This window comes from Loxodonta africana, chromosome X, assembly GCF_030014295.1.
Source record: "Loxodonta africana isolate mLoxAfr1 chromosome X, mLoxAfr1.hap2, whole genome shotgun sequence".
NCBI lineage: Eukaryota > Metazoa > Chordata > Mammalia > Proboscidea > Elephantidae > Loxodonta > Loxodonta africana.
The window spans coordinates 33984243-34055335 of NC_087369.1; the positions used below are offsets into that span (position 1 = coordinate 33984243).

The 71093-nt window shown below is 45.3% G+C and overlaps 3 protein-coding genes and 1 pseudogene across 3 annotated transcripts; all 4 read left to right on the forward strand.

Moving 5' to 3' along the window:
* The first annotated feature begins 1780 nt into the window (after positions 1-1780).
* Positions 1781-2814, forward strand: LOC100670164 (melanoma-associated antigen B2-like). The gene is given in 2 exon segments (XM_010595803.3): positions 1781-2699; positions 2702-2814. Coding segments are annotated over 2 exon segments (1032 nt in total).
* A 9915-nt stretch (positions 2815-12729) lies between these two features.
* LOC100657960 (melanoma-associated antigen B2-like) lies at positions 12730-14043 on the forward strand. Its single transcript, XM_003420202.2, has one exon. It carries the CDS (start codon positions 12730-12732, stop codon positions 13723-13725), a length of 996 nt encoding a protein of 331 aa, XP_003420250.1. The 3' UTR covers positions 13726-14043.
* Positions 14044-42219: 28176 nt separating this feature from the next.
* Positions 42220-46260, forward strand: LOC135228930 (melanoma-associated antigen B4-like; annotated as a pseudogene).
* A 6965-nt stretch (positions 46261-53225) lies between these two features.
* Positions 53226-54272, forward strand: LOC135228931 (melanoma-associated antigen B3-like). The gene has a single exon (XM_064278417.1). It carries the CDS (start codon positions 53226-53228, stop codon positions 54270-54272), a length of 1047 nt encoding a protein of 348 aa, XP_064134487.1.
* The last annotated feature ends 16821 nt before the right edge of the window (positions 54273-71093 follow it).

A 71093-nucleotide genomic window follows, 5' to 3' on the forward strand; every position in this document is an offset into this window, starting at 1 on the left:
GTACCACCAAGTCTCGCCCCCAACCACCAGCCTCAAGGCCACCAAGGCCGACAACATCCTGGAGAGTCTCAGGGACGGGCGGGCCTTGGTCCAAGAAAGCACCCCAGTTCTCAGGAAGAAGGAAACCTAGATCGTAACTGGAGGTGAGGCGAGGACCCTTAGTGCTAATGACGAGGCCTCCCCGTAAATGAGGGGCTGCCCACAACCCACCCCTGCTTTCAGCTCTGGGAGCCCCCAGACAGGGGTAGCCAGATGTGTACCACCCTGACTTCCCTCTAGGGAGGTGAGGACCTTAGTCTGAGCCATCAATCCTAGCCCTGCTTTCCGGCGGACTCAAGTTCGTAGAGGGAGGAATCCCTACCCAGGAACAAGTTTAAAAGCCTGAGTGAGGAATGAAGAGGTCACCAATTGAGAACTCTGGGGTCAGGTGACCCCCGCTGCCCTGGCCAGCCCCAGGAGTCCCAAAACAGCCTGCAAAGGATATGGCTCACTCTGAATTTCAACTCTGAGGTCTCAGGAAGGTGTGGTTTTTGGTCTGAGGGATGTGGTCTCATGACAGCAGAGGATGGGGTTCCAGGAACGGTACAGAGTGAAGGGAAGACATGACTGAGGTACTGGGACCACTCAACCCAAAATGGGGAGGATTGCAGTGGGCTCTGCTAATCCCATTAGCCCTGGAAGCCCAGGACAAATCTGGGAAGTTTCAGGGACTCTGGACTTGTGCCTGGAGTGTCTGAGGGAGATGAGTGCCTTAGTTTAAGCCCCAATTCAGGAGATAGAGGGATCCCAGAAACTGGTGGGAGTCAAGACTGGTGGGAGTCAAGGTAAAAATCCTTTAGAAGGCAATAGGGAATTAACCCCTCTTCTCCGCTCTCCCAAGAAGAGAGGAGGAGGCAGCAAAGCCTCCCACTGCTATTGGCCCAATGGAGCCACGGTCAGAGGTGTCAGGCTGAGGTGCCCCTGGTTTGTTCCTGGGGACACATGGTCTCAGGGACATGAAGTCCTTGGACTAATGGAGAGGCTTATTCAGCAGAGGCAGGAGACTTGGTCCCTAATAGGAATCAAGGTGAGGATACATAGTTATGATGAGGTAACTCCTCCCAGAAGTGAGGGGGAAACATAGAGCCCCAGCACTGCTTTCGGACCTGGAGGACCTGGGTATGGTGACGTAGTGAGTTGCACTCACTAACTCCCAGGGCATCTCAGGGAGGTGAGGGACATGGTGAAAGGGGACAGCCATGGTGAGAACCTGGTGGAGGACTGAGGTCTCCAAGAAACCCCAGACAGAACAGACCCCACTGTGCTGTCATCACTGAGACAACTTTCCAGGAGTGGTGGCTGAGCTGCTCCTTTAGTTCCTGCTTGTGAGTCCCAGAGGGATTTGAGGTGTCAAGTTAGAGTAGCATAGGGGATGTGCCCTGGCCCTGCCAGCAGGTGAAATGATGGCCGTAAGAGTGAACTTAGAAGAACCCCAAATAACCTAGTACAGAGTCCGTAGTGCCAGGCCCTGCTTTCAACCCAGTAAGCCCCAAGCAGGGCTGGCAATCTACAACCTAAACCTTCCTCTAATTTCCTCTACAGGGTCCTGAGCAGGACAGTAGGAGCCTTGTGGGGTCCTAGAGCAGTGCCCTCCAAGAATCCTGCAAAGGTGGCATTTGTTAAAGCCAAGGAGGCATCTCTCTGCTGCAGGGGTGCACATCTTCTCTGCCTCCCTCCTCCAGTAGGCCCACATCACCTGCCCTCCTTACACTCCTGCCTACTGTCCTTGAGCAGAGCCATCATGCCTCGTGGTCACAAGAGTAAGCTCCGTGCCCGTGAGAAATGTCACCAGGCCAAAGGTGACACCCACAGTGTTGACGGTGCTCAGGCAATTGCAGCAGAGGAGAAAGGGTCCCCTTCCTCTTCCTCTCCTCCTTTTGGGGGGTCTCCCCCGAGCTCCCCTGCTGCTGGCATTCCCCAGGGGCCTCAGAGCATCCCGCCCATCACCTCTGCTGCTGCTGGTGCTTCGGGCACAAGAGCTGCTGGAAGGGCCGAGGGCCAAGATGAGGGAGGTCCAAGTTCCTCTGCGGCCCCAGCCCCCACTGAGAGGTCTCAAAGAGACCCCATAACCCGGAGGGTGAGCACATTGTTGCAGCTCCTGCTGTACAAGTATAAAATGAAAGAGCCCATTACGAAGGCAGAAATGATGAAGATCATCAACAAAAGGCACAAGGAGCACTTCCCTGACATCCTGAGGAGAGCCTCTGTGCACCTGGAGGTGGTCTTTGGGCTTGACCTGAAGGAAGTCGACTCCAAAGGTCAATCCTATGCCCTTATCAGCAAATTGGAGATCAGCAAGGAAGAGAATTTTATTGGTGACAGGGGGTTTCCCAAGAATGGGCTCCTGATGCCTCTCCTGGGCATGATCTACAGGAATGGCAACCGGGCCACGGAGGAGGAGATGTGGGAATTCCTGAATGTGCTGGGGGTCTACGATGGGAAGTGGCACTTCATGTTTGGGGAGCCCAGGAAGCTCATCACCAAAGATTTGGTGCAGGAAAAGTACCTGGAGCACCGGCAGGTGCCCAACAGTGATCCTCCACGCTACGAATTCCTGTGGGGTCCCAGAGCCCACACTGAAGCCAACAAGAAAAAAGTCCTGGAGTTTTGGGCCAAGATCAGTGCTACCGACCCCAGTGCCTTCCAAGCTCTGTATGAAGAAATTTGGAGATTGAAGAAGAGAGAGACACAGGCAGAGAATGTGCCGGGGCCGGTCCTAATGCCAGGGCTTGGGCCCCTTTCAGGGTGAAGTCCAGCTTGTCCTCCCACCTCTAGTGAAGTCTGATGGAGATTCTTCACTTTGTTGTTGAAAATGGCCGTTAACCTTCTAATTAGTAGAGGCAAGGGGGGCTGGAGGGAGCACGTGTATGTCTTCTTGTGTTCCTGTTATACTTGAGTGACTTCTACATTTAGCTCGTTTTTTTGTATTTTTCAAATGTTGTTCTTTTTAACTGAAGGTTTATTAAGATTCAGAATATAAATTCATCCTCATGCATTTTTTCTGTTTTATTGCTTGATTGAGGAGTAAGAGTTTTGTATTGTGTAAAACAAATTGAAAATCCTTAACTCTTTTTTCGTGATCTAGAGCCAGTTAACATGGCATCAGGATACGGATAACCTTGGAAATGTTAAGTCTGCAAAGAGCAGTTGGGATCACAAAGTAGAGGTGGAAATATATAAAAGTTGGTCAACTCTTGGTTTCCCTTATTTCTTTTGGTAAAAGTAAAATATACCTGTGCCTGGATTTGTTTAGCTCATTCAAAGATATGGAAGAAAATAAATCATGATAATTTCAACCACTTGTTCACTGGTTCTTATTTTCCACAAAGAGTAATTGAGCATCTGCTCTTTGGAAGGCTTCATGCTAGTACTGGGGACCTTTAGGCAAAGACATCGCAGCCCCTGTGCATAGATTTTAAAGTCTAAGAGCAGCTATGAAATGAGGAGGTTGAGATACTCTCCAAGACCTAAGGACTAGTACAAAAGGAGTGTGCACTTCAGGGATCTCTCCGGTATAAATGCCCTGAGGAGGGTCAGTTTTGGGCCTTGGGACACTTTGATCTCTCATGGTTGGGGAGTGGATTTTCACATTAGGCTGCATGGGGTGGACAAGGGTAGGGGGTGGGTAAAGTGGGTGGGGTGTGGTGGGGGGAGTCTAGATGAGGCTGTGGTGGGGGGTGAGCAGGGCCAGACACTCCCATGATGTGTATCAGCCTGGAGAGACTGAGCCTGGAATGGAAACCAGCTCTTCCCAGGTACTCTGGGTTTGTGGACAAACCAGAGAAGAATTCCCTCCTGGGTCAGGGCTGGAAGATGCCCTATGTTCTTGTCCCAATGCACTTGAACACATGCAGTGACTGGGTGTGGATTGCACAGTGTGTCCACGGAGTTCCTGAGAAATAGGGAGCTACTCCTTCGTGTCAGGAAGCCACTGTTAGAAGCCTCTTGTGCTGAGCTGGGGGAGCCAGAGCCCATGCCATTGAAAGGACTTTAGAATTAGGTTACCTTCAGTGTCATTTGGCAAACCCCAGGTGAGGACTAGACTCTTGGCCGTGGTGATGTGAATAAAAATTGGGGTGACTTAGCTGGAAGTGCAGCTGGAAGGGTGAGTTGTTGGTCCTTAACAATAATTCTAGGAGTTTTGTGTTGCATTAAACTGAGGCAGCCTGCTCCCACACGCACATTAAATATCATACCACCTAATATGGATTGAATTCCCCCCTCCCCAAATAGTTGTGATTCCTAACCCTATTCCTGTGGATATAATCCCATCTGGGCCCTGGATTTCTTTGTTATGTTAATGTTACAGTGTTAGTATAGGGCCTGTCTTAAGTCAACCCACCAGTGGCTCCACTGCAAAGAGGTGTGGCCCTCTTCCTCCATAGGGATTACAGCCTGGGAAATCCTATGGGGCATTTCTGCTTCGTCCTATAGGGAGGGAATCAAATCAATGGCAGTGGATTTAGTGTTTTTGCGGTGCCTTTATTTTATTTTATTTTATTATTTTATTTTATTTTATTTTATTTTATTTTATTTTTTGGCGGGGTTTTATTAGCTCAATCTCTATGGAGATATAAAAGAGCAGATTGAGCAAGCAGCAAACCAAGGAACACAGATAGGGGAAGATTGGTACCACGCCACCTGAGATCTCCAAGGAACCAAGAAACAGAAGCTGAACAAAGACAAGAACCTTTCCCCAGAGCCAACAGAGAGAACAAGCCTTCCCCTAGAGCAGGTGCCCTGGAATCAGACTTCTAGCCTCCTAGACTGTGAGGAAATAAGTTTGTGTGTTAAAGCCACCCACTAGTGCCATTTCTCTTAGAGCAGCACTAGATAAGTTAGACACTACCTAATGGGTGACAAAAAGGTTTGTCCTTGACTACTAACCCGAAGGTTGGAAGTGCGAACCCACCCAGCGGCACCTCAGAAGAAAGGCCAGGCAATGTCTGTGTAAAGACTCCCACCAAGAAAACCCTATGGGGGCAGTTCTAGTCTCTAACACATGGAGCCACACTGAGCCAAAATCAACTCAACGGCAAGAACTGAATATAAAATATAATTTAGTTTTCCTTTCTAAGCAATTATTTTTTCTGATTCCCTTGGTTTTTTTTTTTTTTTTTCCTAGAGCACTGTATATTCTCCGACATCTCCTGGAGAAAACAAAACAAAACATTTTCAGAGAGTAGGGTGGTACTGTGTGGTGTCAGAATAAGGTAATATCTGATATTATTTAAAGACCCAGTATTTGCCAAGTATTTTGCCAGGTGTTTCACATGCATTTCACAGAATGCACCGGCCCTAGGAGACAGGGCTTATCAAACCCGCTTCACAGATGAAGAACTTGGAGCTCTGAGAGTTTGGTAATGTGGGCAAGTCCATGACTCTAGTATACGACCAGGCTGGACTAGACCGCTGGTTGGAATTTGTCTGGAGCCCACACTGTTCCACTCCTCTGAGACAAAGACTGACTTGGTGTCTCTAAATTCACTTTTCTTCTCACTGCTCCAAAATGTATCTCAGGCAAGAAAAACAAATAATTTTGTGCCCAAGGCATTGGGTTGGACTATACAGCCAGAGTAAGGAGAACGCCCTGGTGGAGCAATGGTTAAGCACTCAGCCACTAACCAAAAGGCTGGCAGTTCAAACCCATCCAGCGGCTCCACAGGACAAGGACCTGGTGATCTGCCCTCATACAGATTACAGCCCGTGGGGCAGTTCTGCTCTGTCACAGGGGTCACTATGAGTAGAAACCAACTGGACAGCACCTAACAAGAACAACAGTAATAAGGAAAAGAAAGGTAATATCTGGCGACATCTATACATGCAATGCCAGATGACCTGAGAAGATGAGGGGCTCACAAAACCATCCTGGGGAGCCCCTGCCTGGAGAAAATATGTCTATTAGAACGCAAATCACATGAAACTCTACGTGTGGCTGATGAAAAGAAGGGATAGCTGAGATTTATTTTCTCTGACAGCATAGACCACCTGTCCTGGGCCTCCTGCCTTGTGCTGCAGCTTCCTCATCTCACATCACTCCTGGGACAGGCACCCATTCTTTGATTAAAAACTGCTCAAGTTTTTAATCCAAGATTCAGGAGCCAAAATAGAGACCCCCATGTAGGAAGACTGGGGAAACCAACACACTAGAGTTTAGGAGTCACCCAGAGACTGACTGACACCTGCTCTAACTTAGTCATCTAGTGTTGCTATAACAGATATACCACAAGTGGATGGCTTCAACAAAAAGAAATTTATTTCTTCACAGTAAAGTAGGCTAAAAGTCCATATTCAGGGTGTCAGGCCAGGGGAAGGCTTTCCTTCTCTGTCAGCCTTCTCATCAATCTTCCCCCAGAATAGGAGCTTCTCCGCACAGGACCCCAGATCCAAAGGACACACTCTGCTCCCAGCATTGTGTTCTTGGTGCTATGAGGTCTCCTCTCTCTGTTTGCTTCCCCTTCCATTTTATCTCTTGAGAGGTAAAAGGTGGTGTAGGCCACAACCCAGGGAAACTCCCTCCACATTGGATCAGGGCTGTGACCTGGGTAAGGGTGTTACAATCCCACCCAAATCCTCCTAAACAGGAAATTACAATCACAAAATGGAGGGCAACCACACAATACTGGGAATCATGGCCCAGCCAAATTGCTACACACAATTTGGGGGAGACATAGTTCAATCCATATCATGCGCTCTGACCTAGAAAGCCCCATGCGGGGCTGTCAGGCTGAGCATCCCCTCACTTATCTTTGAGAGTACTAAGGACTTGAGAGCCTTGGCCTCAGAAGGGCACCTGAAGTCAGTAGATGCAGGAGTCTCAGCCTCTGATAGATATCAAGGTGATGGTCCTGACTGAGGATGATGGAAGGACCCAGCCAGAACAGTGGGGTCCCATAGAGTTCCACCCTGGCTATCAGTCCTTGCAGCTCCAGAACAGCCCCATCTGGATGTAGCTCAGGGGACCCAAGTCAGTGGGGAATTTGATCTGAGGGGAGCAGCCTCAAGTCAATAGAGCATGGAGTCCCATGGCAAGTCAAGAGTCAAGGTGAAGACCTTGAATGAAGAATGAGGGAACACTTTACAGTGGGCTGCTAATCCAAAGGGTGGAGGTTCCAGTCTAACCAGGGGCACCTCAGAAGAAAGGCCTGGCAATCCAGTTCTGAAAAATCACTCATTGGAAAGCCTATGGAGCACAGTTGTTCTTGGCACACATGGGGTTGCCATGAGTTGGCATCAATGCAACAATAACTGGTAAGGTTGTGAACTGCCTTAGTTTCTGTTAAGGGCCACATCCCCCTCTTATACCCTTCATCTCTCCTTTGAGTTTCAGAGGAAGAGAAGTCCAGTAACCCTTCTGGATCCTGAGAAGTGTTGGTCCTTTGAACTCATCTTTCCTTTCAGAAGTTTATCTTGCTTTGTTCATCAGCAACTTTCCCTTTGCAGTGAATATGTTAAAATATCATGAGAGCTATAAGCAGTAATAGACATGGGGGAACTATCCTTATATAATAAAGAAAATAATGATAGCTAAAATTTATTGGGTGTTTTCTATATACCATCTACCATATTAATCTTTTAGCATACATTAGTTCATATGCCAACCCTATTATTGACCCCATTTTACAGATGCTGAAATGGAGGTTCAGAGAACGTTATTTGCTTTAAGTCACAGTAAGTGGTGGAGTTCAGATCTTTCTTCAGCGCTTTTGCTCTGAACCATTATACTTAAAAACAGATATAAAGAAACCTAGGAAATTATTCTTATCTCTGAAGGTAACTTCTGCATCAATGAAGAGAATGCAACTCTCCTTTCTTTATCTTTGAGGGCCTACCTAGCTACCTTTGACTATGATCCAAAATAAAAAGTCTTTAACCTGAGTCCAGTTCCTTGGCACTTAAACACATTTCTTCATATGTTGTCCATTATTATCTGTCCTCCTCTATCAGGAAACTCAATTTTTATTATTTTATTTTTTTATTGTACGTTAGATGAAGGTTTACAGAGCATACTAGCTTCTTATTAAAAAATCAGTACACATATTATTTTGTGACATTGGTTGCCAAACCCAGGACATGTCAACAAACTCTCCTTCTTGACCTTGGGTTCCTTGTTACCAGCTTTCCTGTCCTCTCCTGCCTTCTCATTCTTGTCCCTGGGCTGGTGTGCCCATTTAGACTCATGCTGTTTTATGGGCCTGCCTAATCTTTGCCTGAAGGGTCAACCTTAGGAGTGACATCAGTACTAAGGTATAATGGTGTCCGGAAACATTCTCTCGTGATTTCTTCACTCTCTATCAGACAGTAAGTCTGGTCTTCTTTTTTTTTTTTTTTCTTGTGAGGTAGAATGTTGTTCTACATCTTTGTCCATCTGTGTCCACAATCCTCTATTGTGATTCCTGTCAGAGCAGTCAGGGGTGGTAGACGGCTCCATCTAGTTGTACTGGACTCAGTCTGGTGGAGGCTGTGGTAGTTACTAGTTCTTTGGACTAATCTTTCCCTTGTGTCTTTGGTTTCCTTCATTCTCCTTTGCTCCTGATGGGGTGGGATCAGTGGAGTATCTTAGATGGTTGCTCACAGGCATTTAAGACCCGAGATGCTATTCACCAAAGTAGAATGTAGAACATTTCCTTATAAACTATTTTATGCAATTTGAGCTAGAGGCTCCCTGAGACCATGGTCCTCACAGCCCTCAGCCCAGAAATTTGGTCCCTCAGAGAGTTTAGGTGTGTCTACGGAGCTTTCACAACCTTTCCTTGAATAGGTTGTGCTGGCTTCCCCAGTACAGTCTGCTGTCTTACCCTTTACCAAAGTTACCACTAGGATACAAAAACTCATAACAGTAGTTAGTAGAGAGTGGATCTAGCAGAACCAATGTTACATGAGCCTGTGTGTGTGGCTGAAGGAGAGAAGGATGAGATCAGCCTGGTTTTCTGACAGCCCACCACCTGTGTTGGCCTTCTTGTCTTTGGCTGCAGCTTCCCCACCTCATGCCACTTCTCACTCTGGGACAGTGACCAAATCTCTGCAAGATCTGCAATAGCAAATTTGCTCAAGTTTGCAAAGATGTTGCCTTTCTCAGGAAGCCTTTAATCAAAGAGGAGCCAAGAAGAGGACTCCAGTGACTGAAAACAGAGAAGAAATACACACCAGAATTTAGGGATCACACAAGGAATTGCAGGGCTTGCTCTCAGACCTAGAGAGCCCCAGGTAGTGCCCTCACTTATTCTTCAGATTTCTCAGGGACCTGAGACGTTGGCCTAAGGACACTCTCTAAGCCAGTAAAGTGAGGACACTCAGCCTCTGATAGATACCTAAGAGATGACCCTGAATGAAGATGATGGGTGGCCCCCTCAAGAAGAGTGTGGTCCCCAAGTGTCCTGGCCTTGCAATTTCCTCTGAGAGATCTCAGACAGTCCTGGCTGGATATGACTTATCCTGACTTCCAAATCAGAGGTCCCAGGTCAGTAAAGACCTTGATATGAGGGGACCAGCCTTTGATTGAGCAAGTGTGGATTTCCAGGACTGGTCATTTTCAAGATGAAGACTGTGAATGAGGAAGGAGGGAGCCACCCACCCCAGACAGAGGAGGCCACACAAAATCCTTCCTGCTGTTGGCCCTGGGAGTCCCAGGGCAGAGTTGTCAGGATGAGGAGTCTCCTCATTTCTGCCTGGAGGGTATCAGGTCTTGTGGGCATACCCCCAGGTCCATAGAGGGAGGAGACTCAGGCCCTCAAGGAGGCAAGGTGAGGACCCTGAGTGTTATGAATGGGAACCCCATCAACAAAAGGAGCAGAAGAGAGCATTGCCTCTGTTCTTAGTCCTGGTAAGCCTCTGGGAGAGCTCTCTGACAAAGGTGCCCGTCGTTTCTTCCTGAGTGGTCTCAGGGAGGGAAGGTCTGGTCTACAGGGGCGGCCCCAGCTCTGCAGAGGGAGGAGTCTTGTCCCTAACTGGAGTTAGGTGTGGACCCTGAGTGTTTATGGGGCGACGTACCGCCTAAAAATCATCTGCCAGGAGCAGTGAAACAGCCTGCAATCCTCTGAGGCCCCACGCAAGTGTATGATGTGGCACACTCTAACCTGTCCCTCTAGGGTCTCAGCTTGGTGAGAATCATGTTCTGAGCCTGTGAGTCAGGTCTTCATACGCGGGACCCCCAAGCTCTGATAGGTATGAAGGCGAGATCCCAGTGTGAGCACTAAGGGACTTCTCATTCCAGAACACTGGAGCCCCAAGAATCCTGCCCTTGCTGTCGGCCCTCGGGGTCCCCGGCCCCTACCACGAATGTCTTTAATCTTGGAGACCCTCCCTACAGCCTTCTACAGATGTGACATGTCCTGGCTTCCATCTAGGAAGTGCTGGGAAGGTGCAGATTCTGGTTGAGGGGGCTGTGAGCTCTCCTCAGCAGTGGAGGGTGGAGTCTCAGGACTGATCAGGGGTAAAGGTGAGGACCCTGAATGTGGACTGTGGTGAGCAATTAACCCCAGAAAAGCGGGGTCCTAAGAGCACCGCCTCTCCTGTTGGCCCTCGGAGACCCCCTTCTAAGGGCCTTGGCCCTCAGAGACCCCCTATACCCTTGGCCGGAAGTGACGGGTGGGCATGCGCCGACTTCCATCCGGGAAGTGCCGCGAAGGCGTGGCCTCTGGTCTGACCAGGTTGAGGCTTTCATCATCGGAGGAGGGTGGAGTCTCGGGAGCGGTCAGGAGTCCAGGTGAGGACCCTGAAAGTGGACTAAGGGGACACCTAACCCAGAACAGAAGAGGTCCCACAAAGTCCCGCCCCTACCGCCAGCCTCAAGGCCACCAGGCTGACTTTGGCCTGTAAAGTCTCAGGATGGGCGGGCCTTGGTCCAAGAAAGCACCCGAGTTCCGAAGAGGGAGGAGACCTAGACCCGAACTGCAGACGAGGCGAGGACCCTTAGTGCTAATGAGGAGGGTTCCCCTTAAAAAAGGGGCCGCCGGCAGCCCAATCTTGATGTCAGCTCTGGGAGCCCCCGGGCAGGGGTAGCCAGATGTGAAGCACCCCGACTTCCCTCTGTGGAGGTGAGAGCCTTAGTCTGAGCCATCAATCCTAGCCCTGCTTTCGGGCGGACTTAAGTTAGTAGAGGGAGGAGCCCTACCCGGAAGACGTTCAGAAGCCTGAGTGAGGAATGAAAGGGTCACCAGTTGAGAACACTGGGGTCAGGTAAACCCCACCACCCTGGCAAGGCCTAGGATTCCCAAAAGAGCCTGCAAAGGATGTGGCTCACTCTGACTTTCAACTCTGAGTTCTCAGGAAGGTGTGGTCTTTGGTCTGAGGGATGTGGCCTCATGACAGCAGAGAGTGGGGTTCCAGGAATGGTGCAGAGTGAAAGGAAGACATGATTGAGGTACAGGGACCACTCAACCCAAAATGGGGAGGATTGCAGTGGGCTCTGCTAATGCCAGTCGCCCTGGAAGCCCAGGACAAATCTGGCAAGTTCAGGGGACTCTGGACTTCTGCCTGGAGTATCAGAGGTAGATGAGCGCCTTAGTTTAAGCCCCAATTCAAGAGATAGAGGGATCCCAGAAACTGGTGGGAGTCAAGGTAAAAATCCTTTAGAAGGCAATAGGGAATTATCCTCTTCTCCCCTCCCCCAAGAAGAGAGGAGGATGCAGTAAAGGCTCCCACTGCTGTTGGCCCAGGGGAGCCACGGTCAGAGGTGTCAGGCTAAGGTGCCTCCTGGTTTGTTCCTAGGGATAGATGGTCTCGGGGACATGAAGTCCTTGGACTAATGGAGAGGCTTATTCAGGAGAGGAAACCCTGGTGGCATAATGGTTAAGTAGTATGGCTGCTAACCGAAAGGTCGGCAGTTCAAATTCACCAGGCACTTCTTGGAAAGTCCATGGGGGCAATTCTGCTCTGTCCTGTAGGGTCGCTATGAGTCGGAATCGCCTTGACAGTAACGAGTACAAACAGGGTATTTGTTAGAAGCAGGAGACATGGTCTCTAATAGGAGTCAAGGTGAGGACACTGAGTACTGATGAGGTGACTCCTGCCAGAAGAAAGGGGGAAACACAGAGCCCCAACACTGCATTCGGACCTGGAGGACCTGGGTATGGTGACTTAGTGAGTTGTACTCACTAACTCTCAGGGCATTTTGGGGAGATGAGGGACCTGGTAAAAGGGGGCAGCCATGGTGAGGACCCCGGTGGAGAACTGAGGCCTCCAAGGAACCCCAGTCAGAACGAGTCCCAGTGTGCTGTCATCACTGAGACACCCTGCCAGGAGTGGTGGCTGAGCTGCTCCTTCAGTTTCTGCTTGTGAGTCCCAGAGGGAGTTGAGGTTTCAGTCAGAGTAGTAGAGGCAAGGTGCCCTGGCCCTGCCAGCAGTTGATATGATGGCCCTAGGAATAAAATTAGAAGAATCCCCAATAACCCAGTACAGAGGGTCCCTAGTGTCAGCCCCTGCTCTCACTCCAGTAAGCCCCAAGCAGGGCTGGCAATCTACAACCTAATCCTTCCTCTCATTTCCTCTACAGGGTCCTGAAAGGGACAGTAGGAGCCTTGTGAGGTCCTAGAGCAGTGTCCTCAAGAATCCTGCATTGGCAGCGGTTGTGAAAGCCAAGGAGGCATCTCTCTGTTACGGGGGTGCACACCCTCTCAGCCTCCCTCCTCCTGTGGGCTCGCATCACCTGCCCTCTCACACTCCTGTCTGCTTCCCTTGAGCAGAGTCATCATGCCTCGGGGTCAGAAGAGTAAGCTCCGTGCCCGCGAGAAGCGTCACCAGGCCCGAGGTGACACCCACAGTGTCAAGGGTGCTCAGGCCACTGCAGCAGAGGAGGAAGGGTCCCCCTCTTCTTCCTCTCCTCCTTTTGGGGGGCCTCCCCAGAGCTCCCCTGCTGCTCGCACTCCCCAGGGGTCTCAGAGAGCCCCATCTACCACCACTGCTACTGCAGGTGCTTCAGGCAGAAGAGCTCCTAGAGGGGCCAAGGGCCAAGATGAGGGACGTCCAAGGTCCTCTGCCACACAAGCACCCAATGAGAGGTCACGTAGAGACCCTCTAACAAGGAGGGTGATCCTGTTGTCCCAGTTCCTGCTGTCCAAGTATGAAATGCAAGAGCCCATTACCAAGGGAAACATGATGAAGATCATCAACAAAAGGTACAAGGAGCACTTCCCTGAGATCCTGAGGAGAGCCTCTGAGTACATAGAGCTGGTCTTTGGCCTTGATGTGAAAGAAGTCGATTCCAAAGGTCAATCCTATACCATTGTCAGCAAATTGGAGATAACTGAGAAAGAGAATCTGAGTGGTGGCAGGGGGTTTCCCAAGAAGGGGCTCCTGATGCCTCTCCTGGCCATGATCTACACGAATGGAAGCTGTGCCACAGAGGAGGAGATGTGGGAATTCCTGAATATGATGGGGGTGTATGATGGGAAGACTCACTTCATCTTTGGGGAGCCCCGGAAGCTCATCACCAAAGATTTGGTGCAGGCAAAGTACCTGGAGTACCGGCAGGTGCCCAACAGTGATCCTCCACGCTATGAATTCCTGTTGGGTCCCAGAGCCCAAGCTGAAGCCAGCAAGACAAAAGTCGTGGAGTTTTTGGCCAAGGACAACGATATGTGTTCCAGTGCCTTCCAAGCCCTGTATGAAGAAACTTGCAGAGATGAGGAAGAGAGTCGCAGGCAGAGAATGGGCCAGGGCTGGTCCGAATGCCAGGGCCAGGGCTAGTGTCAGGGTAGGTCCAGCCGGTCCTCCCATCCCTAGTGAAGTCTGATGCAGATCCTTCACTTTTTTGTTGAAAATGGCTGTTAACCTTCTAAGCTGTGGAGGCAACATGGGGCTGGAGGGAGCACGTGTATGTCTTCTTATATTCCTGTTATACCTGAGTAACTTGTAGATTTAGCTTGTCTTTTTGTATTTTTCAAATATTGTTCTTTTTATTTGAAGGTTTATTAAGATTCAGAATCTGAATTCACCCTCATGCATTTATTGTTTTCTTTCAGATTTCAGGGTAAGAGTTTTATATTGTGTAAAACAAACTGAAAATCCTTGAATCTTTTCTTATAAATCCGGAACTATTTAACGTGGTATCAGAATAGGGATATACTTGGAAAAATTAAAGATACCCACAAGATAGAGGAAAAAAAAACATAAAAGCTGGTCAATTCTTGGTTTTCTTTATTCCATTTGGTAAAAGTACAATACTCATGTGCTTGGATTTGTTTAGCTTATTTAAGGATGTGGGAGAAAATAAATTGTGATGGTCTGACCTCTTGTTCCCTGGCTCTTATTTTCCGCAAAGAGTAATTGAGCGTCTGCCTTTTGGAAGGCTTCATGCTAGTACTGGGGCCCTTTAAGTAAAGGTGTGGCAGCACGTGTGTAGATTTTAGAGTCTTACAGAAGCTATGAAATAAGGAGGACGTTGAGATACTCTCCAGGACCTAAGGACTAGTAGAAAATGAGTGAGCACTTCAGGGTTCCCTCTAGTGTAAATGCCCTGAGGCAGGGCATTTTGGGGCCTTGGGAAACTTTGATCTCTCAGTCTGTGCTGGGGGAATTTTAAGCTAGGAAACATAGGGTAGGGAAGGGTAGGGGGTGAGAAGAGCAGGCAGGGTGGGGCTGGGGGTGGGGGCAAGTCCAGATGAGGCTGCGGGAGGCTCCGAGCTGAAGTGGGGACCCGGCGGACCTCATCTTGGGGCAGGGATTGCGGTGGCCACCTGAAACTACTTACTGAGCAGATGGGGTCAGGGCACATCTTAAAGGGTTGTGGGGGGTCCGGATACTCACCGCCCAGGTTTTGGAGTCCGCCAGTCACGGCCAGAGCCGCCAAAATCTGTAACAGAATGAGGGTTCTTGTCCAGTACTATTAAAAACTATTAGCCGATCAAAATAAGAGGGACGCCACACCACCAGTTGCAAGGGAAACAGAAAGTGGAAATTCGCTGCGCAGACAAGGAGCAACGTGGGGTCTAGCGACCATATGGCCATGTGCTCACTGACTGAGGAGGTTAGAGAGCTTTTTATTTCCAGTGGCGCCTGGGGTTTTTTTTTTTTTTTTCTGGGGGTTGGGTTTGGTGCCCGGAACTCTCTGTCCTTCACCTTCCCATGTCCATATTTGGAAGCCTAGATGTTGAATCAGGTCGATGATGTTAACATCCAAGGACAGATTGAGGACACAGCTCTTCGGCTCCTGCGCATGCGCCAAAATCTTGATTCGTGCATGCTCAGGGTTCTGGCACCAAATTCAAACTGTGGTTAGGGCTACTGTGTGTTCGGGCCAAACCGCGGTTAGAAGCTGTGGCTTGGCAGGCTGCGAGGGGGATGGGGAACTGCGGCGGTGTGGGGGGAAGTCTTCAACCTTACCTTGGATAAGTTGTGCCGGCTTCCCCAGTATTGTGTACTGCCTTACCCTTCACCAGAGTTACCACTAAAAAAATCAAAAACCAAACCCATTGCCACAGTGTCGATTCTGACTCCTTGCGACCCTATAGGGCACAGTAGAACTGCCCCATAGAGTTTCCGGTTAGAACTAGGTGGATTCGAACTGCTCACCTTTGGGTCAGCAGCCATAGCACTTAACCACTACAGCACCAGGGTTTCCAGGTTACCACTAGGATACAGAAACTCTTAACAGTAGTTGTCATTGGGGAAGAGGACATTATTTCCATTTAAATAATTTTTTACTATTTGAATTTTTGTACCATGTGCATGTATTACTTTTTCAACGAAATTTTAAACGTAATTTGAAAGTAATATCTTTTGAAATTCAACAATATTTTAAAAGATAATATTAAGATTAATGATTTTGTTATAGTAAGTGTAATTTTAAAAATGAACACTGGGAAAAGGTAATTAGATCTAAGGCTATCTCTACATGATGTCAACCCAACGAGAAGTTTATTCATTGGGGGAAAATTTCTGGTGGTTCCAGTCAATCCAGAGGTGCCTCAGAAGAAAGGCCTGGCGCTCTATTTCCCAAAAAATCACACATTGAAAACCGTATGGAGCACAGTTGTACCCTGACACACATGGGGTTGCCGTGAGTTGAAACCAGCTTGACAGAAATAGGTTTGGTTTGCTTTTGCATAGCCCACAGATCAAACTGAGATGACCTAGGATTTGTGGAGAATCAGTAAGAAGGCCTACTCAAAAAATACCTCTTCTAGTGCCTGTTATGTTGAATGTACTTTAAAATGCTTTCCGGGCTTGGAGTCTTCTAAAATAATACAAACCTGAAAGAAATGTTTGCATCTCTGGGGGAATGTGGCCTAGGACAGATGTGTTAGGGATCACAAAAAAGAATGGACAGAAGCTAAAATGAAACAAGCAACATGACTAAGACATCAGACTTCGCTTAATAAGGGACATTGTAGTGAATTCGGAGTCCCTGGGTGGTGCAAATGGTTAACACTTTACATTGGGCTGCTAATCAAAAGGTTGGAGGTTCCAGTCCAACCACAGGCACCTCGGAAGAAAGGCCTGGCAGTCCACATCTTAAAAATCAGCGAATGGAAACCCTACAGAGTATAGTTGTTCTCTGGCACACATGGGGTCGCCATGAGTTGGAATCAACTCAACAGTAACTGGTAAGGTTGTGAACTGCCTTAGTTTCTGTTAAGGGCCACATCCCCCTCTTATACCCATCACTTCAGCTCTCCTTTTAGTTTCAGAGGAAAAGACGCCCAGGAACCCTCCTCGATCCTGAAAATTCTTGGTCTTATGAACTCGTCTTTCCCTTCAGAAGTTTATCTTGCTTTCTTCATCAGCAACTTTCCCTTTGCTGTTAATATGCTAAAATATCATGAGATTTGTCTGGTGCATTTTTTTCACCTGTGCATAAATGGCCACATGGATTACCCTTCATGCTGTCCAAGCCTTGGTAAGTCCCTTCTCATACTGACCCTGGCCTTGGCCATAGTGCTTCCTTTGCTCAGTGAGATAATATCAAACATGACACAAGTAGAGACTTTAAAAGAGATGTGACACTGGGGTTTGCCCTCTCTTACTTGTTTTGTGATACCTTGTGACCACCGTGTGAACAAATCCAGGCTAGCCTGCGAGATGATGAGAGCTATATGGCCTAGATACCTCCTTTTCCCCTGCCAACAGAAAGACAGACAGCCAAGCAAGAGACATGTGGGTGAGGCCATGGGCGATCAGCTGACCACAAACTCAGGAGTGAGCCCAGACAGCACTACATGGTGCAGAGATGTGCCCTCCCAACTGAAACCACAGACCCATGAACATATAAATGGCTGATGATTTGAGCCACTAAGTATTGGCGTGGTTTCCCATATAACATAAATCTTTACTTAACTATATAACCCTTCTAGCTCCTGCTTTCATTATTTTCTTCCATTCAATTCTAAATCTTTTATTTCCTACCAAATATTCACTTATCAAACACATAATTATATAAGCATACTATGTGATAGGGACTGTGCTAATCAATAATGCATAGAATAGTAAGCAATAACAGACATGGCAATAATCTTGATGGAAAAAAGAAAATGATGATAGCTAAAATTTATTGAGTGTTTTCTATGTAGCATCTTCCATGTTAATCTTTTAGCATACATTAGTTCATACACTAACCCTATTATTCACCCCATTTTACAGATGCAGAAATGGAGGTTCAGAGAACGTTAAAACATTTGCTTTAAGTCACAGTAAGTGATGGAATTCAGATCTTCCTCCAGCGCTTGTGCTCCGAAGCATTATACTTTAAGAACAGATAGAAAGAAAGGTTGGAATTTAGTCTTAGCTCTGACAGTAACTTCTGCGTCAATGAAGAGAATGCAAGTTTCCTTTCTTTATCTTTAAGCGTCTGTCTAGCTGCCCTTTTACTATGATCCAAAGTAAAAAGTCTTTAACTTGATCCAGTTCCTTGCCACTTACACTTTGCTTCATATCTTGTCCATTAGTATCTATCTGCCTTTATCAGGAAACTAAAATTTTATTTTTTTATTGTACGTTAGATGAAGATTTACAGAGCAAACTAGTTTCTTATTAAACAAATAATATACATATTGTTTTGTGACTTTGGTTGCCAACCCCAGCACATGGCAACACGCTCCCCTTCTCCACCTTGGGTTCCCGGTTACCAGCTTTCTTGTCCCTTCCTACCTTCTCGTTCTCAGCGCTGGGCTGGTGTGCCCATTTAGACTCGTTTTGTTTTACGGACCTTCCTAATCTTTGGCTGAACCTCAGGTGTGACTTCAGTACTGAGCTATAAGGGCTTCTGGGGGCCATAATCTTGGGGTTTCTCCAGTCTCTGTCCAACACTAAGTCTGGTCTTTTGTGTGTGTGTGAGTTAGAAATTTGCTCAACATTTTTCTCCAGCTCTGTCCAGGACCCTCTATTGTGATCTCTGTCAGAGCAGTCAGTGGTGGTAGCCGGGCTCCATCTACTTGTTCTGTACTCAGTCTGGTAGAGGCTGTGGTAGTTGTGGTCCATTAGTCATTTGGACCAATCTTTTCCTTGCATCATTCTCCCTTGCTCCAGATGTGGTGGGACCAGTGGAGTATCTTACATGGTGCTCACAACCTTTTAAGACCACAGACGCTACTCACCGAAGCAGAATTTAGAATATTTTCTTTCTAAACTATGTTATGCCAGTTGAGCTAGATGTTACCCAAGACCATGGTCCCCACAACCCTGAGCCCAGTAATTTGTTCCGTCAGGGAGTTTGGATGTGTCAGTGGAGCTTCCATGACCTTGCCTTGGATAAGTTGTGCTGCCTTCCCCAGTGTTGTGTACTGTCTTACCCTTCACCAAAGTTACCACTTAAAAAACAAAAAACCAAACCCATTGCCATTGAGTTGATTCCGAGTCAGCGACCCCATAGGGGACGATATAACTGCCCCATAGACGACGATATAACTGCCCCATAGACTTTCCATTTAGAGCCTCGTGGATTCGAATTGCCAGCCCTGGGCTTAGCAGCCGTAGCACCTAACCAGTACACCACGAGGGCTTCCAGGTTACCACTAATACAAAAACTCTTAACAGTAGTTGTCTTTGGGGAAGAGGACATTCTTTCCAGTGAAAGAATTTTTTTATTATTTGAATTTTTGTACCATGTGCATGTATTAATTTTTCAACAAAATATTAAATCTAATTTGAAAGTAATATCTTTTGAAATTCAACGAAATTTTAAAAGATAATACTAAAATAAAGATTTTGTTATAATAACTATACTTTTAAAAATAAACATGGGGAAAAGGTAATTGGAACCGAGGCTGTCTCTAAATGATGTTTAACCTAACCAGCAGTTTATTCATTGGGGGAAAGTTTTGCTTTTTGAGTCAACCCAGAAGTGCCTAAAAAGAAATGCCCAGTGATCTATTTGCAGGAAAATCACTCTAAAACCAAACCCATTGCTGTTGAGTTAATTCCGACTCATAGTAACCCTATAGGACAGAGAAGAACTGCCCCGTAGAGTCTCCAAGGAGCACTTGGTGGATTCCCATTGCAGACCTTTCGGTTCGTAGCCGTAGTAGCACTTCACCAAAGCACCACCAGGGTTTTCAAGTTACCACTAGGATAAAAAAACTGTTAACAGTTGTTATCTTTGGGGAATAGGACATTCTTTCCATATAAAAAAGTTTTAATTATTTCAATTTTGTGTCATATACATGTGTTAGTTTTCCAACAAAATTTTAGACCAAAGTTGAAAGTAATATCTTTTGGAATTCAACAGACTTTTAAGACATAATATTGGAATCGATGATTCTGTTATGGTCCTTTTGAAAATGAAAACTGAGAAAAGGTAATTGCATCTAAGGCTGTCTGTCTCTACGTGACGTCAACCCAACCAGGAGTGAATACGTGGGGAGGAAAGTTTTGGTGGTTCCAGTCAATCCAGGGTAGCTAGAGAAGAAAGGCCTGGCGCTCTATTTCCCCAAAACTCACTCATTGAAAACTCTATGGAGCACAGTTCTACCCTGACACGTGTGGGATTGCCAAGCGTTGTAATCAACTTGACAGAAAGAGGTTTGGTTTGGTTTTGGATAGACCTCAGGGTCACACTGAGATGATCTAGAATTTGTGGAGAATCAGCAAGAAGGCTTACTCAAAAATGACCTCTTCTGGTGCCTGTTATGTTGAATGTATTTTAAAAGGCTTTCCAGGCTTGGAGTCTTCTCAAATCACATGAACATGAAGGCGATGTTTGCACCTCTGGTGGAACGTGGCCTAGGATAGACGTCTTAGGGAGCACCCAAAAGAATAGACAGAAGCTGAAAGGAAACTAGCAAGATGACCAGGACATCAGACTTCACTAAATACAGGACATTGTTGTGAACTGGGAGTCCTTCGGTGCTTTACATTGGGCTTCTAATCAAAAGGTTGGAGGTTCGAGGCCAACAAAATATACCTTGAAAGAAAGGCCTGGCAAACCACTTCTGAAAAATCAGCCATTGGAAACCCTGTGGAGCACATTTCTTCCCTGGCACACATAGGGTTGCAATGAGTTGAAGTCAACTCAACAGTAACTGGTAAGGCTGTGAACTGCCTTAGTTTCTGTTAAGGGCCATGTCTCCCCTTTATACCCATCATTTCCTCTTTCCTTTTAGTTTCAGAGGAAGAGACGTCCAGGAACCCTTTTGGCTCCTGAAAATTCTTGGTCCTATGAACTCGTCTTTCCTTCATCAGCAACTCCCCTTTGCAGTCAATATGCTCAAATATCATGAGATCTATCTGGTGCATTTTTTCCACTGTGCATAAATGGCCACACTGATTACTCTCCCTGTTGTCCCAGCCTTGGGAAGTCCCTTCCCATACTGACCCTGGGCTTGGCCATAGTGCTTGCTTTACTCAGTGGGATAACAGCAAACATGACACAAGTAGGACTTGAGAAGAGATACCTTGTGACCACTACCCCATGTGAACAAATGCAGGCTAGCCTGCAGGATGGTGAGAGCTGAATGGCCTAGATACCTTCTTTGCCCCTGCCAAGAGAAAGACAGACAGTCAAGCAAGAGATGTGTGAGTGAGGCCCTGGACCACCAGGTGACCACAAACTCAGGAGTGACCCCAGACAACACTGCATGGTGCAGAGATGTGCCATCCCAACTGAAACCACAGACTCCTGAACAAATAAATGGCTGTTGTTTGGAGCCACTAAATTTTGGCATGGTTTGTTATATGACATAAATCTTTACTTAACTAATAACACCTCTATATTCTGCTTTAACTATTTTCTTCCATTCATTGCCAAATATTTCATTTCCTACCAAATATTCATTTATCTAACACATAATTACATAAGCATACTATGTGATAGGGACTGTGCTAACCAACAATGCATAGAGTAGTAAGCAGTAACACACATAGGAACTACCTTTATGGAATAAAGAAAAGTATAATAGCTAAAATTTATTGTGTGTTTTCCATGTACCATCGACTATGTTAATCTTTTAGCATACATTAGTTCATTCACCAACACTATTATTGCCCCATTTTACAGAGCAGATATGGAGGTTCAGAGAACGTTATTTGGTTTAAGTCATAGTAAGTGATGGAATGAATTCAGATCTCTCTCCAGTGCTTGTGCTCTGGACCATTATACTTTAGTTTAAGAATAGATATAAAGAAACCTAGAACTAATTTTTATTATTTGTTTTCTTCTGGTGCCTGTGGGTTTCTTTTGTTGCTCTCTATTTGTTCAAGTTATAGGGATAATTCTTTGATTTTGGCCCTTTCTTCTTTTTGGATGTGTGCATTTATTGACATAAATTGGCCTCTGAGCACTGCTTTTGCTATGTCCCAAAGGTTCTGGTAGGAAGTGTTTTCATTCTCATTGGATTGTATGAATTTCTTTATTCCATCCTTAATGTCTTCTATAATCCAGTCTTTTTTGAGCAGGGTATTGTTCAGTTTCCAAGTGTTTGACTTCTTTTCCCTGCTTTTTCTGTTATTGATTTCCAATTTTATGGCCTTATAGTCAGAGAAGATGCGTTGTAATATTTCAATGTTTTGGATTCTGCTAAGGCTTGCTTTATGACCTAATATGTGGTCCATTCTAGAGAATGTTCCATGTGCACTAGAAAAGAAAGTACACTTGGTTGCTCTTGGGTGGAGTGTTCTGTATACGTTTATGAGGTCAAGTTGGTTGACTGTGGCATTTAGATCTTCCATGTCTTTATTGAGCTTCTTTCTGGATGTCCTGTCCTTCACCGAAAGTGGTGTGTTGAAGTCTCCTACTATTGTTGTAGAGGTGTCCATCTCACTTTTCAATGCTGATAGAGTTCGTTTTATGTATCTTGCACCCCTGCCATTGGGTGCATGAATATTTAATATGGTTATATTTTCATGGTATATTGTGCCTTTAATCATTATATAGTTTCCTTCCTAATCCTTTTTGGTGTATTTAACTTTAAAGTCTATTTTGTCAGAAATTAATATTGCCACTCCTGCTCTTTTTTTCTAATTTTTATTGTGCTTTAAGTGGAAGTTTACAAATCAAGTCAGTCTCTCACACAAGAACTTATATACACCTTGCAACATACTCCCAATTGCTCTCCCCCTAATGAGACAGCCCACTCTCTCCCTCCACTCTTTCTTTTCATGTCCATTTTGCCAGCTTCTAACCCCCTCTACCCTCTCTTCTCCCCTCCAGGCAGGAAATGACAACATATTCTCAAGTGTCCACCTGATCCAAGAAGCTCACTCCTCACCAGCATCCCTCTCTAACCCATTGTCCAGTCCAAATCATGTCTGTAGAGTTGGCTTTGGGAATGGTTCCTGTCCTGGGCCAACAGAAGATCTGGGGGCCATGACCACCGGGGCCCTTCTAGTCTCAGTCAGACCATTAAGTCTGGTCTTTTTATGAGAATTTGGGGTCTGCATCCCACTGCTCTCCTGCTCCCTCAGGGGTTCTCTGTTGTGTTCCCTGTCAGGGCAGTCATCGGTTGTAGCCAGGCACCATCTAGTTCTTCTGGTCACAGGATGATGTAGTCTCTGGTTCATGTGGCCCTTTCTGTCTCTTGGGCTCAAAGTTAACTTATGTCCTTGGTATTCTTCATTCTCCTTTGATCCAGGTGGGTCGAGATCAGTTGATGCATCTTAGATGGCTGCTTGCTAGCGTTTAAGACCCCAGACGCCACTCGTCAAAGTGGGATGCAGAATGTTTTGTTAATAGATTTTATTATGCCAATTGACTTAGATGCCCCCTGAAATCATGGTCCCCAAACCCCTGCCCCTGCTACGCTGGGCTTCTAAGCGTTCAGTTTATTCAGGAAACTTCTTGGCTTTTGGTTTAGTCCAGTTATGCTGACCTTCCCTGTATTGTGTGTTGTCTTTTCCGTCACCTAAAGTAGTTATCTACTATCTAATCAGTAAATAGCCCTTTCCCACCCTCCCTCCCTCCCCTACCCCGTCGTAACCACAAAAGAATGTTTTCTTCTCAGTTTAAACTATTTCTCAAGTTCTTGTAAGAGTGGTCTTATACAGTATTTGTCCTTTTGCAACTGACTAATTTCACTCAGCATAATACCTTTCAGGTTCCTCCATGTTACGAAATGTTTCACAGATTCTTCACTGTTCTTTATCTATGGGTAGTATTCCATTGTACGAATATACCATAACTTATTTATCCATTCATCTGGTGATGGGCACCTTGGCTGCTTCCATCCTTTTGCTATTGTAAACAGTGCTGCAATGAACGTGGGTGTGCATGTATCTGTTCATGTAAAGGCTCTCACTTCTCTAGGATATATTCCGAGGAGCAGGATTGCTGGATCATATAGTAGTTCTAGTTCTAGCTTTTAAAGGAAGCGCCAAATGGATTTCCAAAGTAGTTGTAACATTTTACATTCCCACCAGCGGTGTATAAAGTGTTCCAATCTCTCCACAGCCTCTCCAGCATTTATTCTTTTTTGGATTAATGCCAGCCTTGTTGGAGTGAGATGAAATCTCATTGTAGTTTTGATCTGCATTTCTCTAATGGCTAATGATCGTGAACATTTCCTCATGTATTTGTTAGCTAACTGAATGTCTTCTTTAGTGAAGTGTCTATTCATATATTTTGCCCATTTTTTAATAAGTTTATTTGTCTTTTTGTAGTTGAGTTTTTGCAGTATCATGTAGATTTTAGAGATCAGGCATTGATTGGAAATGTCATAGCTAAAAACTTTTTCCCAGTCTGTAGGTAGTCTTTTTACTCTTTTGGTGAAGTCTTTGGATGAGCATAGTGTTTGATTTTTTTGGAGCTCCCAGTTATCTAGTTTTTCTTCTGCATTCTTATAATGTTTTGTATACTGTTTATGCCATGTATTAGGGCTCCTCACGGTGTCCCTATTTTTTCTTCCATGATCTTTATCATTTTACATTTTATATTTAGGTCTTTGATCCATTTTGAGCTCGTTTTTGTGCATGGAGTGAGGTATGGGTCTTGTTTCATTTTTTTTGCAGATGGATACCCAGTTATGCCAGCACCATTTGTTCAAAAGACTGTCTTTTCCCCATTTAACTGCCCTGGGGCCTTTGTCAAATATCAACTGCTCATATGTGGATGGATTTATGTCTGGATTCTCAATTCTTTTCTATTGGTCTATGTATCTGTTGTTGTACCAGTACCAGGCTGTTTTGACTACTGCGGTGATATAATAGGTTCTAAAATCAGGTAAAGTAAGGCCTCCTACTTTCTTCTTCTTTTTCAAGTAATGCCTTATTTATCCGGGGCCTCTTTCCCTTCCATATGAAGTTGGTGATTTGTTTCTCCAACTCATTAAAGAATATCGTTGGGATTTGGATCAGAATTGCATTAAATCTATAGATCGTTTTTAGTAGAATAGACATTTTTATAATGTTAAGTCTTCCTATCCACGAGCAAGGTATGTTTTTCCACTTCTGTAAGTCTCTTTTGGTTTCTTGCAGAAGTGTACTGTAGTTTTCTTTGTATAAGACTTTTATATCTCTGGTAAGATTTATTCCTAAGTATTTTATCTTCTTGGGAGCGACTGTAAATAGCATTGATTTGGTGATTTCCTCTTCGATGTTCTTTTTGTTGGTGTAGAGGAATTCAGCTGATTTTATACTCTGCTGAACTCTTCTATTAGTTTCAGTAATTTTCTTAAGGATTCCTTAGGGTTTTCTGTGTATAAGATCATGTCATCTGCAAACAGAGATGCTTTGACTTCTTCCTTCCAATCTGGATGCCCTTTATTTCTTTATCTAGCCTAATTGCTCTGGGACCTCCAACACAATGTTGAATAAGAGTGGTGATAAAGGGCACCCTTGTCTAGTTCCTGATCTCAATGGGAATGCTTTCAGGCTCTCTCCATTTAGGGTGATTTTGGCTGTTGGCTTTGTATAAATACCCTTTATTATGTTGAAGAATTTTCCTCTATTCCTATTTTACTGAGAGTTTTTATCATGAATGCGTGTTGAACTTTGTCAAATGCCTTTTCTGCATCAATTGATAAAATCATTTTGATAAAATTATTTAGGTGGTGGATTACATTAATTGTTTTTCTAATGTTGAACCATCCCTGCATACCTGGTATGAATCCCACTTGGTCATGGTGAATTATTTTTTTGATATGTTGTTGAAATCTATTGGCTAGAATTTTGTTGAGGACTTTTGCATTTACATTTATGAGGGATATTTTCTTTTCTTGTGGTGTCTTTACCCGGTTTTGGTATCAAGGATATGGTGGTTTCATAGAATGAGTTTGGTAGTATTGCGCCCTTTTCTATGCTCTGTAATACCTTTAGCAGTAGCGGTGTTAACTCTTCTCTGAATGTTTGGTAGAACTCTGCAGTGAAGCCATCTGGGCCAGGACTTTTTTTTGTTGGGAGTTTTTTGATTACCTTTTCAATCTCTTCTTTTGTTATGGGTCTATTTAGTTGTTCTACCTCTGTTTGTGTTAGTTTAGGTAGGTAGTGTGTTTCTAGGAATTCATCCATTTCTTCTAGGTTTTCAAATTTGTTTGAATATATTTTTTCATAGTAATCTGATATGATTCTTTTAATTTCAGTTGGGTTTGTTGTAATATCGCCCCTCTCATTTCTTATTCGGGTTATTTGCTTCCTCTCCTGTTTTTCTTTTGTCAGTTTGGCCAATGGTTTATCAATTTTGTTGATTTTTTCAAAAAACCAGCTTTTGGTCTTCCTAATTCTTTCAATTGTTTTTCTGTTTTCTATTTCATTTAGTTCTGCTCTTATTTTTATTATTTGTTTTCTTCTGGTGCCTGACTGTTTCTTTTGTTGGTCTCTTTCTATTTGTTCAAGTTGTAGGGATAATTCTTTGATTTTGGCCCTTTCTTCTTTTTGGATGTGTGCATTTATTGATATAAATTGACCTCAGAGCACTGCTTTCACTGTGTCCCAAAGGTTCTGATAAGAAGTGTTTTCATTCTCATTGGATTCTATGAATTTCTTTATTCCATGCTTAATGTCTTCTATAATCCAGTCTTTTTTGAGCAGGGTATTGTTCAGTTTCCAAGTGTTTGACTTCTTTTCCCCGCTTTTCCTGTTATTGATTTCCACTTTTATGGCCATATAGGCACTCGGTTTCTGGGTTTTTTATAGTCAGAGAAGATGCTTTGTAATATTTCAATGTTTCGGATTCTGCTAAGGCTTGCTTTATGACCTAATATGTGGTCTATTCTAGAGAATGTTCCATGTGCACTAGAAAAGAAAGTATACTTGGTTGCTGTTGGGTGGAGTGTTCTGTATATGTCCGAGGTTAAGTTGGTTGATTGTGGCATTTAGATCTTCTGTGTCTTTATTGAGCTTCTTTGTGGATGTCCTGTCCTTCATCGAAAGTGGTGTGTTGAAGTCTCCTACTATTATTGTGGAGCTGTCCATCTCACTTTTCAAAGCTGATAGATTTTGTTTTATGTATCTTGCAGCCCTATCATTGGGTGCATAAATATTTAATATGGCTATATCTTCTTGGTATATTGTCCCTTTAATCATTATATAGTGTCCTTCCTTTTTCTTTATGATGGATTTAACTTTAAAGTCTATTTTGTCAGAAATGAATATTGCCACTCCTGCTCTTTATTGATTGTTGTTTGCTGGATGTATTTTTTTTCCATCCTTTGAGTTTTTGTTTGTTTCTGTGTCTAAGTCTAAGGTGTGTCTCTTGTAAGCAGCATATAGACAGATCTTGTTTATTAATCCATTCTGCCACTCTCTCTTTATTGGTGCTTTTAGTCCATTTACATTCAGGGTAATTATGGATAGATATGAATCTAGTGCTATCATTTTGATGTCTTTTTTGTGTGTTGCTGACAGTTTCTTTTTCCCACTTAATTTCATGTGCCGAGTAGATTTTCTTTATATATTTTCCTTTACTTGTATTTGTTGTTGTTGATTTTGTTTCTGCTGAGTCTCTATTTTTTTCTTGTATTTTATTTTTCTGAGTAGGATAGTTTGTCTCCTTTGTGGTTACCTTATTATTTACTCCTATTTTTCTAAATTTAAACCTAACTTATATTTCTTTGTATCGTCGTATCTTCCTCTGCATACGGAACGAGTAAGATTACATTTCTTAGTCCCTTTTTATTATTTTAATGTTGTCTTATTTTATATATATATATTTTATATTTTTATATATATATTTGTTTGTGAGCTTTTTTTTTTTTATAATCTTGCTCTGTTTGTTTTGGATTTCCCTGTCTGGGTTGACTTCTGGTTGCTCTGCCCAGTGTTCTAGTCTTGGGTTGATACCTGATATTTTTGATTTCCTAACCAAAGAACTCCCTTTAGTATTTCTTGTAGTTTTGGTTTGGTTTTTACAAATTCCCTCAACTTGTGTTTATCTGGAAGTGTCTTAATTTCACCTTCATATTTAAGAGACACTTTTGCTACATATATGATTCTTGGCAGGCAATTGTTTTCCTTCAATTTTTTAAATATGTCATCCCATTGCCTTCTTGCCTGCATGGTTTCTGCCGAGTAGTCCAAGCTTATTCTTATTGGCTGTCCTTCGTAGGTGACTTTTCGTTTATCCCTCACTGTGCTTAAAATTCTCCCTTTATCTTTGGTTTTGGCAAGTTTGATTATAATATGTCTTGGTGACTTTCTTTTACGATTTACCTTATGTGGAGTTCGATGAGCATCTTGGATAGATATCTTCTCATCTTTCACAATACCAGGGAAGTTTTCTGCCAACAAATCTTCAACAATTCTCTCTGCATTTTCTGTTATCCCTCCCTGTTCTGGTACTCCAATCACTCATAGTTTATTTCTATTGATAGAGTCCCACATGATTCTTAAAGTTTCTTCATTTTTTAAAATTCTTTTAACTGATTTTTCTTCAAATATATTAGTGCCAAGCAATTTATCTTCGAGTTCAGAAATTCTAGCTTCTACTTGCTCAATTCTGCTCCTCCTTTCTATTGAGATGTCTAATCCTGTAATTTTATTGTTAATCTTCTGAATTTCTGATTCCTGTCTGTCTATGGATTTTTCCAGCTTATTAAACTTTTCATTATGTTCCTGAGTAATCTTTCTAATTTCTTCAATTGCTTTGTCTGTGTATTCCTTGGCTTGTTCTGCGTATTGCCTCATTTCCTTCCTGATGTCTTGAAGGGTTTTGCATATTAAACTTTTGTATTCTGACTCTGGTAATTCCAGGAAGGCACTTTCATCTAGAAGATCCCTGGATTCTTTGTTTTGAGAGTCTGTTGAGGTGATCATGGTCTGTTTTTTTATGTGACTTGATATTGACTGTTGTCTCTGAACCATCTATAAGTTATTGTATTAGTTTATGCTTGCTTACTGTGTCGTAGCTTCTTGCTTTGTTTTGTTTTGGTATACCCCTATGGGTTGCTTGAGTGAGCTAGTTTGATTATTTGCACCTTTGGAGCTCTGACATCCTGTCCTCAGCTGGCTAGAGCTGTTATCAGGTATATCAGTCTAGGAGTCCATTCAATTTTCTTGTATGAATTCAGCTCAGGTTTCCCGGTAGTGATCATCAAGTGTGTGGTACAGGCTCTGTCCTACAGTCTTAGAGGGGCAGGGGTGATTGGCATATATACCGGTATCTGATTGCAGCAGGGGGTCACACTCTGAACAAGGCAGGGGGCTGAGAACTGACCCCCGGGTGTCTCTGAGGAAAGCGCATCCCTGTTCCCTACAGCATGCAGGTGGGTGAGTTCTGCAGACTGACCATGTGCACCCAAAGTTTTTGGTTGTAAGGACTGGGAGGTACCAGTTATCTTTGGACCCCCGTCACGGGTGGCTGGGTGACCTGAGTGGAGCCACCAGTCCTTAGGTCCCTGATGTGGGTAGGTGAGGACCTTGTTTGATAGGCAAAGCAATGTCAAACTTCAAACACCCACCTCTCCACTGCACAGCTGAAACAGTTGGACTCTGCCAACAAGGGCCTACTCTCCTGAAATAGGCCCACACAGGTCCATGCAGAAGGGAAAAGTGCTCAAGGTCCATGGACGGTTTATGCCTGGACAGGAGCCGCTTCTGTCTGAGCTCCCCTGGTTAGTGGAGCTAGCAAATTATATTTTCCCCCAATTGCAATTTTTTTTCTTCCCCAAGGCTGGGAGGATGGCTCTAGGTGCTCAACAGTGCCTATCTGAGGCCCAGGGAATCCAGCTGCTAAAGCCGGCTTGGGGGTGGGGGGGGTGGTAATTATACACAAGTACTTAGCTTTTGCCAAGAGCGCCGTTTTTCTCAGAGGTACGGGTAGGCTGTGCGGCTGGCTGCTTCTCCCTGAGGAAACTGCAGGGAAACCCTAGTACCAGCCCACCGCTGCGCCTCCAGAAATGGTGCCTGAGGGCTCCCTGCGGTTCAGATCAGGTAACTCCTCTCCGCTTCTGAACGGTCTCTTCTTCCTTCTGCCCCTCGGTTCGGTTTCTAAGCTTGCCTTTGAAACTCAGGGGTCCCAGCTTATAACAAATATACTTGTTTCACTTGTTTTTTCGGGTCTTTGTTGTAAAGAGGGCTCGCTGGAAGCGTCTGTCTATTCGGCCATCTTGGCTCCGCCTCCCTCCTGCTCTTTTTTGATTGTTGTTGCTTGATATATTTTTTTTCCATCCTTTGAGTTTTAGTTTGTTTGTGTCTCTAAGTATAAGTTGTGTCTCTTGTAGGCAGCATATAGGCGGATTATGTTTTTTAATCCATTCTGCCACTCTCTGTCTCTTTATTGGTGCATTTATTCCATTTGCATTCAGGGTAATTGTGGATAGGAATGAGTTTAGTACTATCATTTTGATGTCTTTTTTTGTGTTGTTGACAGTTTCTTTTTCCCACTTAATTTTATGTGTTGAGTAGATTACATATCATCCTTTCCTCATATTCGTTGTTGTTGATTTTGTTTCTGCTGAGTCTCTATTTTTTTTCTTGCATTTTATCTTGATGTATAGGATAGTTTGTTTTCTTTGCGGTTACCTTAATATTTACCTCTATTTTTCTAAATTTAAACCTAACTTTTGTTTCTTTATATCACCCTTTCTTCCTCTCCATATGAAAGATCTATGACTACATTTCTTAGTCCCTCTTTATTGTTTTGATGATGTCTTCTTTTACATAACAACATCACTGTTTCCTTGTTTTGAGCGTTTTTTATCTTGATTTATTTTTGTGATTTCCCTGTCTGGGGTGACATCTGATTGCTCTGTCCATTGTTCTAGTCTTGGCTTCATACTTGATATTATTGATTTTCTAACCAAAGAACTCCCTTCAGTATTTCTTGTAGTTTTATTTTAGTTTTTATGAATTCCCTAAACTTCTGTTTATCTGGAAATGTCCTAATTTCACCTTCATATTTGAGAGACAGTTTTCCTGGATACATGATTCTTGGCTGGCAACTTTTTTTCCATCAATTCTTTGTATAAGTCATCCCATTGCCTCCTTTCTGCCAAGTAGTCCGAGCTTATTCTTATTGACTCTCCTTTGTCAGTGACTTTTCGTTTATCCCTATCTGCTCTTAAAATTCTCTCTTTATCTTTGCTTTTGGCAAGTTTGATTCTAATATGTCTTGGTGACTTTCTTTTAAAATCTACCTTGTGTGGAGTTGGATGAGCATCTTGGATAGATATCTTCTCATCCTTCACGATATCAGGGAAGATTTCTGCCAACAAATCTGCAACAATTCTCTCTGTATTTTCTGTATTCCCTCCCTGTTCTGATACTCCAATCACTCGTAGGTTATTTCTTTTGATAGAGTCCCACATGGTTCTTAGGGTTTCATTTTTTTAATTCTTTTATCTCATTTTTCTTCAAATATATTGGTATCAACTGCTTTATCTTCAAGCTCACAAATTCTGCCTTCCACTTGCTCAGTTCTGCTCCTCTGACTTTCTATTGAGTTGTCTAATCCTGTAATTTTATTTTTAATATTCTGAATTTCTGATTGCTGTCTGTCTATGGATTTTTCCAGCTTATTAAACTTTTCTTTATATTCCTGAATAACCTTTTTAATTTCTGCACCTGCTTTATCTATGTATTCCTTGTCTCGTTCTGCATATTGCCTGATTTCCTTCCTGAGGTCTTGAAGGGTTCTGTATATTAATCTTTTGTATTCTGCATCCGGTAATTCCCGGAATGCACCTTCATCGGGAAGATCCCTTGATTCTTTGTTTTCAGACCTTGTTGAAGCGATCATGGTCTGTTTCTTTATGTGATTTGAAATTGACTGTTGTCTCTGAGCCACCTGTAAGTTATTGTATTAGTTTATTTTATGTTTGCTTACTGTATTCTAGCTTCTTGCTTTGTTTTGTTTTGATATACCCAAATGGATTGCCTGAGTTAGCTAGCTTGATTGTTTTCACCTTTGAAGCTCTGACGTCCTATCCCCAGATAGCTAGAGCTGTTATCAGGGAAATCAGTCTAGGAGTCCATTCACTTCTCTTGTATGGATTCAGCTCAGGTGTCCAAATAGTTGGTCATCAAGCGTGTGATACAGGCTCTGTCCTACAGTCTTAGAGGGGCAGGAGTGGTTAGTGTGGGGACTGGTATCTCATTGCAGCAGGAGGCCACACTCTGTACAAGGCAGGGGGCTGATAATCATCCCCCAAGTGTCTCTGATGAAAGTGCGTCCCTCTTCCCTAGAGCGTACAGGTGGGTGGGTTCTGCAGACAGACCATGAGCAACCAAAGTTTTTGGTTCTAAGGACTAGGAGGTGCCAGTTATCCTTGGACCCCTGTTGCGGGAGGCTGGGTGACCTGAGTGGAGCCACCAGTCCTTAGGCCCCTGATGTGGGTAGGTGAGAACCCTGTTTAATAGGCAAAGTGGTGTCAAGCATCAACCACCCACCTCTCCACTGCACAGCTGAAACAGTTGTAGTGTGCCAACAAGGGCCTATTCTCCTGAAATAGGCCCACACAGGTCCATGCAAGGGGGAAAGGTACTCAAAGTCCATGGGCGGTTTATGCCTGGACAGGAGCTGCTTCTGTCCTGAGCTCCCCAGATTAGTGAAGCTGGCAAATTATCTTTTTCCCCAGCTGTGAATTTATTCCTTCTCCTAGGCCGGAAAGATGGCACTAGGTGCTCAACAGGGCCTATCTCAGGCCCACATTAACCAACAGCTGCTGAAGCCAGCTTGGGGGTGGGGTCATGGTAAGATATACGTAAGTACTTAGCTTTTGCCCAGAGCACCGTTCTTCTCTGGTTCCAGAGGTGTGAGTAGGCTGGCTGCTCCTCCCTGCAGAAACTGCGGCCGAACGCTAGTATGACCCTGCTGCAGCTGCTCCCTGGAATGGTACCCGAGGGCTCCCAACGATTCAGGTCAGGTAACTCCTCTCCGCTTCTCAACTGTCTCTTCTTCCCCCTGCTGCTCACTTCATTTTCTAACTTTGCCTTTGATGTTCAGGGCTCCTAGCTTGTAATAAGTATACACGTTTCACTTCTTTTTTTGGGTCATTGTTGTAACAGGGCTTGCCAGAAGCGTCTGCCTATTCTATCATTTTGCCCCACCTCCTGTTTATTTGGAAATGTCCTAATTGTGCCTTCATATTTGAGCGCCGGATATATGATTTTTGGCTGCCATTTTTTTCCTTCAATGCTTTATATACGTCACCCCATTGCTTTCTTTCCTGCATGGTTTCTCCCAAGTAGCCTGAACTTATTCTTATTGGCTCTCCTTTGTAGGTGACTTTTCGTTTATCCCTCGCTGCTCTTATAATTCTCTCTTTATCTTTGGTTTTGGCAAGTTTGATTATAATATGTTTTGGTGACTTTCTTTTAAGATCTACCTTATGTGGAGTTGGATGAGCATCTTGGATAGATATCTTCTCATCTTTCACAATATCAGGGAAGTTTTCTGCCAACAAATCTTCAACAATTCTCTGTGTATTTTCTGTATTCCCTCTCAGTTCTGGTACTCCAATCACTCGTTTGTTATTTCTGCCGATAGAGTCTCACATGATTCTTAAGTTTCGTTCACTTTTTTAAATTCTTTTATCTGATTTTTCTTCGAATATATTGGTGCCTCGTGTTTTATCTTCAGGCTCACCATTTCCGCCTTCCACTTCCTCAGTTCTGCTCCTCTGACTTTCTACTGAGTTGTTTAATTCTGTAATTTTATTGTTAATCTTCTGAGTTTCTAATTGCTGTCTCCCTATGGATTCTTGCAGCTTATTACATTTTTCATTATATTCTTGAATAACCTTTTTAATTTATTCAACTGCTTTATCTGTGTGTTCCTTGGCTTGTCCTGCATATTTCCCAATCTCCTTCCTAATGTCCTAAAGAGTTCTGTATATTAATCTTTTGTATTCTCTATCTGGTAATTCCAGGAAAGCAATTTCATGCAGAAGATCCCTTGATCCTTTGTATTGAGAGGTTGTTGACGTGATCATGGTCTGCTTTTTTGACTATTGCCTCCAAGCCATCTATAAGTTATTATATTAGTTTATTTTATGTTTCCTTAAAAAAAAAATAGTGTATCCTAGTTTCTTGGTTTGTTTTGTTTTGATATACCCAAATGGGTTGCTTGAGTGAGCTAGCTTGATTATTTTTGCCTTTGAAATTCTGACATCCTGTCTACAGATGGCTAGAGCTGTTATCAGGTGTGTCAGCCTAGGAGTCCATTCACTTTTCTTGTGTGAATTCAGCTCAGGTGCCAGGTAGCTGATCATCAAGTTTATGGTTCAGGCTCTGTCCCACAGTCTTACCAGGGCAGGGGTGATTGGTGTAGGTACCGGTATCTGGTTGCAGCAGGGGGTCACACTCTGAACGAGGCAGGGGGCTGAGAATTGTCCCGCACGTGTCTCTGAAGAATGCATGTCCCTGTTCCCTAGAACACACAGGTGGGTGGGTTCTGCAGATGGACCTTGGGCACCCAATGCTTTTGGTTTTAAGGACTGGGAGGTACCAGTCATCCTTGGATCCCTGCCACGGGTGGCTAGGTAACATGGGTGGAGCCACCAGTCCTTAGGCCCCTGATGTGGGTAGGTGAGGACCCTGTATAATAGGCAAAGTGGTGTCAAACATCAAACATCCACCTCTCCACTGCACAGCAGAAACAGTTGCAGTCTGCCAAGAAGGGCCTATTCTCCAGAAATAGGCCCACACAGGTCCATGCAGGGGGGAAAGGTATTCAAAGTCCATAGACCTTTTACGCCAGGACAGAGCTGCTTCTCTCCTAAGCTCCCCAGCTTAGTGAAGGTGGCAGATTATCTTTTCCCCCAGTTGTGAATTTATTCCTACTCCAAGGCAGGGAGAATGGCTCAGAGTGCTCAGCAGACCCTGCCTCAGGCCCAGGGAAATTGACAGCCACTGAATCCTGCTTGGCAGCTGGTGGGAGGGTAAAATGTATGCAAGTACTTAGCTTTTGCCGAGAGCACCATTTTTCTCTGGTTCTGGAGGTGTGAGTAGGCTATGCGGCTGGCTCTCTCTCCCTGAGGAAACTGTGTCCCGATCGCTATCTCCAGCCCTGCTGGGGTCACTCCAGGGAACGTGCCTGAGGGTTCCTGGCAATTCAGGTCTGGCAACTCCTCATTGCTTCTGATCCATTTCTCCCTCCTCCTGCCGCTCAGTCCATATTCTAACTTTGCCTTTGATGTTCAGGGCTCCTAGCTTGTCATAAATATAATTGTTTCACATGATTTTTGAGTCTTTTTCGTGAGCGGGATCACCAGAAGCGTCTGACTACTCCTCCATCTTGGCCCGCCTCTCTTTATTATGACCCAAAATAAAAAGTCTTTAACCTGACTCCACTTCCTTGCCACTTACACTTTGCTTAATATCTTGTCCATTAGTATGTGTCCTACTGTATCAGGAAACAAATTTTATTTTATTATTGTATGTTTGATGATTTACAGAGCAAACTAGTTTCTCATTAGACAATGAATACACATATTGTTTTGTGACATTGGTTGCCAGCCCCATGACATGTCAACACCCTCCCCTTCTCAACCTTGGTTTCCCTGTTACCAGCTTTCTTGTCCTCTCCTGCCTTCCCGTCCTTGCCCCTGGGATGGTGTGCCCATTTAAACTCCTTTTGTTTTATGGGCCTGCCTAATCTTTGACTGAAGGGTGAACTTCAGCAGTGATCTCAGTGATGAGCTATAATGGTGCCCAGGGGCCATACTCTTGGGGTTTCTCCAGTCTCTGTCACATACTAAGTCTGGTCTTTTTTGTGTGTTTATTAGTTAAAATTTTATTCTACTTTTTTCTCCAGCTTTGTCCAGGACTCTCTACTGTTGATCCCCGTCACAGCAGTTAGTGGTGGTAGTCTGGCATCACCTGGTTGTACTGTGCTGACTCTGGTGGAGGCCGTGGTAGTTTTGGTCCATTAGTCCTTTGGACTAATCTTGCCCTCCAATCTTTAGTTTTCTTCATTCTCCCTTGCTCCCAAAGGAACGAGACCAGTAGAGTATCTTAGATGGTCACTCGCAGCCTTTTCAGATTCTAGGTACTACTCAACAAAGTAAGAATGTAGAACATTTTCTTTATAAACTATGTTATGGCAATTGAACTAGATGTTCCCCGAGACCATGGCCCCCAGCCCTCAGCCCAGCAATCTGATCCCTCAGGGAATTTGGATGTGTCTATGGAGCTTCCATGACTTTGCCTTGAATAAGTTGCACTGGCTTCCCCAGTATTGTGTGCTGTCTTAACCTTCACCAAAGTTACCATTAGGATACAAAAACTCATAACAGTAGTTGTCCTTGGGGAAGAGGGCATTCTTTCCATTTAAATAATTTTTTACTATTTGAGTTTTTGTTCCCTGTACATGTATTACTTTTTTAACAAAATTTTAGACCTAATTTGAAAGTAATATATTTTGAAATTCAACAAACGTTTAAAAGATATTAAAATAAATGATTTTTTTTGTAATAGCTATCCTTTATAAATGAACACTGGGAAAAGGTAATTGGATCTTAGGCTATCTCTACATGGCGACAACCCAATAAGCAGTTTAGTCATTGGGTGAAACGTTTTGATGGTTCGAGTCCATCCAGAGGTGCCTCAAAAGAAAGGCCTGGTGATCTATTTCCAAAAAATCATGTATTGAAAGTCCTATGGAGCACATTTCTACCCTGACACACATAGGGTTACTATGAGTTGTTACCAACTTGACAGAAGGAGGTTTGGTTTGGTTTTGGATAGGCCTCAGGGTCAAGCTGAGATGATCTAGAATTTGGGGAGAATCCGCAAGAAGGCTTACTCAAAAAATACTCCTTCTCGTGCCTGTTGTGTTTAATGTATTTTAAAATGCTTTCTAGGCTTAGAGTCTTCTAAAATAATACAAACAAGAAGGAGATGTTTGCATGTCTGGTGGAATGTGGCCTAGGACAGATGTCTTAGGGAGCACCCAAAAGGATAGACAGAAGCTAAAAGGAAACTAGCAAGATGACCAAGACATCAGTCTTCAGTTAATAAGGGACGTTGTTGTGAACTGGGAGGCCCTGGGTGGTACAAATGCTTAACACTTTACCTTGGGCTGCTAATCAAAATGTTGGAGGTTCCAGTTCAACCAGAGTCACCTTGAAAGAAAGGCCTGGCAATCCACTACTGAAAAATCAGCCATAGGAAACCTTATGGAGCACAGTTGTTCTCTGGCACACAAGGGGTCTCCACGAGTTGGAATCAACTCAACAGTAGCTGGTAAGGTTGAGAACTGCCTAGTTTCTCTTAGCCGCCACATCTCCCCTTTACACCCATCACTTCATCTCTCCTTTTAGTTTCAGAGGAAGAGACGTCCAGGAACCCTTCTGGCTCCTGAAAATTTTTGGTCCTATAAACTCAACATTCCTTTCAGAAGTTTATCTTGTGCCTTTTGCAACTTTCCCTCTTCAGTAAATATGCTAAAATATCATGAGGTCTATCTTATATGTTTGTTTCACCTGTGCATAAATGGCTACATTGATTACCCTCCCTGTTGTGCAAGCCTTGAGAAATTCCTTCCCATAGTGACCCTGGGCTTGGCCATAGTGCTTGCTTTGCTCAGTGGGTTAATAGCAAACATGACACAAGTAGAGTCTTGAAAAGGGATACCTTGTGACCACCACCCCATGTGAACAAATGCAGGTTAGCCATTTGGAGGGTGAGAGCTCAACGGCCTAGATACCTCCTTTGCCCCTGCCAAGAGAAAGACAGCCAGCCAAGCAAGAAATATGTGAGTGAGACCATGGACCATCAGCTAACCACCAATGCATGGGTGAACCCAGACAACACTACATGGTGCAGAGATGTGCCATCCCAACTGAAACCACACACTCATGAACAAATAAATGGTTCCTTTGAGCCACTAAATTTTGGCATGGTTTGTTATACAACATAAATCTGTGATTAGCTATATAACCCCTCTAGCTACTGTTGTAATTATTTTCTTCCATTCAATGTCAAATATTTTATTTCCTACCCAATACTTATCTGACACATAATTATATAAGTGTACTATGTGATAGGGACTGTGCTAAGCAATAATGCATAGAATAGTAAGCAATAACAGACATAGGAACTGTCTTTATGGAACAAAGAAAATAATGATAGCTAAAATTTATTGAGCGTTTTCTATGTACCATATTCCATGTTAATCTTTTAGCATAGGTTAGTTCATACACCAACTCTATTACTGCCCCCATTTTACAGATGAGGGGACATTAAGATATTTGCTTTAAGTCACAATAAGTGATGAAATTCAGATCTTATTCCAGCACTTGTGCTCTGGACCATTATAATTTAGTTTAAGAACAGATATAAACAAACCTAGGAATTGAGTCAGCTCTGACAGTAATTTATGCGTCAATGAAGACAATGCAAGTCTCCTTTCTTTACTTTTAAGGGTCTGTCTAGCTACCTTTTTACTATGATCCAAAATAAAAAGTCTTTAATCTGAGTCCAGTTCCTTGCCACTTACACCTTGCTTCATATCTTGTTCATTAGTATCTGTCCTCCTCTATGGGGAAACTAAATTCTTTTTTTTTTATTATTATTATTATACTTTAGATGATGAAGGTTTCCTAAGCAAACTCGTTTCTTTTTTTTTTTATTATTGTGCTTTAAGTGAAAGTTTATAAATCAACTCCGTCTCTCATACAGAAATTTACATACATCTTGCTATATAATCCTAGTTGCTCTCCCCTAATGAGACAGCACACTCCTTCTCTTCACCCTCTATTTCTGTGTCCATTAGGCCAACTTCTGTCCCCCTGTGCCTTCTCATCTCCCCTCCAGACAGGAGCTGCCCACATAGTCTCATGTGTCTATTTGATCCAAGAAGCTCACTCTTCACCAGTATCATTTTCTATCATATACTCCAGTACAATCCCTGTCTGAAGAGTTGGCTTTGGGATTGGTTCCTGTCTTGGGCTAACAGATGGTCTAGGGACCATGTTCTCCTAGGTCCTTCTAGTCTCAGTCAGACCATTAAGTCTGGTCTTTTTATGAGAATTTGAGGTCTGCATCCCACTGGTCTCCTGCTCCCTCAGGGGTTCTTTCTTGTATTCCCTGTCAGGGCAGTCATCGATTGTAGCCGGGCACCATCTAGTTCTTCTGGTCTCAGGCTGATGGAGTCTCTGATTTATGTCACCCTTCCTGTCTCTTGGTCTCATAATTACCTTGTGTCTTTGGTGTTCTTCATTCTCCTTTGCTCCAGGTGGGTTGAGACCAATTGATGCATCTTAAATTGCTGCTTGCTAGCATTTAAGACCCTAGATGCCACTCTTCAAAGTGGAATGCAGAATGTTTTCTAAATAAATTTTATTATGCCAGTTGACTTAGATGTCCCCTGAAACCATGGTCCCCAAACTACCGCCTCTGTTACGCTGTCCTTTGAAGCATCTGGTTTATTCAGGAAACTTCTTTGCTTTTTGTTGAGTCCAGTTGTGCTGATCTCGCCTGTATTGTGTGTTGTCTTTCCCTTCTGCTAAAGTCATTCTTATCTACTATCTAATTAGTGAATACTCCTCTCTCTCCCTCCCCCCCACTCTCGTAACCATCAAAGAATATTTTCTTCTCTGTTTAAACTATTTCTTGATTTCTTATAATAGGGGTCTCATACAATATTTGTCCTTTTGCAATTGACTAATTTCACTCAGCATAATGCCTTCCAGATTCCTCCATGTTATGACATGTTTCACAGATTCGTCATTGTTCTTTATGGATGCATAGTATTCCATTGTGTGAATATATGATAATTTATTTATCCATTCATGCGTTGATGGGCACCTTGGTTGCTTCTATCTTTTTGCTATTGTAAACAGTGCTGCAGTGAACATGGGTGTGCATATATCTGTTCATGTAAAGGCTCTTATTTCTCTAGCATATATTCCAAGGAGTGGGATTACTGGATCATTAGGTAGTTCTATTTCTAGCTTTTTAAGGATGCGCCAAATCAATTTCCAAAGTGGTTGTACCATTTTACAATCCCACCAGCAGTGTGTAAGTGTTCCAATCTCTCCACAACCTCCCCAACATTTACTGTTTTGTGCTTTTTGGATTGATGCCAGTCTTTTTGAAGTGAGATGGAATCTCATTTCCTCATGTGTCTGTTAGCTACCTGAATGTCTTCGTTAGTGAAGTGTCTGTTCATATCTTTTGCCCGTTTTTTAATTGGGTTATTTGTCTTTCTATAGCTGAGTTTTTACAGTATCATGTAGATTTTAGAGATCAGATGCTGATTGGAAATGTCATAGCTAAAAACTTTTTCCCAATCTAATCTTTTCACTCTTTTGGTGAAGTCTTTGGATGAGCATAGATGTTTGACTTTTGGGAGCTCTCAGTTATCTAGTTTCTCTTCTGCATTGTTAGTAATGTTTTGTATACTGTTTATGCCATGTATTAGGGCTCCTAGCATTGTCCCTATTTTTTCATCCATGATCTTCATAGTTTCAGATTTTATATTTAGGTCATTCATCAATTTAGAGTTAGTTTTTGTGCATGGTATGAGTTATGGGTCTTGTTTCTTTTTTTATAGATACATATTTTTTATCCAGTATTGCCAGCACCATTTCTTAAAGAGACTGTTTTTTTTACATTTGACTGACTTTGTGCCTTTGTCAAATACCAGCTGCTTATTCGACGGCACTGGGTTTTATATGTGGATGGATTTCTGTTTGGATTCTCAATTCTGTTCCATTGGTCTATGTATCTGTTGTACCAGTACAAGGCTGTTTTGACTACTGTGGCAGTGTAACAGGTTCTAAAATCAGGTAGTGTGAGGCCTCCCACTTTGTTCTACTTTTTCAGTAATGCTTATCTGTGGCCCCTTTCCCTTCCATATGAAGTTGGTGATTTTTGTTTCTCCATCTCATTAAAAAATGCCTTTGGTTTTGGAAACTTTCCAGCCCATTTTAGGGAATAAGCCAATACCAAAGAAGATGCAGGCAAATCGACATTATGAATATAAAACACGAGCTCTACCACTCACACTTTCTTTTCTAAGCCTAAAAAATGTCTCTATGCTGGAGTTGCATTCTTGGTCATCCAAGTAAATAGAGTCAGTGACTAAAGTTTTATAAGATTAAAAAAAAAGCAAACATAACTTTCAAAATTACAGGAAGGCTTGAACAAGTTTTATGCATCTTAACAGAAAGCAGCATTCATTTTATAATAATTATATTTGAGAAACACGATGAAATATATGAAATAAATAATATGCACTTTTAAAGGTGGCAAAAGTTGTATAATGGCAGATACTTATTCATAAGCCCAACGGGGGGGAGGGGAGAGAGCAGAAGGAGGAAAGACAAAAAAGCAGGGACTTATTTTTTGCATACCTTCTCTGCACCTTCCGAGCACCCCAGTGCTGGACAGATAAGACAAGGATTTAAGGGTCATCTGAGCAGATTTGTCAAAACAGAATCTACAGTCTCTGGAAGGGTGACCTGAGGCTAAAACAAACAGCTCTTTTTGAGGTCCTTTCCCCAAACACAAAGTAGTGTTGTTCAGAGAGCCCTGCAAGAAATAAATGTGTGAAATGTTTCAATGCTGTGTATGTTGCAATGAGTTTTTACTAAATTAGTAGCAACAGGCTTCTGGATTTAAGGAAGTTACTGGTAACAGACTTGCTCTCCTGCTATAAACAACTAGAAAACTGGACAAGCTGTATTAAACAGCAGCTTTTGGATGTTGGACAACAGAACGGTGCATTATGGAGACTGCCCAAGAGGAGCCCTGGTAGTGGTTAAGACCTTGGCTGCTAACCAAAAGGTTGGCAGTTCAGATACACCAGCCACTCCTTGGAAACCCAATGGGGCAGTTACACTCTGTCATATATATCACTATGAGTGAGAATCAACTTGACAGCAAAGGGTTTGGTTTTTGCCAAGAGTGCTGTCCTGGGCCCCTTGTCTTGAGCTGAAGCGTCCCCATCTTACAGCACTCTCAGACAGGGACCCATTTTCTGCAAGATTTCCAGGAGGCAAATGACTGAAGACATGGAGGGATGTGACATTTCCCAGGAAGCCTTTACTCTAAGACACAGGAACCAAGACAGGACATCCATGAGTGAGGACTGGGAAGACGAACACCCCAGAATATAGGGCTCACCCAGAGGCTGACTGGCACCTGCTCTCAAACCTAGAAAGCCCCAGGCACGGCTGTCAGGCTGACCATCCCCTCACTTATCCTTTAGAGTTCTCAGGGACTTGAGAGCCTGGGTCTAAGAAGGGTACCTCAAGTCAGTAGATGCAGGAGTCTCAGACTCTGATAGATATCAAGCTGATGATCCTGAATGAGGATGATGGAAGGACCCAGACAGAATAGTGGTGTCCCATAGAGACTCATCTCTACTGTCACTCCTTCGAGGTCCTGAAGAACTGTGGACAGATATGCATCACCCGGATTCCAAATCATGGTGCCATGAAGGTGTGGACCTTGATCAGAGAGGATCTTCAGGTAAGTAGAGGGTAGGTTTTCAGAACTGATCGGGTGTCATGGTGAGGACCCTGACTGAAGAATGAGGGAACCATCCACCCCAGAACAGAGAAGGCCCCACAAAGTCCCTTCGCCCGCTGCTGTCTGAGTTGGGTTGCAAAGCTCAGAGCTGTCAGACTAAGCACTACCTCATTTCCTTCCCAGAAATGGCCATGCAGCGATTGTCTCAGATCCTCGGTACATTGCATTTGGCCCTAGTTCTGCAGGAGGACACCTAGGCCCTAATAGGAGGCAGGATAAAGATCCTTCCTGCTATAAAGGGATCCACAAAACCAAGGACTACTCATAGAGTCCCACCCCTGTTCACAGCTCTGTGAGGTTCCTGCAAAGCTGTCAGCCTGAAGCGCCCCTTTATTTCCTCCTGTAGGGTTTCTATGTGGCAAGGGCTTAGGTCTAATGGGGGGTGGGAGGGAGAGCACTCTTGCTCCTCTAGAGTGAACAGACCTAGGACCTAAGAGGAGTCAAAGTGAAGACCGCATGTGTTTTGAGGGGGCCCATATCAAGAGAAGGACCCCTATAGGGCTGAGTCCCTGTTTTGATCCTGGAAAGCACCAGGCAGAGTTATCAGCCTGAAGTGCCCCCTCATTTCAGCACTAAGGGTGTCAGGGACGGAAGGGGTGGCCCCTGTTGTGCGCAGGGTGGAGTCTTGTCCCTAACAACAGTAAGGTGTGGACCGTGAGTGCTAAAGGGGTGACTTACCCCCAAAAGAGGGTCTTCTCAGAGCACTGACCCAGCCGGCACATTTGTGAAGCCCCAAGCAAGGGTTGCTTGAGGAACTCCCTTACTGTCCCCTCTAGTGTCTCTGCGAGGTGAGGGTTTTGTTCTCAGCCTGCAACTCAGGTTTATACCAGAAGAATCCCCAGGCTCTGATAGGTATCATGGTGAGGACCCTGAGTGAACACAAAGGGACCACCCAAGTCTGCATAGTGGGTCTTCAGAGGTCCCGCCCTTGCTGTCGGCCCTTGGAGGCCCCCCCAACAGCCTTGGCCCTTAGAGGGCCCCCTCTAGCCTTGGCCAGATGTGAGGTATGGTTACGTCCTGTTTTCCACACAGGAAGTGCTAGAAAGTTGCCGCCCCTGATCTGAGGGTCGCGGCTCATCATCGGAGGAGGGTGGAGTCTCAGGACTGGTCAGGAGTCCAGGTTAGGACCCTAAATGTGACCTAAGAGAAGCACCTAACCTAGAACAGAGGAGGTACCCCCGAGTCTCTCTCTCAACTGCCAGCCTCGAGGCCACCAGGCCCACTCCGGTATGGAGAGTCTTGGGGATGGGTGGGCCTTGGTCCAAGGAAGTGCCCCAGTTCTCAAGAGGGAGGAAACCTAGAACCTAACTGGAGGTGAGGCGAGGACCCTTAGTGCGAATGACAAGGCCTCCCTGCAAATGAGGGGCTGCCCACAACCCACACCTGCTCTCAGCTCTGGGAGTCCCCAGGCAGGGGTAGCCAGATGTGCAGCACCCCGACTTCCCTCTAGGGAGGTGAGGGCCTTAGTCTGAGCCAGAAATCCCACCCCTGGTTTCAGGTGGACTCATGTTAGTAGAGGGAGAAATACCAGGTCCTACCTGGAATCAAGGTCAGATCACTGACTGAGGAATGAAGGGGTCACAGATTGAGGACTCTGGGGTCAGGTAGCTCCTGCTACCCTGGCCAATGCTAGGATTCCCAAAACAGCCTGCAAAGGATGTGGCTCACTCTGACTTTCAACTCTGAGGTCTCAGGAAGGTGTAGTCTTTAGTCTGAGGGATGTGGCCTCATGACAGCAAAGGATGGGGTCCCAGGAATGGTACACAGTGCAGGGAAGACATGATTGAGGTACTGGGACAACTCAACCAAAATGGGGAGGATTGCAGTGGGCTCTGCTAATGCCATGAGCTCTGGAAGCCCAGGACAAATCTGGCAAGTTCAGGGGACTCGACATCTGCATGGACTGTCTGAGGGAAATGAGTGCCGTAGTTTAAGCCCCAAATCAGGAGATAGAGGGGTCCCAGAAACTGGTGGGAGTCAAGGTAAAAATCCCGTAAAGACAATAAGGAATTAACCCTCTTCTCCCCTCCCCCAAGAAGGGAGGAGGAGGCAGCAAAGCCTCCTATTGCTATTGGCCCAAGGGAGCCACTGTCAGAGATGTCAGGCTGAGGTGCCCCCTGGTTTGTTCGTAGGGACAGATGGTCTCAGGGACATGAAGTCCTTGGACTAATGGAGAGGCTTATTCAGCAGAGGCAGGAGACTTGGTCCCTAGTAGGAGTTAAGGTGAGGATACATATTTATGATGAGGAGACTCCTCCCGGCAATGAGGGGGAAATGAAGAGCTCCAGCACTGCTTTCGGACCTGAAGGATCTGGGTATGGTGACGTAGTGAGTTGCGCTCACTAACTCCCAGGGCATCTCAGGGAGGTGAGGGACATGGTGAAAGGGGGCAGCCATGGTGAGAACCTGGTGGAGGACTGAGGCCTCCAAGGAACCCCAGTCAGAACGGGCCCCAATGTGCTGTCATCACTGAGACAACCTGCCAGGAGTGGTGGCTGAGCTGCTCCTTTAGTTCCTGCTTGTGAGTCCCAGAGGGATTTGAGGTGTCAAGTTAGAGTAGCATAGGGGATGTGCCCTGGCCCTGCCAGCAGGTGAAATGATGGCCCTAAGAGTGAACTTAGAAGAACCCCAAATAACCCAATACAGGGTCCTTAGTGCCAGGCCCTGCTTTCACCCCCATAAGCCCTAAGCAGGGCTGGCAATCTACAATCTAATCCTTCCTCTAATTTCCACTACAGTGTCCTCACCAGGACAATAGGAGCCTTGTGGGGTCCTAGAGCAGTGCCCTCCAAGAATCCTGCAAAGGCGGCATTTGTTAAAGCCAAGGAAGCATCTCTCTGCTGCAGGGGTGCACAGCCTCTCAGCCTCCCTCTTCAGGTGGGCCCACATCACCTGCCCTCCTTCCACACTCCTGCCTACTGTCCTTGAGCAGAGTCATCATGCCTCGTGGTCAGAAGAGTAAGCTCCATGCCCGTAAGAAACATTGCCAGGCCCGAGGTGACACCCACAATGTCGAGGGTTCTCAACCACTGCAGCAGAGGAGGAAGGGTCCCCATCCTCTTCTTCTCCTCCTTTTGGGGGGTCTCCCCAGAGCTCCCCTGCTGCTGGCATTCCCCAGGGGCCTCAGAGCATCCTGCCCATCGCCACTGCTGCTGCTGGTGCTTCGGGCACAAGAGCTGCTGGAGGGGCCGAGGGCCAAGATGAGGGAGGTCCAAGTTCCTCTGCGGCCCCAGCCCCCACTGAGAGGTCTCAAAGAGACCCCGTAACCCGGAGGGTGAGCATGTTGTTGCAGTTCCTGCTGTACAAGTATAAAATGAAAGAGCCCATTACGAAGGCAGAAATGATGAAGATCATCAACAAAAGGTACAAGGAGCACTTCCCTGACATCCTGAGGAGAGCCTCTGTGCACCTGGAGGTGGTCTTTGGGCTTGACCTGAAGGAAGTCGACTCCAAAGGTCAATTCTATGCCCTTGTCAGCCAATTGGAGATCACCAAGGAAGAGAATTTTATTGGTGGCAGGGGGTTTCCCAAGAATGGGCTCCTGATGCCTCTCCTGGGCATGATCTACAGGAATGGCAACCGGGCCACCAAGGAAGAGATGTGGGAATTCCTGAATGTGCTGGGGGTCTACGATGGGAAGAGGCACTTCATGTTTGGGGAGCCCAGGAAGCTCATCACCAAAGATTTGGTGCAGGAAAAGTACCTGGATTACCGGCAGGTGCCCAACAGTGATCCTCCATGCTACGAATTCCTGTGGGGTCCCAGAGCCCACACTCAAGCCAGCAAGAAAAAGTCCTGGAGTTTTTGGCCAAGATCAGTGCTACCGACTCCAGTGCCTTCCAAGCCGTGTATGAAGAAATTGGGAGATTGAAGAAGAGAGAGCTGCAGGCAGAGAATGGGCCGGGGCTGGTCCTAATGCTGGGGCAAGGGCCCCTTTCAGGGTGAAGTCCAGCATGTCCTCCCACCTCTAGTGAAGTCTGATGGAGATTTTTCACTTAGTTGTTGAAAATGGCTGTTAACCTTCTAATTAGTGGAGGCTAGGTGGGGCTGAAGGGAGCACATGTATGTCTTCTTGTGTTTCTGTTATAGTTGAGTGACTTGTAGATTTAGCTCATTTTTTCAAATGTTTATATTGAGTATTTATTTAGATTCAAAATCTATATTCACTCTCATACATTTATTACTGTTTTTCAGATTTAGGAGTGAGAGTCTTTGTGTTTTGTAAAACAAATGGAAAATCCTTGAATCTTTTTTCGTGATCTAGAACCAGTTAACATGGCATCAGAATAGGGATATCCTTGAAAATGTTAAAGAGTCTGCAAGGAGCAGTTGGGATCACAAGGTAGAGGCAGAAATATGTAAAAGTTGGTCAACTCCTGGTTTCCCTTATTCCTTTTGGTAAAAGTAAAATATACATGTGCCTGGATTCGTTTAGCTTATTCAAAGATATGGGAGAAAATAAATCGTGATGATTTCCACCTCTTGTTCACTGGTTCTTATTTTCCCCGAAGACTAATTGAGCATCTTCTCTTTGGAAGGCTTCATGCTAGTACTGGGAATCTTTATGCAAAGCACCGCAGCCCCTGTCCATAGATTTAAAGTCTAAGAGCAGCTATGAAATAAGGAGAAGGTTGAGACACTCTCCAAGACCTAAGGACTAGTACAAAAGGAATGAGCACGTCAGGGTTCCCTCTGGTATAAATGCCCTGAGGGAGGTCAGTTTTGTGCCTTGGGACACTCTGATCTCTCATGGTGGGGGTGGGGGGATAGTGCTGGGGAGTGGATTTTCACATTCGGCTACATGGAGTGGACAAGGGTAGGGGGTGGGTAAAGTGGGTGGGGTGAGGTGGGGGGAGTCCAGATGAGGCTGTGGTGGGGGGTGAACAGGACCAGACACTCCCATGATGTGCATCAGGCTGGAGAGGCTGAGCCTGGAAAGGAAATCAGCTCTTCCCAGTTACTCTGGGATTGGGGGTTACCCAGAGAGGATTTCCCGCCTGGGTCAGGACTGGAAGGTACCCTGTGCTCTTGTTCTGGTGCACTTGAACACGTGCACTGACTGGGTATGTTATGCACAGTGTGTCCAGGGAGTTCCTGAGAAATAGAGAGCTATTCTTTTGTGCAAGGAAGCCCCTGTTAGTAGCCTTTTGTGTTGAGCTGGGGAAGCCAGAGCCCAAGCCATTGAAGGGACTTTAGAATTAGGTTACCTTGAGTGTCATTTGGCAAACTGCAAGTAAAGACTAGACTTTTTGCAGTGGTGATGTGAAAGAAAATTGGGGTGACTTAGAAGGAAGTGCAGCTGGGTGGGTGAGTTGCTGGTCCTTCACAATAATTTCAGGAGTTTTCTGTTGCATTAAACTGAGGCAGTCTGCTCCACACCCACATTAAATACCATACTGCCTAATATGGATTGAATTGTCCTCCCCCCACCCCCCTCCACACCAAATAGTTGTTGTAATTCCTAACCCTATTCCTGTGGTTATAATCCCATTTGGAAATTGCTTTTCTTTGTCATGTTAAAGGCACAGCATTAGTGTAGGGCCTGTCTTAAGTCAACCCACCAGTGGCTCCACAGGAAAGAGATGTGGCCCTCTTCCTCCATAAAGATTGCAGCCTTGGAAAACCTTTCTGGCAGTTCTGCTTCATCCTGTACGATCTGAATCAAACCAATGGCTGTGGGTTTAGTGTTTTTGTGGGGTTTTTACTTTTTTTGCCGGGGGATTATTAAGTCAATCTCTGTGAAGATAGAATAGAGCTGATTGATCAAGCAGTGAAGCAAGTAACTACAGATCGGGGAAGATTGGTACCACGCCACAGGAGATCTCCAAGGAACCAAGAAACAGAAGTTGAACAAAGACAAGAACCTTCCCCCAGAACCAACAGAGAGAGAAAGCTTTCCCCTAGAGCAGGTACCCTGGAATCAGACTTCTAGCCTCCTAAAGTGTGAGAAAATAAATTTGTGTGATAAAGCCACCCACTAGTGCCATTTCTCTTAGAGCAGCACTAGATAAGTTAGACACTACCTAATGGGTGACAAAAAGGTTTGTCCTTGACTACTAACCTGAAGGTTGGAAGTGCGAACCCACCCAGCGGCACCTCAGAAGAAAGGCCAGGCAATGTTTCTGTAAAGACTCCCACCAAGAAAACCTCATGGGTGCAGTTCTACTAACACATGGAGTTGCACTGAGCCAAAATCAACTCAACAGGAAGGACTTAATATAAAATATAATTTAGTTTTTCTTTCTAAGCAATCATTTTTTCTGATTTTTTTTTTTTTTTTTTTGTCCTAGAGCACTGCATATTCTCCAACATTTCCTGGAGAAAACAAAACAAAACATTCTCAGAGAGGAGGGTGGTACTGTGTGGTGTCAAAATAATCATACTAATAGCTGGAATTATTTAAAGACCCAATGTTTGCCAGGGACTTTGCCAGGTGCTTTACATGCATTTCGCAGAACGCACCGGCCCTAGAAGACAGGGCTTATCAAACCCACTTCACAGACAAAGAACCTGGGGCTCTGAGAGACTGGTAATGTGGGTGAGTCCACACCTGTAGTACACGACCAGGCTGGACTAGACCGCTGGTTGGAGTTTGTCTGGAGCCCACACTGTTCCACTCCTCCAAGACAAAGACTGACTTGTCTCTAAATTCACTTTTCTTCTCACTGCTCCAAAATGTATCTCAGGCAAGAAAAACAATACCTTTGTGCCCAAAGCACTGGGTTGGACTACACAGCCGGAGTTGTAAGAGTAAATGAGAGGTAACGATAAGGAGAAAGCCCCGGTGGAGCAGTGGTTAAGCACTCAGCCGCTAACCAAAAGGCTGGCAGTTCAAACCCATCCAGCGGCTCCACAGGACAAGGACCTGGTGATCTGCCCTCATACAGATTACAGCCCGTGGGGCAGTTCTGCTCTGTCACAGGGGTCACTGTGAGTAGAAACCGACTGGACAGCACCTGACAGAACAACAGTAATAAGGAAAAGAAAGATAATATCTGGCGACCTCTATACATGCAATGCCAGATGACCTGAGAAGATGAGGGGCTCACAAAACCATCCTGGGGAGCCCCTGCCTGGAGAAAATATGTCTATTAGAAAACAAATCACACGACACTCTACGTGTGGCTGATGAAAAGAAGGGATAGCTGAGATTTATTTTCTCTGACAGCATAGACCACCTGTCCTGGGCCTCCTGCCTTGTGCTGCAGCTTCCTCATCTCACATCACTCCTGGGACAGGCACCCATTCGTTGATTAAAAACTGCTCAAGTTTTTAATCCAAGATTCAGGAGCCAAAATAGAGACCCCCATGTAGGAAGACTGGGGAAACCAACACACTAGAGTTTAGGAGTCACCCAGAGACTGACTAGCACCTGCTCTAACTTAGTCATCTAGTGTTGCTGTAACAGAAATACCACAAGTGGGTGGCTTCAACAAAGAGAAATTTATTTCTTCACAGCAAAGTAGGCTAAAAGTCCATATTCAGGGTGTCAGGCCAGGGGAAGGCTTTCCTTCTCTGTCAGCCTTCTCATCAATCTTCGCCCACACTAGGAGCTTCTCTGCGCAGGGACCCCGGGTCCAAAGGACCCTTCTTCCAGCACTGCTTCCTTGGTGCTATGAGGTCTCCCCTCTCTGTTTACTTCCCTTTCCTTTGTATCTCTTGAGAGATAAAAGGTGGTGCAGGCCACAACCCAGGGGAACTCCCTTCACATTGGATCAGGGCTGTGACCTGGGTAAGGGTGTTACAATCCCACCCAAATCCTCCTAAACAGGAAATTACAATCACAAAATGGAGGACAACCACACAATACTGGGAATCATGGCCCAGCCAAATTGCTACACACAATTTGGGGGGGACATAATTCAATCCATGACATGCTCTCTGACCTAGAAAGTCCCAGGCAGGGCTGTCAGGCTGAGCATCCTCTCACTTATCCTTGAGATTTCTCAGGGACTTGAGAGCCTTGGCCTAAGAAGGGCACCTCAACTCAGTAGATGCAGGAGTCTCAGCCTCTGATAGACATCAAGGTGATGGTCCTGACTGAGGATGATGGAAGGACCCGGCTAAAACAGTGGGGTCCCATAGAGTTCTGCCCTGGCTGTCAGTCCTTGTAGCTCCAGAACAGTTCTGTCTGGATGTAGCTCAGGGGACCCAAGTCAATGAGGACCCTGATCTGAGGGGAGCAACCTCAGGTCAATGGAGAATGGAGTCCCATGACAAGTCAGGTATCAAGCTGAGGACTCTGAATAAGGAATGAAAGAATTACCCATGGCAGAAGAGAAGAGGCTCCCCAAATCCCCACTCCACCCCTACACCTTCAGCCCTGAGGGACAATGACAGAATTATCAGGTTAAGGAGCTTCCTTATTTCCACCTGGAGAGAGGGAAGAGAGGACCTTGGTGTAGCGGAGACTGCCCCAGGTCTTCAGAGGCAAAAGAGCAACAAAAACACTAAGAGGAGTCAAGGTGAGGACCGTGACTGTTATGAAGGGATTACCAATAGTAAGTAGAACAGGACCTCACAGAGTTCATCCCCTGTTTTGATGACATGGAGGTACCAGGCAGTTTTCAGCCTGAAGTGCCCCCTCATTTTGGCACTAAGGGTGTCAGGGAGGGTTGGCATTGGTCCAAAGGGGGTGGCCCCATTCCTGCAGAGGGAGGAATCTTGTCCCCAACTGGAGAAAGGTGTTGAAGCTGACTACTAACTGGGCAACCTACCCCCCAAAAAGGGTCTGCCCAGAGTGCTGACCCAGCCAGCACTCCTGTGCAGCCCCAGGCAAGGGTAGTGTGAGGCATGTTCTGAGCTCCCACCTAGGGTATCCGGGAGGTGAGGATCTTGTTCTCAGCCTGTGACTCAGGTTTGTATAGGCAGGAATCCCAGACTCTGATAGGTATCAAGATGAGGACCCTGAGTAAGCACTAGGGGACCGTCCACTCCATAACAGTGCGGTTCCATAAAGCCCCACATTTGCTGTCGACAGTCGAAGGCCTCCCCAAGACCTTGGCTGGATATGACATATTTTGACAGCCTGCCCTCTGCATCGGAAGTCCAGGAAGGTTAGTTCCTGTGTCTAAGGGGCTACACTTCAGACCCCAGAGGGAATAGGTCCAGGATCGGTCAGGAGTCAAGGTGAGGAAGGACTCTGAGTAGGGTCTGAGATGATCACCCACCCCAGAACAAAGCGTCCACCCCACCCCCTCCCTCAAGGTCCCCTCTTCTGCTGTTGACCCTGGGTGACGCCGCCAGAGCTAGCTGGCTAAGCTCTGCCTGGAAAGTCACAGGGATTTGAGGATCAGGCCTTGGGAAGTGGGTTCCAGGTGTGCCGAGGGAGGAGTCTTGGGCTTATCTAGGGTCAAGGTGAAGACTGTGAGGACAAATGAGATGCAAACAAGGAGTGCCACAAAGTCCCGCCCCTAATGTTGGCCCTGGGAGGCTCCATGCAGTTTCAGCCAGACTTCTACCTGAAAGGTCTCAGAGAGATGGGGACATTACTCTAATGGGGGCTGCCTGATTCTGCAATGGGAGTTCACCTGGTCCTTAAAAGGAGTCAGTGTAAAAATCCAGTATGAGGTCTGAGGGAACCGGGCACCCCATAACTGAATATGCTCTCTTCTCTCAGCCCAGGAAACTCTAGAATAAGTGTCGGCCTGAGCTGCCCCCTCATTTCCTCCTGGCGGGGGCTAAGGAGGTGTGGACCTTTGTCTAATGGAGCAGCCCCAATTCTGCAGTGGGAGGAGACCTAACAGGAGTTGCAGTGAGGACCCTGTTTGAGGACTGATGGTATCACTCACCACAGAAAAATGGAAGCGGCAGACAGTTCCTGTTTGCAGTCCTTGGAGGTGTGTGTGAAGCCTCCTTTCTTTTTGCTGCTGTCAGGTTGGTGAGAGCCTTGATTTGAGGGGAGGGGCCTCAGATCAGCAGAGGAAGGTGACCCAGGCCTTAACTATAGCCCTAGGTAAGGCTCCAAGACAGGAACCATTCCCAAAGCCAACTCTTCAGGCAGGGATTGGACTGGACGGTGGGACAGAAAATGATACTGGGGAAGAATGAGCTTCTTGGATCAAGTAGACACATGAGACTATGTTGGCATCTCCGGTCTGAAGGGGAGATGAGAGGGTAGAGGGGTTCAGAAGCTGGCCGAATGGACACGAGAGAGAGACCAGAGGTAAGGAGTGTGCTGTCTCATTACGGGGAGAGCAATTAGGAGTATATAGCAAGGTGTTTATAAATTTTCGTATGAGAGTCCGACTTGATTTGTAAAGTTTCACTTAAAGCACAATAAAAATCAAAAATAAAAAGGTAGGGCTCTCAGGCCCTACTTAGAGCCAAGGTAAGGACTCTGAATGACTACTGAGGTCTCCAAGGAACCCAGGTCAGAAAGGACCCAATTGAGCAATCGGCACTCAGTGTCCCCTGACAGGGTGCTACTTCACTTTCTCCTAGGTGGTCCCAGGGAGATGGGGACATTGGTTCAATGTGTCAAATTTAGAGTATCACTGCGGGGGGTGGGGGTGGCGAAGGTGAAGGCCCTGCCAACAGCTGACACAATGGTATTGAGTGTGAACTGACTGGGCCATCTACCCCAGAACAGAGGAGGCCTCACAGAATCTAGACCTGCCAATTCCTGCTCTCAGCTCTAGTAAGCCCCAGGCAAGGCTGGCAGGATGCAGCCTCAGGCAGACTCTAATTACTTCCACAGGGCTCTCAGGGGACAGGCTGACCAGGAGCACAGGAACCCTCTAAAGTTTCTAGATTACTGCCTTCAAGTAAACCTGCAGCGGGTGTCTTCTTAAAGCCCAAGTGGTATCTCCCTACTTATGGTACTAACACTGTCTCTCCTCTCTCTTCCAGGGGCCATACGTCACCTGGTGTCCTGCTCAAACTCCCCCTGCCTGTGTCCCTGACCAGTCATGCCTCGCAGTCAGAAGAGTAATCTCTGTGTACCTGAGCAATGCCAGCAGAAACAAGGTGAGACCAAGGTTCTCAGGGGTGCTCAGGCCATGGCAACAGCAAAAGAAGAGTTCCCCTCCTCTTCCACTCCTCCTTTTAGGTGTACTACCCAGAGAAAGCCTGGCACTAAGTCATGTAGCACTCTGCAGGGGACTCCGAGAGCCCTATTCACCCCCACTACTTCACACACAAGATCTTATGCAGGTGCCAAGAACAAAGATGAGAAAAGGCGAAGTTCCTCCCAGGAGCCGCCATCCACTAAGCGGTCCCGCAAAGACCCTCTAACCAAGAAGGTGGGTACACTGGTGCAGTTCCTGTTGCAAACGTATAAACTGAAAAAGCTCGTCATGAAGGAAGATATGCTGAAGATTGTCAGCAAAAAGTACAAGAGCCACTTCCTTGAGATCCTCAGGAGAGCTTCTTTCAGCATGGAGGTGGTCTTTGGCATTGACTTAAAGGAAATCGACTCCATCAAGCCGTCCTACGCCCTGGTCAGTAAAATGGACCTCCCTAACAACGGGAGGCTGAGTCGTGGCAGGGGGTTGCCAAAAACTGGTCTCCTGATGATTCTCCTGGGCGTGATCTTCATGAAGGGCAACTGCGCCAGTGAGGAGAAGATCTGGGAATTCCTGAATAAGATGAGAATTTTTGCAGGGAAGAGGCACTTCATCTTTGGGGAGCCTAGGAAACTCATCACCCAAGATTTTGTGAAGCTAAAGTACCTGCAGTACCGGCAGGTGCCCAACAGCGATCCTCCAAGCTATGAATTTCTCTGGGGTCCCAGAGCCCATGCTGAAACCAGCAAGATGAAAGTCCTGGAGTTTTTGGCCAAGATCAATGATACCGTGCCAAGTGCTCTCCCATCCTTGTATGAAGAGGCCTTGAGAGATGAGGAAGAGAGAGCCAGAGCCACAGTTCTAGACCGGGCTGATCCTACTGCTATGGCCAGTGCAGTGCGTGTTCCCGTGCCAGGTCCAGCAGCTCCTCCCAGGCCCAGTGAAGCGTGAGGCAGATTCTTCACTTTGTGGTTGACGAGGGCAGTCATTGTTCCATGTAGTGGAGGGCTGGGTGGGACAGGAGGGAACACAGTGTCTCATACCTTTCTGTTTCTGCTCCATGTAGGTCACTTAGAGATTTAACTGTATGTTCTTTCTTTATTTTTCAAATGTTAACCCTTTCAAGTGAAGGCTGTTTTTAGCATTCTAATCTAAGTTCATTAATGACATGGATAACACACTTAGCAATGTTTCTCAGGTTTAAGGTAAGGAGCTTTCCTATTTTTGTAAAAAAAAAAAAAATAGGGGGAACCTTCTGTTTTAGTGATCCGAAGCAAGATAACATGACATTGGAATAGGCATTTCTTAGAAATGTAAAGAATACAGCAATAAGAAAATACATGAAATCAAGACATAGAGAAAAAAGTAAGATGGTCCGTATTTAACTTTTAACTTGAAGGTAATGGGTTTTTTTTTTTTTTTTTTTGGTTAATCTCTACAAGATTCTATAAGATTGCTATGAGTAGGAATCGATTCGAAAGCAATGGATTTGCTTTGATTTTTGAATCTCTTTCAGTCTGTTATTAAATAAAATAGAAAGATGCATAACTATATTTGCTTAACTTATTTAATAACGTAGTAGAAATTAATAAATTAGGAGTCCTGGTGGTGTAGTAGTTAAAAAATCAAATGGTAACCAATAGGCTGGCAGTCTGAATCCACCAGCCACTCCTTGCAAACCCTATGGGGCAGCTCTACTCTGTCCTTAGGGTCACTATGAGTTGGAATCGACCCATCGGTAATGGGTTTATTTTTCTGTTTGTTTGTTAGTTTATTCACCTGCTCACTTATGCCTCCAAGATTAATTGAGCATGTGCTCTTTGGAAGATGCAGTGCTAATGCTGGGAATGTTTTAAAAAAAAAAGAAAGAAAACAAGCCCTAACCACTGCCATAGAAGTTTATGGTCTAGAAGCAGCCATCACGTAAGGAAGATGGTGATGTACTCTAAGACCTAAAAGACAAGTGAAAAGAGTGAGAAGGGGGGTGGTTTGGGATGAGAGCCCTCTAGTGTAAATGCCCTGAGGCAGGGCAGTTTGCAGCTTTGGAACACTTTGATCCCTTAGTGGCGGTCAGGTTAAGTTAGGTTGCATGGGGTGGGGGAGTGAGGGGATGAGGGCTGGACTAAAAGACTTTCCGCAGGGGAGCACAGGGCCAGACAAAAACCCATGATATGTCTCAGCACCGAAAGGCTGAGCATGGAATGAAAACCAGCTCTTCACAGATACCCTGGGATTGTGGGTAAACCAGAGAGAAATCCTCACCAGGGGCAGGACTGAAAGGCGTCCTGTGCTCTTGTCCTGGTGCACTTGAACACGTGCACTGACTGGGTGTGTTACGCACATTATTTCTAGGAAGATTCTGAGAAGTAGGGTGATATTCCCTTGAGGTGAGATGTCAAGAAGCCACTGTTCTGGCACTTTGTCTTAGGCTGGGGGAGCCAGAGCCCACTGCATTCAACAGACATTCGAATGAGGTTATCCTGAGTGTCTTTGGCAAACTCCAAGCAAAAACTAGATTTTTGGTGGTGGTGATATCAGTGAAAACAGGTCACTTGGAAGGGCAGCTGGGAGAATGAATGGTTGTCCTTGACAATAATTCTAGGAGCTTTGTGTTCCACCCAAGTGGGAAAGTCTAGCCCACACACACATAAAATAACATATTCCCTAATGAGCATTTTGGCTGATTTGGTTGTCGTTTTCCTAGGGCACTACATATTCACTGACACATCCTGGATTTAAATAAGAAAAAAATCCCAGAGAGGTGGGTGGTATCATCTGGGGTACAAGTAATCCTAGTATAATTACTGCCATTCTTTAAAGACCCAGAACACGCCAGGCCCCGTACCAGGTGCATCCCGACGGTTTTACAAGCTACGGTTCTCAGCCTTAGTTGTCGATGGAGAACTTGCTCTTTTCTCATTTTCACACGCTGGTCAGTGACAGGGCTGCACTAGACCCCTGGTCGGAATCACTCTGCAGCCCAGACTGTTCCACAACTCCAGCCTGAGGCAGATCTGTGTCTCTTAAATCACTTCACAGCTCACTACTCCAAAATGTATCTCAAGGCAGAAAGAAAGAAATTGTGTGCCCGGTGTACTGGGTTGGAATACAGAGCCACACTAACAAGCATAAAAAACAAATGAGTAAAGATGATAATATATGGGGACATTACGATCACCTACATATTATGCAAGGTTGTCTTGGACAGCCCCTTTCCTTTAGAAAGTAAACCTTTTGGGACACAAGTCAAAACAGCTGCCAGGTCTGGCTGATGAAGTCATGGACTAGATCACTGTGTATTTTCTCTGGCAGCCCACCACCTGTCCTGGGCCCCTTGTCTTGTGCTGCAGCGCCCCCATCCCACATCGCTCCGGGACAGGGACCCATTCCCTGCAAGGTGTACAGTAGGGAAACTGCTCAAGAGTTTGCAGGGATGTGGCATTTCCCAGGAAGATGTTAATCTAAAAACAGGAGTCAAGATGACAGCCATAAGTGAGGACTGGGTACCCCAACATGCCAGACAGGGCTATCAGATTGAGCAGCCCCCTCACTTACTCTTCAGTGTTCTCAGGGACTTGTGAGTCTTGGCATAAAGAGGATGACCTCAGATTGGAAGTGTGAGCAGTCCCAGCCTCTAACAGAAAGTGAGGAGTATGAATGAGGAATAATGGAAGCACCTACCCGGTGGGGCCCACAAGATCCTGCCTGTGCTGCCAGCCCTCAGAAGCCCCAAACAGCCATGGCTACATTCGGTTCAACCTAACCTCTACTTCAGAGGTCTTAGGAATGTGAAGACCTCGGTCAGACGCTGGCAGACTCAGGTCAGAAGACAGTGGATTTCCAGGTTATGTCAGGAGTCAAGGTGAGGACCCTGACGTGTATTGGGAGCATCCACAACATATCCACGGAGCCCCACAGAATTCCTCCCTGTTGTCAACCCTGGGAAGCCTCAGGCAGATATGGCCCACGGTTCCTCCTCAGGGATATCAGAGAAGTGAGAGTTTAGACCTGAAGAGGGTGGTTTCAGTTCAGCAGAGGGAGGAATCTAAGGCCTCCCAGGAGTCAGATTTAGGACCTGAAGCAAGGACCCCAAGTGGTGACCCCCCACCACAGAGCCTGAACCTGCTACCACTGAATTCACTTTGGGAGACCATGGTGTGGCCAGGTGTGGCCAGATAGAATGATCATCACTACCACTAATGGGTGTCAGGGATATGCAGGCCTTACGATGAGGAGGTAAGACTCAAGACTCAGCATAAGAGAGAGAAGGGCCCCATGCCCTGCCTGGCGTCAAAGTGAGGACTCTGAGTGGGAACTGAGGGATCCATCCACCCCTAAATGGAGGGAACAAGGCAGAGCCTAGCCCTGCCCCTGCTTTCAGCCCTTGTAGGCCCAGGGTGTACTATCAGGGGAGATTCTTTGTCTGTAGGTACAGCCACTGGTCTGCAGAGGGAAGGAGTCCCAGCCCCTACATGGAGGCAAGTGAGGACCCTGCATGAGGACTGAGCCCTCCAAAGATCCCAGGATAGAAAGGGCCCCACTGCACTGTCAGGACTGGGGGTCTACACTCTGCCAGGGATGGTGGATGGGCTGCCCCTTCCCTTCCTTCTAGAGTGTCCCGGGGGCTCTGGTGTGTCAAGTTCAGAGTAACAAAGGGAAGGGGCCCAAGCCCTGGCAACTGTTGATATGATTTCTATGAAAGTGGACTGAGAAGACCCCTTGACCCCAGTACAGAGGAGCCCACTGCCAGCTTTTGCTGTCACTGCAGCAAGCCCCAGGCAGGGCTGCCAGGCTGCAGCTTAAGCCTCACCCCAAATTCCCCCACGAGGTTTCAGGACAGCCTTGTGGGTTCCTAGAGCAGTCCCCTCCAGGAAAAACTGCAGAGGCAGTCGTTGTTAAAGCCAAAGACGCATCTCTCTGCTGAAGGGGTGCACACCCTCTCAGCCTCCCTCCTCCAGTGGGCACACATCACCTGCCCTCCTTCCACACTCCTGCCTGCTGTCCTTGAGCAGAGTCATCAGACCACGTGGTAAGAAGAGTAAGCTCCGCGCCTGTGACAAACGTTGCCAGGCCCAAGGTGATGTGCATGGTTTCAAGGGTGTTCAGGACACTGCAGCAGAGGAGAAAGGGTCCCCATCCTCATCCTCTCCTCCTTTTGGGGGGGTCTCCCTGTAGCTCCCCTGCTGCTCACATTCCCCAGGGGCCTCAGAGAGCCCCATCCACCAACGCTGCTGCTGCTTCGTGTACAAGAGCTAATGGGAAAGGGGCTTTCCTAAGAATGGGCTCCTGATGCCTCTCCTGGGTGTGATCTACATGAATGGCAACCGAGCCACTGAGGAAGAGATCTGGGAATTGCTGAATGTGCAGGGGATCTATGATGGGAAGAGGCGCTTCATCTATGGGGAGCCCTGGAAACTCCTCACCAAAGATTTGGTGCAGGAAAAGTACCTGGATTACCGGCAGGTGCCCAACAGTGATCCTCCATGCTATGAATCCCTGTGGGGTCCCAGAGCCCATGCTGCTGAAACCAGCAAGATGAAAGTCCTGGAATTTTTGGCCACAGTATGTGATCCAGCCCCCAGTGCTTTCCCATTGCACTACAAAGACGCTTTGAGAGATGGGGAAAGGAGAGCTCGAGCCAGAGCAGCAGCCAGGGCTGCAAGGGCCAATGCACATTCCAGAGCCATGTCCAGCAGCTCTTCCCACCCTTAGTCAAGTCTGAGGCAGATGATTCACTTTTTTTTGGTTAGACTGTGTGATATATACAAGGATTTGCTTATGAAATTCAATCTATTGAATTTATTATTTGTCTTCTCACCTATGTGCTCTTTTATTCTCCAAACATTAATTGAGCATGTGCTCCTGGAAAGAACCTTGATACTACTGGAATTCCAAAATAATGAAATCTCAGCCACTGCCCACATATTTTATAGTAAGAGCAGCTATCATATAAAGAAGAGGGTGAGATACCATCTCTATGAACTAAAGGATAAGTAAAAAGATGGGACTTTCAGATGCGAGCAGTAAGGTGTAAATGCCCTGAGGCCTCAGTGTAAGGTTAAGTTAGGCTTTAAGGTGGGAGTGGTGCACAGGGCCAGACACTCCCATGATGGGTCTTAGCATAGAGAGGCTGAGCCTGGAATGAAAACCAGCTCTTCACAGTGACTCTGGGATTGTGGGTAAACCAGAGAGAAATCCCCTCCTGGAGCAGAACTGGAAGGTGTGCTGTGCTCTTGTCCAAGTTCACCTGGATACACGCGCTAAGTAGGTGTGTTATGCACAGCGTGTCCAGGGACTTCCTGAGAAATAAGGGCGACACTCCCTTGAGGTGGGATGCTCAGCAGCCTCTGGACTATCACTTGGCCCTGGTCTGGGGGAGCCAAAGTACTCTCAAATAGAAGGGCATTCAAATTAGGTTATTTTGTGTGCAAGCTGGCAAACTCTAAATGAGGTCTAGATTTTGGGTAAGAAGCCCTGGTAGCTCCACAGTTAAGTGGGAGAAAGACCTGGTGATCTGCTTCCATAACGGCCACTGCCGAGAACACTCTTGTGGGTCAGTTCTACTCTGTCCTACTGGGTTGCTGTGAGTTGGAATCAACTCAATGGCAGCTGTCTGTTTGTTTGTCTGAGGTTAGAAAGACAGCTTGGAAGGAAGGAAGGGACTAACTTTAGGAACAATTTCTCAGGGCTTTCAATTGTATCCAGCTGGGAAAGACATCCTCATACCCAAAATGTAAAATATTGTCTAATGGTGAAATCTGAGTTTTCCTTGTTAAGCAGCATTTTGGCTGATCTGACTTTCTTTGTCCAAGAGTGCTATGTTTTCTCTGACATCTCCCAGATATTTATATAAAAAAAAAAATCCTACAGGGCTGGGTGGCCCTCTGGGGTTATTACTGAACCCGGGAAAGTGGGTCCTTGTGGGACATACTCAGACTTGCCAATAATCTGGATGCCAGTCTTTGAGAAAGAAAGTAACTTTATTGCAATGCCCAGAGCAAGGAGCCGGGAAGAAGTTCCTCAGATTCGATTCCCCGAGCTACAGGGAAGCAGAACTTACATGTGACTTGGGCAGCAAGATGGCGGACACACAAGTGTTCTGGAGAGGGAAAATTCTAGAAGGTGGCCAGGAAACAGGAGGTGATGCAGTTCTTGTCAGACCTCTTGCTTTGCAATAGGGTCCACGTGTTGATTTCTCCTCTGATTCATTCCACCTGTTGCTGTGTCCCCTCTTGTGATCAGTTAGGTCATGCCTGGCCCTTCTGCACATGCTGGGTGGGCCAAATCTGACTGGGACTAGTTTAAGGACTAATGGAAATTTACTGGCATTCATAGAGCCAGGTTACAATCTCCCCTTAAGATGTAGCAATTCCTTAACCTTAAGGGATAAGAGTCGGCTACTCATCTGTCTACTTCCTGCTGACATGGGGTGGAGCTTTAGGGACCTAGGAAGAGGCAAAGAATGAGTATCTCCTGGAGGAAGAAGGCAAAGAAGACTTAGAAGGTAGAAAAGGAGAGGTTAAGTCTTCCCCTTACCTTCCCCACCAAACTCACAAAAATATAAATGTCTAAGTGGTTTTCAGTTTATCTTAGCCACTTGGAAGTGAAGTCCCTTGACCCCAAACCAAAAACTAGCAGAGCCGAGATTTGAACCCAGTCAGCTGGTCTCCAGGACCCTTCTACTATACTGCCACCAGAAACTTTATTGACTTTGTCCTGCTGCCAGGCCCTTTCATACACTCAGAGAGGTTTTTCCCTTCAATCTAATTAAAACAACCTCCCGGTAAACACTGTATACCTGCTGATGGCCTCCAACTTCTGGGCACCGCTGCTACTCACCAGCTTCTGCTGCCTTGCTCCATCCCTAAGATTTAGGAGGGCAAAGAGAATGGCCAATAAATGTTGCTTAGGTGCTAGGAGAAGTGAAGGAAATTGCCCTGTATAAGCAGAACACACCCCAGTAACCACTGAAATGCAAGTTGTCCTCACCCCCGGCCCAGGAGACTGAAGTAGAGCCTTTACCTAAGATACCCGGAAACACCAAGTTCCTGGACTACTTAAGGGTCATCTGGAGCACTACATCCCCAGGCTGCCTTAAGGAGAGGTCTCCCATACGACATTTCATAAGGATTCAGTTGAAGCCAGCTTCTAGGGGCCACCCGGGCTCTCAACAGGACAATGTAGCAGCTTGATCCAGGGCAGACTGGTCTCTTAGAATACAAGTATTCATCCACATTGCCCACACTAGCTTAGGTTTCTAATTAGACCTTTTAAGCACCCAGTCATGGCAGTAGTAGTAACAATAGTGGTCTCCAGGGAGCATGTAGCTCCCACCAAACTCATAAATGTCCTGACTTTGGATACAAAGGCTCCTCTATTATCACTTTGAGTTGAATAAGGTAGGCCAAATCCAGGAATCATTTCACTGAGGAGAGCCTTGCTTACCTCGGATGCCTTTTCCGTTCAGTGGGGAAGGGTTCTACCCATAAGCTAAGGGGGTATCTACAAACACTAAAAGATACTTGAGACCTCCTGGAGCCACTGGCATAACTGTTAAGTCCACTTGCCAGTCTTCACCGGGTCCAGTCCCGCCAGCATGTACCCCAGGTATAGGACGTGGTGGGCCTGTTTTGGCTTGTTCTTCACACAGGTGATGCATTGTTGAGCCTTTTGTAGATTAGGCCCTTTAACCAGTTTGGCTAGCCAGTGAAACACAGCATGTGGACCGTAATGTGTGCTCTCATGGGCTAGCTTTATTATCGGGTGCATCAGGTGTTCTGGTATTAACACCTCTCCTTGGAAAATCTACAGCTACCTGTCTTCTGCTCTGTTCAAGGTCAAAGCCCCATTCACAAGTTCTGTTTGTATCACATTCAGTGCACTGGGGGTTTTCTGGTAGCTGAAGATTAGGAATTAAAGCAAAGCAAGTGGCGGGGGTTTTGTTCTAGCAGCTTGTTTGGCTGCCTGATCATTTAATTGTGTGAGACTCTCCCTTCTGGAACCCGGGGCAGTGTATACCTGCCACCTCTGTTGACCATATGTAGTACATTACTCCAAAAAGGCATCTCTAGTAGGCTTTCTTTCCTCCAGTCCCACCAGCAAGATGCTTTTTACTGTCACAACCCTGACAGGGCGTGGGACAAGTTAAGGATGGTGACCGTCTCACCAGGCCCTGAAGCTGTGTGTGGCACTTCTGCCTGTGTTTGGCAACTCTCCATCCTGCCAATGAAGCTGGCTGACGGCTGGGACTGCAGACTTGTTCCTGCCTGTGGTGGCTGGAGAATCCCCTGTGTGCCTGGGACAGCAGCAGAGGCCATGTTTTCTAGTTCTCTGGTCTGTTGTGTCATTAAGTTATCCTCCCACTGTTATTGCAACCTGGGGTTCCCTGTGGGTTGCAGGGGAGCCCCAGGGCCCCATCAGTCCAAGTCATCGGCTGACAGGGGCAGAAACTGTTGCGGGTTTTCTGCTTGGGCCGGGCTGGCCACCAGAGGCACTCTCATATCCAGTGGCCTTTCTATTTGCAGTAGGCACACTGTCTGGGGCTTAGGTGGCCTTGGGTCAACCACTGGTCCTTTCGGGGCCGAGGACTTATTCAACATGAGGTCTGCCTGGGTGGAAGGTAACCTCCGAGAGCTGCTACCAGGAGCGTGGCCTTTTTCCTTGTACCTGGTCCCAATTATTGAAGACCTTAAAGGCAATCTCAACAAGTTGTGAAGTAGTCAGTCCTAGACCTCCTTCTAACTTTTGAAGTTTCCACCTGATGTCGCAGGCGCCCTTGGGTGATGAAACTCATTATTTAGGAACCAGGCATTCTCTGGGTCTTCAGGGTTTATGTCAGTAAATTCCAGTATGCTTCCTAGGAAGCTGGAGGGATTTTCCTTGGGGCCTTGTTGTACATCCTGAACTTTTCTAAGGCTCTCCTGTTTTGGGGTCCCTTGCTGTCAAACAATTTGTATCATGTTCCAGCTCTCCTGCCCCCAGCTGATATCTGCGGCACATACAGCCTGGGCTGCTGGGAGTCTAACGCCATTTTGCAGGTTGAGGTTATGCAACCTGTCAGCTTGTTGGCGTGTCATTTCTGAGACCATCTTCTGTTCCTCTGGAGTTAGGTGGAGAACGGTGTATGGACCGACATAAACCCTCTAGGCTGGCCGTTGTGATCCAGTCCGGCAGACATGTATCGCAGTGGAAATTGCCTTGAGGAAATCTGGCTGGGTCCCTGGCCACAGTGCACCCCACTACGGGTGTGTGCTGGAGAGACTATTCCCTAGGCAGGACCGGAAGTCTCTGACTCAGGAGGCCTGGGAGCAATTTTCCGGAGGAGTGGCGGAGGGTTCCACCAAAGGAGTAACGCTCCCAGGCCTACACCTCCAGGCGGAAGGGGTATGGATAAATGCAAATCTCAGGGCGGCTCAGGTGGTCGACCTAAGCCCCCACTCTATAAACAATGAGCCTGTGTTTCCCCTGGGCAAATCCTGGTTCCCCTGTTAGCACATCCAAGGCGGAGTTACATGCTCTGTAGTCTCTAATACTCAGTGTTCATTTCTAGCATACATTTAAGTCTGCTTTACATTAGGTAGGAGAAACATTCAATATCCATAGTACATTCAGATAAATGTATAAACCTAAACACAATCCTTTTAAGACATTCGAGCTTAGTCTTCTGTAAACTGGAGCCCTGGTGGCTCAGTCGTTAAAAATCATGGCTGCTAACCAAAAGGTCAGCAGTTCAAATCCACCAGCTGCTCCTTGGAAACCCTATGGGGCAGTCCTACCCTGTCCTATAGGGTTGCTCTGAGTTGGAATCTTTCCATTCATATGCATTTCCCTTTGGGTCTCTGGCTGCATTGAACTGGAAGACCCTGGCCCCCTATCAGTCATCCCCCCTCTTCTTCCCCCCCTAAAGACTGGGGCTTTTACTGTGAAAGAAAGATAGACTTCCAAAAGTTACTTTTCTGGGTTACATGGTGTATATATTTTCCATTTGCTCATGATCATGAGGTTAGTTGTCCTTTTTTTTTTTTAATTTTTATTGTGCTTTAAGTGAAAGTTTACAAATCAAGTCAGTCTCTCACACAAAAACTTATATACAACTTGTTACATACTCCCAATTGCTCTCCCCCTAATGAGAAAGCCCACTCCCTCCCTCCACTCTCTTTTTTTGTGTCCTTTTCACCAGCTTCAACCCCCTCTACCCTCTCATCTCCCCTCCAGGCAGGAGATGCCAACATAGTCTCAAGTGTCCACCTGATCCAAGAAGCTCACTCCTCACCAGCATCCCTCTCCAACCCATTGTCCAGTCCAATCCATGTCTGAAGAGTTGGCTTTGGGAACGGTTTCTGTCCTGGGCCAACAGAAGGTCTGGGGGCCATGACCACCGGGGTCCTTCTAGTCTCGGTCAGACCATTAAGTCTGGTCTTTTTATGAGAATTTGGGGTCTGCATCCCACTGCTCTCCTGCTCCCTCAGGGGCTCTCTGTTGTGTTCCCTGTCAGGGCAGTCATTGGTTGTAGCCGGGCACCATCTAGTTCTTCTGGCCACAGGCTGATGTCGTCTCTGGTTTATGTGGCCCTTTCTGTCTCTTGGGCTCGTAATTACTTGTGTCGTTGGTGTTCTTCATTCTCCTTTGGTCCAAGTGGGTTGAGACCAATTGATGCTTCTTTGATGGCCACTTGCTACCATTTAAGACCCAGACACCAATTGACTTAGATGTCCCCTGAAACCATGGTCCGTAAACCACTGCCCCTGGTACGTTGGCCTTCGAAGCATTCAGTTTATTCAGGAAACTTCATTGCTTTTGGTTTAGTCCAGTTATGCTAACCTCGACTGTATTGTGTATTGTGTGTTGTCTTTCCTGTCACCTAAAGTAGTTCTTATCTATTAATTAGTGAACACCCCCTCCCACCCTGCCTCCCTCCCCTCTCTCGTAACCATCAAAAAATATTTTCTTCTCTGTTTAAACTATTTCTGGAGTTCTTATAATAGGGGTCTTAAACAATATTTGTCCTTTTGCAATTGACTAATTTCACTCAGCGTAATGTCTTCCAGATTCCTCCATGTTATGAAATGTTTCACAGATTCATCACTGTTCTTTATCGATACAGGGTATTCCATTATGTGAATATACCATAATTTATCCATTCATCTCTTGATGGGCACCTTGGTTGCTTCCATATTTTTGCTATTGTAAACAGTGCTGCAATGAACATAGGTGTTCATATCTCTGTTCCTGTAAAGATTCCTATCTCTCTAGGATATATTCCAAGGAGTGGGATTGCTGGATCTTATGGTAATTCTACTTCTAGCTTTTTAAGGAAGCGCCAAATCAATTTCCAAAGTGGTTGTACCATTTTACACTCCCACCAGCAGTGTATAAGTGTTCCAATCTCTCCACAGCCTCTCCAACATTTATTCTTTTGTGTATTTTGGTTTAATGCCAGCCTTGTTGAAGTGAGATGAAATCTCATTGTAGTTTTGATTTGCATTTCTCTAATGGCTACTGATCATGAACATTTCCTCATGTATCTGTTAGCTACCTCAATATCTTCTTTAGTGAAGTGTCTGTTCATATCTTTTGCCCATCTTTTAATTGGGTTATCTTTTTGTAGTTGAGTTTTTGCAGTATCATGTAGATTTTAGAGATCAGGCGCTGATCAGAAATGTCATAGCTACAAACTTTTTCCCAGTCTGTAGGTAGTCTTTTTACTCTTTTGGTGAAGTCTTTGCATGAGCATAGGTGTTTGATTTTTAGGAGGTCCCAGTTATCCAGTTTCTCTTCTGCATTGTTAGTAATGGTTTGTATACTGTTTATCTCATGTATTAGGGCTCCTATCGTTGTCCCTATTTTTCTTCCATGATCTTATCGTTTTAGATTTTATATTTAGGTCTTTGATCCATTTTGAGCTCGTTTTTGTGCCTGGAGTGAGGTATGGGTCGTTTCATTTTTTTGTAGATGGATATCCAGTTATGCCAGCACCGTTTGTTTAAAAGACTGTCTTTTTCCCATTTAACTGTTTTGGGGCCTTTGTTAAATATTGACTGCTCATATGTGGATGGATTTATGTCTGGATTCTCAATTCTGTTCCATTGGTCTATGTATCTGTTGTTGTACCAGTACCAGGCTTTTTTGACTACTGTGGCAGTATAATAGGTTCTAAAATCAGGTAGAGTGAAGCCTCCCACTTTTTTCTTCTTTTTCAGTAATGCTTTCCTTATCCAGGGCCTCTTTCCCTTCCATATGAAGTTTGTGATTTGTTTCTCTATGTCATTAAAGAATGTCGTTGGAATCTGGATCAGAATTGCATTAAATCTATAGATTGCTTTTGGTAGAATAGATATTTTTTTGATGTTAAGTCTTCCTATCCATGAGCAAGGTATGTTTTTCCACTTATGTAGGTCTCTCTTGGTTTCTTGCAGAAATGTTTTGTAGTTTTCTTTGTATAAGTCTTGTACATGTCTGGTAAGATTTATTCCTAAGTATTTTATCTTCCTGGGGGCTACTGTAAATGCTCTTTTTTGATTGTTGTTTGCTCGATATGGAAACCCTGGTGGCATAGTGGTTAAGTGCTACAGCTATTAACCAAGAGGTTGGCAGTTCAAATTCACCAGGCGCTCCTTGGAAACCCTATGGGGCAGTTGTACTCTGTCCTACAGGGTCGCTGTGAGTTGGAATCTACTTGACAGCAGTGGGTATGGTTTGGTTTGCTTTTGCTTGATGTATTTTTTCCATCGTTTGAGTTTTAATTTGTTTGTGTCTCTAAGTCTAAGGTGTGTCCCTTGTATGCAGCATATAGACGGATCATGTTTTTTAAGCCATTCTGCCACTCTCTGTCTCTTTATTGGTGCATTTAGTCCATTTACATTTAGCATAATTATGGATAGGTATGAATTTGTTTTTTTTTTATACCTATTCATAATTGGAAACTCTGTGGGGCAGTTCTACCCTGTCCTATAGGGTCGCTATGAGTTGGAATCGACTCAATGGCACTGGGTGGGTATGAATTTAGTGCTATCATTTTGATGTCTTTTTGTGTGTGTTGTTGACAGTTTCTTTTTCCCACTTAATTTTATGTGCTGAGTAGATTTTCTTTATATATTGTCCTTCCCTCATATTCGTTGTTGTGGATTTTGTTTCTGCTGAGTCTCTATTTTTTTCTTGTATTTTATTTTGATGAGCAGGATAGTTTGTCTCCTTTGTGGTTACCTTATTATTTACCCTATTTTTCTAAATTTAAACCTAACTTTTATTTCTTTGTATGGCCGTATCTTCTTCACCATATGGAAGATCTATGACTACATTTCTCAGTCTCTCTTTATTGTTTTAATGTTGTCTTCTTTTACATAATAACATCGTTGTTACCATGTCTTAAGGGTTTTTTTTTTCAAATCTTGCTTGGTTTTTTTTTTTTTATTTCCCTGTCTGGGTTGACTTCTGATTGCTCTGCCCAGTGTTCTAGTCTTGGGTCGATACCTGATATTATTGATTACCTAACCAAAAACTCCCTTTAGTATTTCTTGTAGTTTTGGTTTGGTTTCTACGAATTCCCTAAACTTCTGTTTATCTGGAAATGCCCGAATTTCACCTTCATATTTAAGAGACCGTTTTGCTGGATATATGATTCTTGGCAGGCAATTTTTTCCCTTCAATTTTTTATATAAGTCATCCCATTGCCTTCTTGCCTGCATGGTTTCTGTCAAGTAGTCCAAGCTTATTCTTTTTGTCTCTCCTTTGTAGGTGACTTTTTGTTTATCCCTAGCTGCTCCTAAAATTTTCTCTTTATCTTTGGTTTTGGCAAGTGTGATTATAATATGTCTTGGTGACTTTTTTTTAACATCTACCTTATGTGGAGTTTGATGAGCGTCTTGGATAGATATCTTTTCATCTTTCATGATATCAGGGATGTTTCTGCCAAGAAATCTTCAACAATTCTCTCTGTATTTTCTGTTATCCCTCCCTGTTCTGGGGCTCCAGTCACTCGTAGGTTATTTCTCTTGATATAGTCCCACATGATTCTTAAGGTTTCTTCATTTTTTTAATTTCTTTTATCTGATTTTTCTTGAAGTACATTAGTGCCAAGTGATTTATCTTTAAGTTCAGAAATTCTGCCTTCCACTTGCTCAGTTGTGCTCCTCTGACTTTCTATTGAGTTGTCTACTTCTGTAATTTTATTATTAAACTTCTGAATTTCTGATTGCCATCTGTCTATGGATTTTTCCAGCTTATTAAATTTTTCATTGTGTTCGTGAATAATCTCTTTAATTTCTTCATTTGTTTTATGTGTGTGTTCCTTGGCTTGTTCTGCATATTGCCTCATTTCCTTCCTGATGTCTTGAAGGGTTCTGTGTATTGATCTTTTGTCTTCTGCCTCTGGTAATTCGAAGAAGGCACTTTCATCTAAAAGATCCCTTGATTCTTTGTTTTGAGAGCTAGTTGAGGTGATCATGGTCTGTTTCTTTATGTGGCTTGATACTGATTGTTGTCTCTGAGCCATCTATAAGTTATTGTATTAGTTTATTTTATGTTTGCTTACTGTGATAGTTTCTTGCTTTATTTTGTTTTGATATGCCCAAATGAGTTGCTTGAGTGAGCTAGCTTGATTATTTTCACCTTTGGAGCTCTGACGTCCAATCCCCAAATGGCGTTAGCTGTTATCAGGTATATAAGTCTAGGATTCCATTCAGTTTTCTTGTATGAATTCATCTCAGGTTTCAAGGTAGTTGATCATCAAGTGTGTGGTACAGGCTCTCTCCTGCAGTCTCAGAGGGGCAGGGGTGATTAGCATAGGTACTGGTATCTGGTTGCAGCAGGGGGTCATGTTCTGAACAAGGCAGGGGGCTGAGAATCGTCCCCCATGTGTCTCTGAGGAAAGTGCATCCCTGTTCCCTAGAGCATTCAGGTGGGTGGGTTCTGCAGACGGACCATGGGCACCCAATGTTTTTGGTTGTAAGAAATGCGAGGTACCAGTTATCCTTGGACCCCTCTCACAGGTGGCTGGATGACCTGAGTGGAGCCACCAGTCCTTAGGCCCCTCATGTGGGTAGGTGAGGACCCTGTTTTATAGGCAAAGCCATGTCAAACATTAGATACCCACCTCTCCACCACACAGCTGAAACAGTTGGAGTCTGCCAACAAGGGCCTATTCTCCTGAAATAGGCGTGCACAGGTCCATGCAGAGGGGAAAGGTACTCAAAGTCCACAGACTGTTTATGCCTGGACAGGAGCTGCTTCTGTCCTGAGCTCCCCTGGTGAGTGGAGCTGGCAAATTATCTTTTACCCCAATTGCAAATTTCTTCCTTCTGCAAGGCCGGGAGGATGGCTCTAGGTATTCAACAGGGCCTATCTCAGGCCCAGGGAATTCAGCTGCTGAAGGCAGCTTGGGGGCGGGTGGGGGTGTGTTAAAATATACAAAAGTACTTAGCTTTTCCGGAGAGCGCGGTTCTTCTCTGGTTCCAGAGGTGTGAGTAGGCTGTGTGCTGGCTGCTTCTCCCTGAGGAAAGTGTTGCCAAATGCTAGTACCAGCCTGCCACCGCCACTCTGGGTATGGTGCCTAAGTGCTCCCCACGATTCAGGTCCGGTAACTCCCCTCTGCTTCTGAACCATCTCTTCCCCGACCCCGCCCCTCTGTTCATTTTCTAAGCGTGCCTTTGATGCTCAGGGCTCCTAGCTTATCATAAATACACTCATTTCACTTAATTTTTTGGGTCTTTGTTGTAAAGAGGGCTGGCCAGAAGCCATCTGTCTATTCCGCCATCTTGGCTCTGCCTTCTCAGTCATCCCTTTTAAGTGGCCTGCCTTTAGCCCCGGACCTCTCCAGGTGGGGCTTTCTCCCCTTCACCATTAGCTTACACTGTTTTTTGTAGGTTTTTATTTTGCCAGAGAGACATAAAGATTTGTACTTAGGGGATTTCATCTCATTTGTAAAACAGATCTAACTGTAAGGTGGTAGCATAATTAAGGGACCCCAAACAGTAATTAGAATGCACATTAAAAAAACAAAGAGCGCCAGGAGTCTCTCATTTTTCACTCACACACACACACTCAGTCAGAACAAGAACCGAGTGGGGTTGTGGAGTACAAGGATGATCTTAGTAGCGCTTCAGTCCCCCCTAAGGAGGTTGTCTTAGTCCTACTTCCATCCTCCAGATACCTCCTGATACCTCCAATTCCAAGCACTTAAACACTTAACAAGAGAAATTCCGAGGGGACTTACCTAGTGTACGTCCATTCCTGAGTTAGTTTCTAATTCTCAAAGCAAAAGTGCCTCGGGCCGGTTGCTGCCTCGGTGACAGTTAGGAGACCCATAGGATCCTCCCATACAAGGGGTTCGATGGTTGCTGAGGGCCAGTGGACGTTCAGCTCACGGTTGAGGGGCTGCTGGGCTCCAGACATCATCGGGCTCCAAAATTGTTACTTAACCCAGGAAGGTGGATCCCTGTCCAGCACTTTCAGACTTGCCAATAACTTCGGCACTGGTCTTTGAGAAAGAGAAAAGAATTTTATTGCAATGCACAGAGCAAGGAGCCAGGAAGAAATTTCTCAGATCTGATTCCTAGAGCTACAGGGAAGCAGGGCTTACTTGTGATTTGGGCAGCAAGATGGCAACTGTGCAGGCATACCGGGGACAGAAAAATTCTAGAAGGTGGCCAGGAAACAGGAAGTGACGTGGTTCCTGTCAGATTTCTGGCTTTGGAATAGGGTCCGGGTGATGATTTTTCTTCTGATTCATTCCACCTGTTGCTGGGTCCTCTGCTGGGGTCACTTAGCGGTCACAGC

Bases quoted from the DNA above. Each gene is read 5' to 3' on its own strand.
- LOC100657960 (XM_003420202.2), top strand. From the start codon at position 12,730: ATGCCTCGGGGTCAGAAGAGTAAGCTCCGTGCCCGCGAGAAGCGTCAC.
- LOC135228931 (XM_064278417.1), top strand. From the start codon at position 53,226: ATGCCTCGCAGTCAGAAGAGTAATCTCTGTGTACCTGAGCAATGCCAG.